The 72089-nt window shown below is 38.8% G+C and overlaps 3 protein-coding genes and 1 pseudogene across 3 annotated transcripts; 3 read left to right on the top strand and 1 right to left on the bottom strand.

Moving 5' to 3' along the window:
• The first annotated feature begins 15437 nt into the window (after positions 1-15437).
• On the top strand, positions 15438-36269 carry LOC129763298 (transmembrane protease serine 9-like; annotated as a pseudogene).
• Positions 36270-37407: 1138 nt separating this feature from the next.
• LOC129763296 (uncharacterized) lies at positions 37408-39288 on the bottom strand. The gene is made up of 4 exons (XM_055762207.1): positions 38703-39288; positions 38419-38636; positions 37636-38353; positions 37408-37457 (listed from the first exon to the last, which is right to left on the bottom strand). The coding sequence occupies exons 1-4, from the start codon at positions 38764-38766 to the stop codon at positions 37408-37410; spliced, it is 1050 nt and encodes a 349-aa protein (XP_055618182.1). The 5' UTR covers positions 38767-39288.
• A 20016-nt stretch (positions 39289-59304) lies between these two features.
• LOC129762309 (CLIP domain-containing serine protease B8-like) lies at positions 59305-67777 on the top strand. Its single transcript, XM_055760475.1, has 6 exons — positions 59305-59532; positions 59704-59917; positions 60010-60191; positions 60262-60373; positions 66982-67280; positions 67337-67777. The coding sequence occupies exons 1-6, from the start codon at positions 59448-59450 to the stop codon at positions 67669-67671; spliced, it is 1227 nt and encodes a 408-aa protein (XP_055616450.1). The 5' UTR covers positions 59305-59447; the 3' UTR covers positions 67672-67777.
• Positions 67778-68263: 486 nt separating this feature from the next.
• Positions 68264-69774, top strand: LOC129762310 (CLIP domain-containing serine protease B8-like). The gene is made up of 3 exons (XM_055760477.1): positions 68264-68583; positions 68648-68941; positions 69002-69774. Exons 1-3 carry the CDS (start codon positions 68312-68314, stop codon positions 69630-69632), a joined length of 1197 nt encoding a protein of 398 aa, XP_055616452.1. The 5' UTR covers positions 68264-68311; the 3' UTR covers positions 69633-69774.
• The last annotated feature ends 2315 nt before the right edge of the window (positions 69775-72089 follow it).

Here is a 72089-nt window from a genome sequence, read left to right as displayed (position 1 = left end):
ATACCCGTGTTATAGAAGCTCGCTTCCTTATTGGCAAAAAACTCGGATAGCCAATTTTCACAGGCCTCTTTTGTGGCTAACTTCTGACTACCTAGCTCGTTCGCCATGGACAAAAACAGGTGGTAGTCACGTTGTCGTAAGTGACGCACTTTTCATCGCCAGTCACCATCCGCTTCAGAAACGGGTCGATTTTGTTGCGATTCAGCAGCGATTCACATGCGTCGATACGGTCAAAGATGTTTTTTTGCGTCAACGTGTGTGGCACCCATACATCGAGCTTCTTTGTGAATCCAAGCTTCTTCAAATGGTTAATAACGGTTTGATGACTTATCCTCAGCTCTTGGCCGATGTTACGGCTGCTACTATGCCGGTCTTTCTCGGCTAATTCAGCGATTTTGTCGCAATTTTAGACGACAGGCCTTCCGGAGCGTGGCGCATCTTCGACGACCTCTAAACCAGAACGAAAACGTTGAAACCATCGTTGTGCGGTGGAAATGGAAACTGTATCGGGTCCATAAACTGCACAAATTTTATTGGCAGCTTTAGATGCATTTTTGCCTTTGTCATAGTAGTACTGTAAAATATGTCGGATTTTCGCTTTATTTTGCTCCATATTTGCGACACTATAACTCACGAACGACTTAACCAAACAAAACACTGTCAAGGACTATATTATAGCAAAAATACCTTTCCAACAAGCTATAGTATGACTCGATACAATGAATACAACTAGAACTACGCGCTTACAACGACACCTCGCGGAAATACCGCAGGACTTTTTTGACAGCCTAATATTTAGGAAAAAAGTTGATTATGTCATCAGCAAAACCAATGACTTCGTATCATAAATTAGCTAGGTTATTGAGAAGATCGTCGACAACTAGGGACCACAACAGAGGAGATAGCACTCCTCCTTGAGGGTAACCTCTAGTTGGTTTCGTTGTTAGAGTAGATCCTCCTTATTTAGCTGTTGTTAGTCGGTTTGTTAGCATGGCATGTACCCAGTTGGAGATGCACATGTCAAAACTACATTTTTTTCACAGCTTTATTTATAGAGTTGTAGGATGCATTGTCAAATGCCCCCTCAATATCAAGAAAAGCTGTAAGTGAGTGAAGCGCTGTTTCAGTTGATTTATTTCCTGGTAGGCAAATTGATCTCCCGTTCAAATATGATGATTTGATATGAAGATCAATGACCTTTTCCATCACAGATGTTAGTCTAATTGGTCTATACGCGTTGGGAGTCGTCCTGTTACGTTTACCAGCCTTGGGAATAAACACAACCCGTACTTCTCGCCATTTACTAGGAATGTAGCTTATTGCTCTAAACAACTCCGTTAGAAGAGGGACAGTGATATCCTTGCTTTTTTGTAACAACACCGGATAAATCCCGTCTGGTCCTGAAGATTTAAAGGGCTTCAAGGTATCCACTGCCCACTCAACCCTTGACTTCGTAAAGGCCGCCCTAGCCAATTTATTAGCTCTATTCTCGTCTCTGATTGGACATGATTGAGCTGTATTGAAGACCTATGCGTATCCGGAAGTCAATTGAATTGAGCCTGGGAAGTGTGTTTCCTGGGAGTCGGTTGTATGTTGACCATTTCCTTTTTTCAGACTACCCGTTGGTGTGATCCTTAGAAAGGGCTTTATGAAGTCTTGCTACAGCAGGTAAACTTTCCTCCTGTTCACAAGTGAACTTCCAATCCCTTCTCTTAGATTTACGGATTTCTTTGTTATATTCTGTTAGACAGTAATCTGTCCAATCAGAGGTAATTTTTGCTTTGTTGAATAGTTTTCTAGATGTTTTTGTTCCACCAAGATGCATCCTTACTTGAAGTTTTTTGCTTCAGTGGACAGATTTCTTCGAAAGTGGATTTAATATTGGTTTCAAATTCAGATGAAACTATTTCAAGCTGTTTAGTGGAAGAAATACTTTTCACTGATATCAAAATTTTCTCCTGAAGTTTAGAATGATAAGTATCCCAATTTGTTTTTCTCGGATCTCTGAATTGTTCGATCAAAAGATCACCAGAATTATAATTAAACATTATATGTACAGGGTTTTCCATTTCGGGCTTCCGAAAGTATACAGCCCTGCCCTGACAACCGTTTGACATAGCTGTCAACCAAAGCGTCATATCGTTAGTTGAACGTCTGCCATTTTACAATATGGATCGTTTTAGCATCGCACAACGTGTTAATTTTGTTAAATCTATATATATATATATATATATATATATATATATATAAAAATGGAGTGATGTCTGTCTGTCTGTCTGATTCTTATAGACTCGGAAACTACTGAACCGATCGACATGAAAATTGGTATGTAGGGGTTTTTGGGGCCGGGGAAGGTTTTCGTGATATTTTGAGACCCCTCCCCCCTCTCTAAGGGGGGGCTGCCATACAAATGAAACACAAATTTCTGCATTACTCGGAAATTAACCAAGCAAACGAAACCAAAGTTGGCATGTGAAAGTTTTAGGGTGCAATAAATGTTTCTATGATGGTTAGACAGTCCTTCCCCCACTCAAAGGGGGGGCTGCCATACAAATGAAACACAAATTTCTGCATTACTCGGAAATTAACCAAGCAAATGAAACCAAATTTGGCATGTGGAGGTTTTAGGATGCAATAAATGTTTCTATGGTGTTAAGATACTCCTTCCCCCTCTCTTAGGGGTGGCTGCCATACAAATAAAACACAAATTTCTGCATTACTCGAGAATTAATCAAGTAAATGGGCGGGACGAAGTTTGCCGGGTTAGCTAGTTATACTATAAAAATGATGAAAAACCGGCAAATGTTTTTCGAGCATTACGGATGGCTTTTGGTCGACATAGACGGCCTACAGAGCACACAATCGCTAATGTAGTGCTTAAATTCGAACAAACTGGATCCGTAGCGGATATTGTGAATCCTGTGCATCATCGTAATGTGCGTTCGGCCGAAAATATTGCTGCTGTTGCTGCCAGTGTGGAGGATGACCCGAATGTTTCGATTCCACGGCGTGCTCAGCAATTGGGCTTGTCAATCATTGTGGCGAATTTTGCATTTGGACTTGCAGCTACATCCATATAAAGTCCAACTGGTACAAAAATTAGAGCATGGTGACCATGGAATGCGTCGGGCATACGTCGATTTTTTTTTTTGTAAAAACTTAGTGTATTTCAGTTATTTGTTAAGTCTATTTACACGATAAATTAAATAATAAATTAAAATTCAACTTGTAGATGGAACTCTAGTTCCCCTATGTCCACTACGTTATCACAAATCATAATGAAGGTAACATAATTGATAAAATGTTTGAGGATTCTTGTTTTGCTCTTGTTCGCTCAGAATGGGATAGAATAGATCATCGATTGAAAATATTCTTTGGCTGTTTACTACTGTCGCTAATACTCTCTGTAAAGTTTGCCAAGCTGCCGTCACTCGTTGACACTCACTCAATTTGTGTACAATTGTTTCTCTCGCCGCGTTGCAGTGCAGGCATTGCTCGTTGTCCGCTCGACCAATCGTGCACCACAGCACTCGATGCTCAATGTTTTGATTTACCAGCAGGTACCAACTACTACGCTGGGATGAAGTCAATTCTCTGCTTCCAATGTTGAGCCACACACGCTTCCAATTAATTGTAGGATGACGCAGCTCTACTCTCGGCTTCGCTGTCTGATCGATGAAAAACCGATGGATTTGACCGGAGGAAGGATTTCGTTTGATTCCGGGAGGCAAACGTGGTAATGTTTGCAGGATTGTTTTCAGGCAAGGAAGGTCAGCTGGAGGAGGGCGGGTATATGTTTGGTTGAGGAAGGAAGTATAATAGGGAGTGGAATCGATCTCCTGAAGTTGGCGATTGATCAACAGTGCTTTGGATTTCAGCACCGGTAGCTGTAGATTTAATCCTCCTTGATCCCGTGGTCTCGCGAGTTGCTGCATAGGAACGCGAGCCGGCTGTCTGCTCCACAGGAGCATGCCCATAGTATCTGTTATTTTTGTTATGTGTATATTGTAAGGTGGCAGAATTGATGACAAATACCACATCTTCGCCGTTATAAAGGTGTTGAGAAGAATCACTTTCTGTTGCAGTGTGAGGGTGCGCATAGAGTGTAACCGCACATGATGCGCAATGGTGCCCACCAACTTATTCCAGTTAAGGGAGATCATAAGCCGTACCGAGTTAGCAAAAATCACACCCAGGATTTTGATGTTGTTTTCTGTTTTTAACCAATCTACTTGAATCGGATTTCCATTGATGAAACCGATATCAATGGACGTAGTTTTATGTAGGTTGAGTACCGCTCCCGAAACTCTCCCAAAACGACGAAATATATTTCGCATTTCCTCTATTTTGCTACGAGATGTGACGATAACGCTAATATCGTCCGCATATGCCACAATCAAATCGGTGCCGCATACACGTTCGAGCGATGTCAACAAAGGGTGTAAATATAGAACAAACAAATGCATGGACATGGGGTCTCCTTGCCTCACCGATCGCTGGATGGGAAACGATGAACTCAGATGTCCATTTATTAATAGGCGGAAAGAGGATAGAGTCGTAATTCGGCAGAGCAATTCCACGAATGTGCTGTTAATACCGAGAGAACGCATGTTATCAAAAAGAAATGAGTGTCTTACTCGATCGAAGGCATGATCCAAATCGAACGACACCAACTTGCCGACCTGTTTGCTCGTGGTCAGCTGTGCGATTCTATCCTTCAGAGCCAGATTGGCTTGAAATATGTTGTTGTGTGCGTTCGAGCATTTTTGAGATTTGCTCAGAATTTGATGTGTTATCATTACATTCTCCAGACGTGTCTTCAAAATACGGGAGAGGAGTTTGTAGTCGAAATTCAAAAGCGAAATCGGTCTATACGAGCCAACAGTGTCGCCAGTTCCTCGTTTCTTCACCAGAACGATAACACCGTCCACAAACTCTGACGGAAAATTCGATGATAGTGCTTCGTTCAAAACAAGGTTCATTTCGCGGTGGATAACATCGAAAGCACGGAGGTAAAATTCTTTCGGAATACCATCCGGTCCAGGTGATTTTTTGGAGGCACTCAATTTAATTGCGGTCCACATGTCGGCTGTTGTGATCGCATTCATAACAGCTTCATTCGTCGCATCGTTTTCGGGAACGATTTGGGCGCACTGGAAGTTGTGTTGCTCCGTTCCTTCAATTTCCTCCGAATACAGATTGGAGAAATATTGAAGCACGTGGTTTTGTATATTTGCCGAATCATGGATTATCTCACCCCGATCTCCAACAAGTCGTGTAATTGTTGTCCGCTTTCTTCTCCTCTCTCCGAGGTGGAACACCGGAAGAGGTTCTCCTGCTACAATTTGCTCGTGGATGCGTACAAAAGCTTGTGTGAAGCGACGTTGCAAAGCGAGCATTTCCCCCTTGAGGCGGTTGATGGTTGCTAACATTCTCGGGTTCTGATAGTAGCTATCATATTTTCGTCGTAGCTGCTGATACAGCGTTATGAAATTCATCGTAAACTTGTTTCGATTTCCATCGAAAGAAGCTGGTTATTTTTGGCTTGCCATAGTGTAACCACCATTCCATCCAGCTACGGTAGTTGCGTTTTTGACGTGTCCAGAATTGCCATCGTATCTGAAGTTCTCCTATGTTTTCGTCGGTCAGAAGATGAGGACGGAGCGACCAAAATTCCCGTCCTTGGGGTTGACCGAGATTTGGTAGACATATGCGTGATGTCACAGCCATGTGATCGGAAAATGAACATACGTGTGTGTTTATATTTCGTAGTTGTTCGCATAGTCCTCCGCTTACGTAAATTCGATCTAATCGAGAGGAAGAATTTGCCGTGACGAAGGTATGACCACTGTCTCTTATGCGAAGTTTGAGCCACACATCATGTAGTTGCAGCTGTTGTACTGTGGCCTGGAGAGAAGGGCTCATGTTGTAGCCTGTTGCATCACACTGTCGCAGTACGCAATTGAAATCGCCAGCTAAAATCATATGTTCCGTACGATGTCGAAGGTAATGGGCAATCGTGTTATTGAAAAATCGCTCCCTCTGAGTGCGGAGAGCTGTGCCGGATGGAGCGTAAACACAACAAAGCGTAGTATCTTGAACACGCAGAGCGACCAGGCGACCATCCAAACTTCTCTCTACGTGCGAGAATTTGATGTGATCTTTTAATGCGATAGCAGTGCCTCTCCTCAAGTGATCGACATTTGCTATGACGTTGTAACCAGGAAGGATAAGCTGCTCGTTTTCTAGTTCTTGAATGAACACGATGTTCAACTCCATCGTTCGGATAAATGTTCGAAGCGCGTTGATTTTGTTAGTGTTCGTGATTGTGTTCACGTTTATAGTCGCAATGTTTTAACTGGTGAACATGTTTACTATTTTCAGGGGTCATTGTCCTGCGGGTCGTCGTTTTCGTCACAGCGCATTTTTTGCTACTGCGTGTAGAACGTCGGCTACAACTTGATGAGTCCGTCTCGTTACCGTTTGTTTTCCTTTGTAGAAATGATCTTCTCTGAACTTTGGTCCATGATTCGTTTTCTTCTTGTTGTATGCTTGCTGCTAAAGCGAAGTCATCGGACTCGCCACGATGAGATAGATCAGCAGGAGGAGGCATTGTTTTGCTTGTAGATGTTTCTGTGGTTTCTGGTGATGATTTTTCGGTTCCCGCTGAGGGTACCATGGTCTTCGCAGCTTGTAATCGCGCGGCTAAAGGTTTTGTACGCGACTTCGAGTTGTTTTTCGTAACATCTGCGTACGAGAAATTGTTTGTGGCCAGTTTTTGAACCAGCAGCTTTTTATTTTTCACACATGAAACACCATTGTGGATAAATTCGCCACAGTGTCGGCAAGTTTGCTGCTGGCCGTAATACGTAATACGTAATACGTAATACACCAGTGTCGTTTCACCATCAATCGCTATGTTTTTCTTTATTGTCATCCGTACGATGCGGACACCGGTCGGTAGCCCAGGAAAGAAATGTTTCTCGTCCCAAAGTTCCTCTCGAATTGACAGAACCTCCCCGTATGTATTGAGGAATTTTTCGATTTTGAGATTCGTTACATCTTCGGAGAGATTGAAGATCTTTACCTCCACTGCTCCATCCTCCATCATTAGTCGTAGTGTGTACGATTTTCCGTCCACTACTATCTCGTGCGTGTTGTCGTTGTCTTCGACGATTTTAAGTGCCAACTCGAGAGAAGCGGTTTTCACAAAGGCGACCCCGAGATTGCGACTGTATTGGATACGCTTTATCTCGTCTCGCGTCATGCCTAAAGTAACACCGACGAAACGGTGTACCTCTTCCGACGATGGTTTTACCGGCACATTCGCATAGTCAATACGAAATGTGTTTTCGCGGCGTTTTATCGCGGACATCGCGATAGCCTACGAAACTCGAATAAGAACTTTGGAAAAATATAGCCGAAGGACTTCCGTAGTCGATAGCAAATACGAATGTTTCTGATCAGTTCGGAAGTTGAGCGCTAACTGCCGATTGGGTGAACGAACAACAGCAGCAAAATGCTGAATTTTCGCATCAAATTTTCTTCGGCGATGAGGCACATTTTGAGCTCGGTGACTATGTGAACACCAAAAATTTCCGTAAATCCACACGTGATTGTTGAGAGGCCATTGCATCCACCAAAAGTCACTGTTTGGTGCGCATTATGGTCTGGTGGAGTCATCGGACCGTATTTCTTTGAAAATGAGGACGCCGAGACGGTAACAGTGAATGGTGAGCGCTATGGCCGCATGTTAACCGATTTTTTTTTGCCACAAATTGAAGATATGGATACGGATGACATGTGGTTTCAGCAGGACGGCGCCACGTGCCACACAACACGACCGAACATGGCCATATTGCGAACGAAATTTGAGGGACGCATAATTTCGCGTTTTGGTGATGCCAATTGGCCGACCAGATCATGCGATTTGAACCCGCTTTTTTTTTGTGGGGTTATGCGAAAGACCGTGTCTATGCCAACTCTCCGCAAACTTTGGAACATTTGACAACATTCGTGAAGTTATGACCGAGATGCCGCCCCATATGTGCCGAAAAGTCATCGAAAATGACCTGTTCCGGATCAAGGTGTGCGAGGAAGCCCTAGGTGGACATTTGAATGATGTTGTATTTCACACATAATAGCATAAACCAAACTCTAATTTGAAATGAAAGTTTCATCGAAATTCGAATTCTAAGTGTGTTTTATTTCAATTTACTTTCGGAATTTAAAGTTGGAAAACCCTGTATGATCTCATATGACCTCTATCTGATCATAGAGATTCTTCATTTGACACATGCCAATTTTGTTAGATCAAGAACCTCTTGTCTAATAGAGTTAACAAATGTTGGCTCGTTTCCTTGGTTACAAATGTTAATATAATTTGACATTAAATATTCAAGCAAACATTCACCTCTAACATTGATGTCGCTACTGCCCCAGACCGTATGGTGGGCATCGGCGTCATATCGTATGATGAATTGTTTGTTATTTAATTTACAATGTTGTATCTGAATCATAGAGAAGCTTACATTTTTGTGTAGAGATTCCTCGAATCCTAGAATTATAGAACCAAGGCTCTTGAATAATAGCCACATCCAAAGTATCGTGAATGAACCTTCTGTATGGGACGCTGCTTGCTCCCTTGGCGTGATGACTATTCACCTGAATAAACTTTATTCTGTCCAGCATTTTTGTCGTCTGTCGGTAAAGAAGCTCAGCTACATCAGTGACCCGTTTAATGCAGTAAGGGCGGAAAATACTGTGGAGGGCGCCCCGGTGCTCCACAGGCTCCGTTATAGGCAGGGTGATAAAACCCCCCTACCATTCATCCCTCGGCACGGGTCTCGTAACACCTTGGCTCAGGGGTTTATCTATTACTTTCTTTCTATAATAACCATGGATAACAGCTATTACAACCATCCTCCTCAATTGGACCCTTGGACCCACTGCTCTGGTTCTCAATAGTTCCAGGTTCTTTTTCGGACATGCTACTACAACCTGTCCAACTTCTATAAGACCAGGTGATCTTGCTGCTTTGTGTCATTGTAAACAAACAATTCTTCAATTTATATTCCAGTGTGTAGGTATTGGTGACTACCATACATTGCATGATTTTCATATGTGCGTGTCTAAGCGCTGAGCGTAAACGAATGTTTTCAGACAGTGTCAAGTTTCTATAAGACCAGAGAAATTGATCGTCGGATTGGACGATCCCATCAAGTAATGTTCGATTATTTGGCGAACCCTCAAGGATACGGTAAGAAGGAGAGAGCTCTACGTAAATCGAAGCTCTCTGACCGAGATAAATAGCTAAAACAGCTTCGAATTCCTCAAAATCGTTCATGCAAATAAAGCAATATTTCAATTTGAATGTTACACGGGTGACAATTCGTCAAGTTTTGGTAAAAAATCCTTACGCAAAGAGGGCTTAAAAGGTTAAAGCACCTCATCTTACACCATCTCACATCGGAAGACGTCTGAGTTTTGCCAAAGCTCACATGAAACGACAGTGGCACATGGTAGGTTGTGACAAAAAATGTTTTCAAAAGAGTACATTTTGCTATATAGTATAACGAAAAATTCTTCAATGTATAGGTTATCTTCAGTGACGAAAAAAAGTTCAATTTGGATGGTCTTGATGGTTTCAACGGGTACTGGTGTGATTTACGGAAGGAGAAACAGTATTTTTTCAACCAGGAACTTTGGTGGAGGCTCGTACATGGTTTGGATGGGATTCTGTGCAACCGGAAAGCTCAAGACAGCTTTCGTACCATTCAAGGATTACAAACATGTTCTGGAATCCTCTCTCTTATCGTTTCTGCTTGGATATCGTCTCAAAAAATTCACATATCATATTATATTCATATCAGCAAGGAAACTAAGCAATGGATTAAGGACCAACATATTTTTTTTTTTTTTTTTGACTGGTTGGCTCGCTCTCCAGACTCGAATCCTGTTGAAAATCTTAGGGGAATCCTTGTACGCAGAATCTACACTGAGGGAAAACGGTACACCACGATTGAAGAGCTCAAGGTCGCAATTTCGGAAACATGGAAAAATATCGAGAATTCCGTTCAGCAGAATTCGAGAAATAGTATTCCAACACAAATTTTTCAGGGGGTCTCCGTAGCCACATTGGTTGCGCGTTCGCTTTGTAAGCAATCGATCGTGAGTTCAAAACTCAGGGCCCTCATTGACCATCTTTGTGTTGTTACAGAATAGCTACGTCCACGCAACAATCATCAGCGATGGAGGTCGATCCACGGTCGAAATAAGATCGATTCATCCATACAACTGCTCTGCTCTGCCAGACACATCGGGCTACTGTTCTATAAATAACTCAACAATGATCAAACAACTGTCTCCGCTGTCCGGTGGTCCAACTGGATAATGGAAGAACAGAAAGAATACTCTTACGCCTAAATGGCTACTGTGTGAATGTACCATATGCAATGGTATAGAAGGGGAATACTGGCGAATGGCAACTGTGTAATGTGCTAATTATAGATATGATAACCATGTGACATGTACACGATTAAAATTCGGCTCTGTTACAGCTAAAATGCTAATGAGCCTTAAATAAATAAATGGGATGAAAAAAAAATTTTTTTTTCGGGCTAATAGCCGAAATGGCAAGTTTCCAATTATTGACATATAAATCAGCCGATCGTTTAGAATTTTTCACTGTTAATACATATGAATTTTGAAATGGTCTAATAGAAACTGGATAGCTGAAATTATAATATTTAAGCATAAAAAATAAACAAACAACTCTTTTGAACGAAATTGACTTTAAATATATTTTATTTTAAGCATTCAACAATGTATGAATGTATTTTGTTGAAATTCTAACTGTTTGTGTTGCAACGAAATAGAATCAGGGTGGTCTTATAGAAGTTGGACAGAGTGTATAAAGATCCGTCATTCGCAGGCGGAGTTGAAGATTTGGTCAGTAGTAGACCGACCATCGATGATACCGGCCCTCGAATCTGTTTGTCAGTGGCGATAGACGACGGAAGATGATTTGGGACAGCACTTTGTAGGCGGCATTCAGGACGGTGATTGCACGAAAATTTTCACAGTCTAGTGTGTCCCCTTTCTCGAAGATAGAGCAAATAACCTCATATTTCCACTCCTGCGGTAGCTGTTCTGTTTCCCAAATTCTGGCAATCAGTATCATATTTATCTCAAATCAAATAACATCTTTCAGTTGCTCAACTTCTGTCGCTCTGAAAATGTGCATTTCATGATATTTTTGCGTGTACATAAAATTTTAGTATGAATAAATAATCAAACCATTCTGGACAGACGTTAATTAACAAGTTTTCATATTATGCACATCCGAAAACCATGACTGCAGTTGAACTCGAGATTCTGGAGCACGTTTCCGTATTCCAGTTGCTTAGCGTCTATTCTAAACTGTCAATGTCAATATCGCCAAGTTCAACGCTTGCCCTTACTAGGATTGACGTGCCCTAGATTGAGGTTCTGTGCTTGAGGAACGAATCGTTGTCCTCATAGAGGGAGAACATCTTTCCATTCTCTCAATAAATAATGAACTAAAGTTGTCTACAACGTACAACATTTTAAACATGAGGGAGCTTTGCTTTGCGTTATGAGAACTCCGTCTTTCCACTTTCGATGAATTATTATTTTTGAGAGGGTTTTTGTTTCGATTCCACATGGTGGTCAATTATATTGATGTGTACCGCATAAAGCCTGTCCACGTTAAATTTCGGACACTTTTCTTTCAGTGTAGTTTATAAAATATTTCACTAATCAATGAAATATTTCACTTACATGACAGCTGAACCCTCCTCTTTATTTCGATGTCCAACATGTTTACATTCTTCTGCAGTTTGGTATAATGGCGTCGAATCAAGTGGAAGTACGCAAACGCATTCTGCGCACACGGCAGCAAAATCCAACACTGTCAGGTACGCGATCTCGCCAAAAAGCTAAAACTGCAGATGAGTACGGTGTTTAGTGTGTGCAAATCGTTGGACCAACGCTTAACTGTGGATCGGAAGAGTGGAAGCGGAACAAATCGAAAAGAATGCTCCCGACAGATGGACCGAAAGGTGGTTGCCATTATTGAGACACATCCCAACCTTTCAGTTAGAAATGTGGCTCGAAAGGTTGGAAAATCAAAATCATATGTACAAAAAGTGAATCAGAGACATGGACTGAAGGCGTACAAAGTGAGAAAGGTGCCCAATCGTGATGATACGCAAAATTTCACTGCAAAAAGCTGTGCTAAGGTGCTCTACACCCAGTTTTTGACGTAGAACTACGTCTTTCATTAAGGGTGCCAAATCAGAAAAAAGGTCACGTTTTTATGAAATAAAGTTAACGTTAATAACGGATTTTGGCGATTTACATACCAAACGAATCGGAAGTTCCCTAAGATTTGATTGATATTCTATACATCACAATTCCCTGGTGTGTAATGGGTTAAAATTCATGAAAACTATAAGCGTTCCCATTTTCCCATACATTTGTTCTGTCCATTTGTGTGCTTTCCCGAACAGAGCTGTCAATAACGAGCAACTGATCGACGACCAACGGAGGGGAAATCGTAGGATTTAAAGTCTCCGTGAACAAAGGATAAGTAGAAGAATGAAGGGGAATACTTGCCTAGAGTATAAACAGTGGATCTCGCTGAGGCAAACTTTCATTCGGCATCGGACTGTTGAGCAATCCAGTTCACTTTGCTTTTGCTGCGCTTCGATCTAATATTGGACCCCACCAGTGGTAATCCAACTTGGATATCGTCGTTTGGTTTTTCTGTTCGTTTTTCGCGTTATTCGTATCGTGTGTTTTTCTTTTCGCGTCATAAATTGGACGCTTCGCGTAGTGTGTGATGAGCAAGAAGAAGAGGAAGGCAGGCTCGAGCCCCGCAACAAACGAACGCATTTTTTTTTTGTCCCATTTATTTATTTCAGGCTCATTGGCATTTTAGCTGTAACAGAGCCGAATTTTAATCGTGTACATGTCACATATTTATCGTATCTATAATTAGCACATTACACAGTTGCCATTTTCGGCGTTAGAGTATTCCCTTCTATACCATTCCATATGGTACACACATTTACACAGTAGCAGCCATTTAGGCGTAAGAGTTTTCTATCTGTTCTTCCATTATCCAGTTAGACCGGACAGCGGAGACAGTTGATTGATCATTGTTGAGTTATTTATAGAACAGCAGCCCGATGTGTCTTGCAGAGCAGAGCAGTTGTATGGATGAATCGATCATATTTCGACCGTGGATCGATCTCCATCGCTGATGATTGTTGCGTGGACGTAGTTATTCTGTAACAACACAAAGATGGTCAATGAGGGCCCTGAGTTTCGAACTCACGATCGATCGCTTACTAAGCGAACGCGCAACCAATGTGGCTACGGAGGCCCCCGTCCGAACGCATTGTCAGGGGCAATAAAATTTCGAGGCAAGCGTCATCTAATGATGCACGCGATGTTGGTGCAGCGAAAAGCGCTCGCACTGAACCGAACCTTCGCGAGTGTGACACCGCATCGAACAACAGCGAAGTAGGCGATTTCGGCGCCTCGGTCGAAAATCGCCATTACCCAGGCAGCAACCAAAATCAAGCTCCCTCCGCTGGTAGTGAAGGCGGTCGCTCTTGACAAACTCATCAGCGATTTCGTATCGATGGGTGTTTCAGCAGAGTACAAGTTGTGTGGCACAATTCAGTCTTTTTCCAAGCAGTTAACATTGTTTGTTTTCCGTCATTATAAGTGCTTCGTTGGTGCCATTGAGAATTCATCAATGCATTAAACTGACGTTATGGCGAAGCAGACGTTAAGGTGCGCCAAAGCATTATAGAATAATATCCGAATGTATAAACAAGCGACTTCTATAAAATAACAGCGTAGTTCTAGGTCAACAATGCGGTCGTATCTTGGACACAACCTCCTATAATTTTTTGTAAAAATGTTCATGCACCATAATGGACGATGAAACATATGTTCTCGAAGACTTCAAACAGCTTCCGGGTTTCGCTTTTTATACTGCAATGCGAAGGAATGCCGTAGCCGAGTGTTTCCGGACCAAGAAGCAGTCTAAATTCCCCAAAAAGTATTTGGTTTGACAGGCCATATGCAGTTGTGGCCGAAAATCCAAATCTTCCGGCATTATCAACAAAGATGTCTACGAGAAGGAATGTCCCCAGAAGCGATTGCTACCATTCATAAGAAGCCACAACTATCCACCGTTGTTTTGGCTAGATTTGGCCTCTTGTCACTATGCAAAATCCATCCTGGAATGGTATAATGCACATGAGGTCAAATATGTGCCAAAAACAGCAAATCCACCGAACTGTCCAGAACTTCGCCCAGTGGAAAAGTACTGGGCTCTGATTGAGCGCCTACTCGAAACTGAGAAGAAAGCGAATGACATTAATGATTTCAAGAGGAGATACTGTACGGAACCTAATGGCAGATGTCCCCAAGAAAGTTCGTGAATTTTACAGACAACGTAATTAACATCGAAGTAAGCTTCCATTGTTTTAGATATAAGTCTATTTTACTGAAATAAAGAATCGGTTTTGTTGTATTACGTGAATTTTGGTTTTACAGGCATCATTTTGGTGTCCGAAATTTAACGTGGACAGGCTTTAATACCGCTCGACATTTATCTAAGAAGAGTGTTTTATTCACAATAACGTGTGCCTTACTACAATTCGAGATTCATGATAAAAATTGTTTCTGTTAGCTTCCACGATTTTCAAAATACTCGAGGACTTATCAAACTTCATCATCGGCCTAAAACACCGAAACCGATGCATTCTAAATGTGCTGGTAAGCTATGAACGGTTCATTTTTGTTGATTACGATGTAATAATGCAATTTCGTATTTTGTATTTTGCTGGCCTTCAACCTCATATACCTCATATGATATCGGGTGAGATCATATTCATAGTTACGTGTATTTCGTAGAAATATGATTATTCCTAACATTTGCTTTGCCACAAACTCAGAGTCAGTACAGACACTCATCGTTTTTAGATGATTTCAAAGAAGGGATGTAAATTTAATTAGCAATCAAAGTGGATTGTAGTCAACTTTTTCCCGCTGTAGGGACTTTTTTTTCTCAACCCCTGGCGGTCCGGCAGTTTCCCACCAGGATGAATCAGCGTAAAAATCACATACAGGATACTGTTTGGGAAAATCGGCGTCTGTAATGTGATAAGTGCTCCATTCTCTAACAATTCTAACGAGATTTCCGATCAATCGCCAGCCAGCATATTGCACCGCGTGCGATCGTTGTGACGTAATCGAGTATCCGCACGTTGTTCAGCTGTTCGCACAGCTGAGCGAAGTTGATTGATTCGTGTAAGACACCTTGTTTCAACAGTGAGGTATCCGAGGTTGGCTGGCCGCGCTGGCTGGCTTCGGTTCCAGTCAGTGACGCAAACTCAACCGGAACGGATTCCCATTGCATAGTGCCCTCTGAGCCCTGAGCGATTTCGGTTCAGTTCAGTTGCGAGTTCTTTGCACCTCCGTCGCGTTCGAGTTAGCAGGTGTCAACTTGAAATGATACTTAGTGTGGTGCTTCTAGTGCTCGTGGAAGTTTTGACCCGACTATCAGTGGTGGCAGTGTCCAGAGATTTTAGCTTCCCGAAGGATATTCACTACCGGCCAGATGTGTACATTGACAGAGTTAGCAGCTTTGACAGGTGGACCAGCTTTTGGGCGAGAGAACCTAAACGGGATGGAAGAAATGAAAGTATGCATAAAAACAAGATTTATTGCTTCTGTATTTAAATTGTTTCCCTCCGTCTTAGCGCGTAGCGCGAAAATTAACTCTGAACCAAACAAAAAAAAACATTAACCGAAGCTGGAAGCCATAAATTGTGTACCAGTTCCGATGGAGAAGAACCCTTTCTTTTACCCTTTTGTCAGGATTTTTTTCCTAGCTTTTCAATCCACTTTTGTTTAGCGCCATAAATCTAGGCCACAATCGGGTGCTGCTGTTTATGAGTTCGCGCGAAGGCTGGTGATAGGACCAACCAACAAAACAAAAAAACCGTTTCCTGATGAACAAATTAGTTTTTTTTTTCGTTGTCCTAAATTGTGTTATCAATTTTCCACCAACTGGGTGGCATTAGAAAGGCACGCGAATTTGTTCACTGCTTAAACGGTTAACTAATCGCGAGAAGGTTGGTTAAGAATTTTTTTTCTTCGGCTATAAATTTTTGAAACAGCACAGTTGGTAATAATTTATGGCACTCTGGCGCTGCTGGTGGAAAAAGAAAAGTTTTTCAATTTCACTAATTAAGATCTATTCGAGAGTGGAAAGATGGTGAAAACAGAGAATATTTTAATCTCTGGGAATGAAAATTAGTAAATGGTTCTGGTTGTGTTTTTGTTTGGGTGGAGTGTTGCATATTTATGAAAAAGGATATATTTTATTCACGGAAGCCACAATTAACTGTTTTGAATGCAGCAAGTGATTCTTTGTCGATTTTAATTAGTGAAACTGCAAAGTATATCAGTGGCATCCGTGATCAAATATTAGTATTAATTCTACATATATGAATAGGAAACGTCATCAAAAAGAAGAATACTATATTCGTTAAGCAAGTTTAACGATACAAAATATGCATATGTTGAGCCTCGCGGCGCTTTCTCAAGACCGACAGTGGATTTTTTGTTCGGCATCGGCGTCGGTGCTGGCCACGACTATAACAAAGTTGGATAACGATTCTAGGAAAGTTCACTTTTGGAATCAACGCGGAACTAGCAGAACGATGCTTTTTTTTCAATTCTAGCGTTGATTTTTTTTGTACATGAAATATGTATCTGGTTTTCGGGAATTTTTCGAATGCCTTATATAAAGGATGGTAGCTAACCCGGAATCTTTCAAAAGGCAATAGAAGTTTATATTCGATGAAAAACATTCTTTTACCATATAGTCGATTCTGAACTATGGCAGATTCATCGAACTTTTCTTATCTTACCTTATCTTATCCTATCCTGTTTATCTTAAGCAGGGTAACCATATCTATAGAATAATCTGTAATTCTACAGATTTTTTCGACTTTTTGAGACCAAGAATCTGTAGATACAGATTACAGATTTTTGGAGTTTCATACAGAATATACAGATGTTTTCAAGAACGTTTTCTCATCTCACCCATTTGATTCATATAGCCTTCGAATCTGTTCAAATGAGAATCATCTGTTTTCGAGATTTATATGATGTCCTATATAAATCTATATATATATATATATATATATATATATATATATATATATATATATATATATATATATATATATATATATATATATATATATATATAGATTTATATATATATATATATATATATATATATATATATATATATATATATATATATATATATATATATATATATATATATATATATATATATATATATATAAATCAAAATGGAACGCCAAATGTGTTGGTAAGCGCAAAATCCGAGTATGGAATGGTCCGATTTGAGCCGGTTTTATTTTGTTGTATTCGTGTCTGCGCGTAGAATATTTTTTAAACTTTAAGGGAAAGTTCGAATGAAATTGATTATTTGTTCTTGCATGACATCGTTGTTAGTTCAATTAAATTTTGCGTTTGCGGAATTAAGCTTCGTGTTCCGTTGGTGTGAAACGAAAACAGCAATGGCTTATCAGGTAGATTAACGCGCTTTGAAAATGAAAATTATGAATGAAAACTTACTTTTCTGTATCAAACATGTATTCCATGTAACGGAGAAACATGTTATTTGCTAGTGAATCAAGAATCTTGAGCGAAAATTGTGTCTGAAAATAAATTTAGATCATAATGCCGATTTTTGGTAGAAGTACTAGGAGATTTCTAGTAAAAGAAAAATTTTAAAAGACCAATTAGAAGACCAATCAATGAAAAGTTCTGCGATTGAACCCACAAATATTCGCTTATTAAGAAATCGGGAATTTTCTAAATAATTCATATAAAAAAATTTAGTTTTGGGCGGGACGAAGTTCGCCGGGTCAGCTAGCAATAAATAAATAACACTGCTTAGCGTTTTCTTACTATAGCACAGAGAATATGAAATACAAAAGTGTGATCATACTCATGTGAAATTTCATTTGCTTTCAAAGTTCTTTGAATATCAAAAAAAAAACAAAAGAAAGCTCGAGACGTTTCGACAGGATTACGTTTTCGATAAATTGTCAAATTTTGTGTGTTTTATGATCGGACATTTCATGATGGTTTTTTGATTCATGATGTTTTTGTACCAATCGATTTGGATAAAGGGTGTGTCACATCAAATTGCATCACGGAAAAAACGCTGTAGAAATTTAATTTTTAGGAATTATATCTTCAGCTTTCGCTTATAATCAGATAAGAGTGTATAGATCACGTTGGCCATACTTCACTGTAAATTTTTCGTAAATTTGGAAAAATGTCGTCGAACGAAAAAGAGCGTCGTGAATTAATCCTGTGCACTCATTTCGAGAATCCGGAGTTGTCACATCGGGACATCGGTAAGATGCTGGGAATCGTCCAATCCACGGTCAGCAGAGTACTAAAACGATACTTCGAGAACCTAACCATCGACCGGAAGGTGAAGAACGGCAAAAATGGATGCTCCGTCAGTGAAAAAGATCACAAGCGCGTAGTTAAGCAGTTTAGACGTGATCCGAGAAGTTCGGTCCGGGATGTCGCCAATAAGCTGAATTTGTCAAGTTCATTCGTCCAGCGGACCAAGCAGCGGGAGGGCCTGCGTACATACAAGGTTCAGAAGGCTCCTAACCGCGACGAAAGGCAAAACATGGTGGGGAAGCCGCGAGCCCGGAAGCTGTACACCGAAATGCTGACGAAGCCGCATTGCCTGGTAATGGACGACGAAACCTACGTCAAAGCGGACTTTCGTCAGCTGCCGGGACTGTTGTTCTTCTCCGCAGAGGACAAATTCAGCGTTCCGGAGGAGATTCGCAAGCAGAAACTATCCAAGTTTGCCAAAAAGTACATGGTGTGGCAAGCGATCTGCTCTTGCGGAAAGCGGAACGCCCCCTTCGTGATGACCGGCACGGTAAACGGGCAGGTTTACCTTAAGGAGTGCCTACAGAAGCGCTTACTACCACTATTGAAGCAGCACGAGGGCCCGACCATCTTCTGGCTGGATCTCGCTTCGTGCCACTATTCAAAGGACGTGTTGGAGTGGTACGAAGCCAACGGGGTCACCTTCGTGCCAAAGGAAATGAACCCGCCCAACGCGCCGGAGCTTCGCCCAATAGAGAAATATTGGGCGATTATGAAGCAGGCCCTCCGGAAGAACCCAAAAGTTGTCAAATCGGAGGCGGACTTCAAGAGAAAATGGATTTCTGTTCAAAAAAAACTACAACCTGACGTTGTACAGAACCTTATGGACGGGGTAAAGAGGAAGGTGCGAGCATACGGGCTTGGGCTCGAAGTATGAATAAAAAGAAAATGCCAAAAGTTGTTTAATAGTTTTTATTTTACTGTCTAAAATTTTCAAAAGGATCGGTCTACTGGGCGAATTTCTACAGCGTTTTTTCCGTGATGCAATTTGATGTGACACACCCTTTACTCCAAAACAATCTATTGCAATGCAATAATAATATCTTCTATAGCTAATATGCCAAAATAGTGTTGAAACTATTTTCTTCTGTTTTCCCATATATCTGTGTAGACTACAAGGCGTTTCCCTAACACAGACTAGACAATAGGTAGTCCGAATCAGAAAACCACATTGCGTTCAAGACATTTATAGTAATTTTTCGCACCACTCAAAGCGAAAAGAAGGGCTTAGCTCAATCCAGGAAATATTGGAGCTCAAACCATTGAAAATGCTAAATTAGCCCGCAACAAAATGACTTTCAAATTTGATACAGATTCCAATACAGATTTTTTGAGAAAAAAAAAACTAAGATAAAAAGATTTTTTCAGACTAAAAACACAGATTTTATTATGGCAACCCTGGTCTTAAGATGGATTTAATTCAAAAAGAACGCTTCTTACAACGATCCGGTTGCTTTCTTGGCGCGAGAAAATTTGGTACTGAATACAGTCGTAAAATATTTAAATTAAAGGACTTAAGTAATATTTTAGTAGTAACAAATGAAAAGTTGTGGTTTTCTTAGACACTTTTATTAATTTTCTTCTAAAAAATCATGTTAAACTTGATTGTTCCAGTCAAACAATTCAAAACTTTTTTTTTAATTAAAAGAGTTAAAGAGCTTTAAAAAACCTTTTTTCATCCTCTATCATCCTCTGAACAATTCTGGGTCGGCTACCTAACACCCTGTATCTTTCGTTAATAATTATTTTGAATGTACCCAGCGCTTCAACACGGGTTTCCCCAGCTAGACCAATCCCCCAAACGTTCGATCAGCCCAGAGTGGAGTCGCTTCAAACAGGTAATTTTTATGAATTCTGATCACCGATCACCGCGATACACGATCCTTTGACCAACTGATCAAAAACTAGTTCTGGTGAAACTCTCTTCATATGCAATAGGCAGTTTGAGAATCTAACAAATTGACGAAATATTCAAATGGCAGTTGTCCTGTTTGACATAGCTAAAGCTTTGGTTGGGATACACTGTATATAGTATAAATTTATGAAAACTGCAAGCATTTCCATTTCCTCATACATTTGTTCTGTCCATTTGTGTGCTTTCCCGAACAGAGCTGTCTATAACGAGCAACCAAGGGGGAACCGTAAGATGTAAAGTCTCCGTGAACAAAGGAAAAAAAGAAGAACGAATAGGCAAATATTCCCCGCTTAGAGTATAAACAGTAGATCTCGCTGAGGCAAACTTTAATTTTTCGTGAGGAAATCAACTGAACAACATCGTTGCTGGGCGAGCTGGACGGCGAGGGATCGAATGCCTCTCTCAAGGGGGGTGGAGGAGTAATATGATGGATAAAGTAAAGTTTTCCAAGGGCCTGTTTGATGATTAGAGACGAATGAAGTGAAGATGTTTAAAGTCTCAAGCAAGGAAGAAAGGCAAACTTTCAGTATCGTTCTGTATTCAAAGCAAAGAATATCGCTTGTTCTTCCTTGTTTTGTGGCATCACATGCCTTCGTTTCGGATTGAGCTGTTGACGCGACCAAATTACGCGTGGGGGGAATCATCAAGCTAGGCTATCGTCAGCTCACCGAGAAAATAAATGTTCTGGAATTTTGTCAGTGATTTGGTTTCGCATGACAGTAGGAAAACTCTCTCCTCAAAGGATGATAGCAAGGCTAATCTAGACTGGCAATATTAACAGAAAGGACTTCTGTTGAGAAGAGCGCAAAACGGAGATAAGTGTGTGTATATTTTGTTGCTTCAAGCCATCGATATATGGATATTCATGTGCTTACTTGCGTGCTTCATAACCCGTACATAAAAATGGTGCATCTTCGCTACTCTGAAACCCCATTTGTATCTGCTCTCGTGTGCATTGGCTCTGTAACGATGCAACAATCGCCTAATTTGTTTACGCTATGATTAACGATTGTTTGGTGTTGCAGTCGTAATGATAAATATAAACAGGGAGGGGAGATAGCGGGAGGGAAATATTTACGCTGGGGTATTAGTAATGAATCTCTGCTGAGGCAAATATTCATCCTTTTTCCAAGCAGTTAACATTGTTTGTTTTCTGCCATCAATACATTGAACAGACGCTATGGTGAAGCAGGTATTGAGATTGTGCACCAAAAAATTGTTTGGGGAATACCAAGTTATTCAATAAGTTATATTAAGTTATTAATTAATTTGGGCTCGCGTGCCAGTCGCAAAACTGCTTCCAACTAGGATTGTATTTGCGTTAATCTTGATCATAATGAAACAGTGCTACTCTTTTCGAGATTATGGAGATTAGCAGATAGAATTTATTTCGATTATTTAGTCATCAAGAAAGTAAATGTCGTTCTGGAATTTTGTATGTGATTTGGTATCGCTTGCCAGTAGCAAAACTTTCCCCACTACGGATGACAGCTGCGCTTATCTCGAGTATGTATTGTTCTGCGAGCACAAGAATGAATCATCAAACAATTATTGTCAATTGATGCTACCATAAAAAACATTTCAGGGTGACCGAACTGGTAGGATGGTTATTCCTAAATTTTCGTAGTGTTATAGAATAATATCTGCAGTGAATACTTGAATTAAACCACAGCATAGTTCTACGCCAACAATGCGGTCGTGTCTTGAACACAACCTCCTATAATTTTTTTATCTAGAGAATAACTGTCAAGCTCTAAATGCTAATTTCCACTTAAATGCATCTCCTGGACCATTGTGCATTGCTTTATTGAGGTGCAATGGAAATTTATTCGGTTACCAGGGAATGCTTGTCCACATTGGGCAATGTAAATGCAATCATCTATATACATAAAAATGGATTTCTGTCTGTCTGTCTGTCTGATTCTTTTGGACTCGGAAACTACTGAACCAATCGACATGAAAATTGGTATGTAGGGGTTTTTGGGGTCGGAGAAGGTTCTTATGATAGTTCGAGACCGCTCCCCCCTCTCTAAGGGGGAGCTGCCATAGAAATGAAAGATAAATTTCTGCATAACTCAAAAACTAATCAAGCAAATGAAATGAAATTTGGCATGTGGAGGTTTTAGGGTGCAATAAATGATTCTATGGCGGTTAGACACTCATCCCCCTTCTCTTAGGGGGGGACTGCCATACAAATGAAACACAAATTTCTGCATTACTCGAGAACTAATCAAGCAAATGAAAATAAATTTGGCATGTGGAGGTTTTAGGGTGCAATAAATGTTTTTACGGTGGTTAGACACTCCACTCCCTCTCTAATTTTTGCATTACTCGAGAACTAACGAACTTACGTAACGTTTCTATTGTGAATTGACACTCTTCCCCTCTCTTCGAGGAACCAAATTTGGCATGTGGAGGTTTTAGGGATCGATAAACGTTGCTATGGTAGCTCGATATTCCTTCCCCCTCTCTAAAGGGGGGCTTCCACACAAATAAAACACGAATTTCTTCATAACTCGATAATTAATCAAGCAAATTGAGCTGTATTTGGCATGTGAGGTTTTTTGGGTACGAGAAATGTTTCTATGATGGTATGACACCCCTTCCTCCTCTGGAAATCAGAGGAGGTCCTATAAAAATAATGCACATATTTCAATCAAACATATTCCAACCAAACATCACAATTGAAAATTTTCGAAAAACTCTGAAGGACAATGGGAAAACTAGAAAAATTCAATTCGCATGTGTTCTACGATTACACATTGAAGAGCATTGTTAGTCCATTTGATGTTTGCGGTAACAAAATTGATCTTCGTTCGAGAGTGGACATGGATTTTAATGTGATAAAACGCACTCCTATATCGTCTTCTTTCTATATCACTAAAATACCATTTGATGGTTCAGCAGATGGTCCCAAAAGCTATTGTTTTGTTCTCGCCCAGTCCAGTAGCTTCTATTTCTACATTTTCAACACCTACGTAGACATCTTCAGATACTTTTCTAAATCTCCAAAGTCTGGTCCTGGAACATCAGATTTGATGAATTATTCTTGTAATATTTTATATTACTCAAGAACGTAAGATAAAGTGTTCTGGTGTCCGAATTAATCAGAGTGAAATCAGGTGTTTCAGTTTGTTTTGTTCAATTCAACAATCAATAGCAAAACATAGTAAAATAAGATTTCGATCGTAGTTGAATTTCTCTAGACTATGTTTAACGACGGATTCTAGTTAAATTGGGCGAATTCAGCATTTCTTATGGTTTGAGCTTCAATATTTCCTGAACTGATTTGATATCTTCTTTTCGCTTTGAGCTGTGCATTTTCGATGCATTCGAAAAATAAATTCTCACAGAAATGATTTTTCACGACAGAAATACAGATTATTATGTAGAGATGCATCTATCGGAGATTGCTCTCTGGCTGCTGTTGAACCCATAAAAACACGTGCTTTATCATCTTGGCTCAGGAAACACACCTCATTCGGTCCCAGAATTGAAGCTATCTACTCAAGCATATGAGGGCCCGTGAATTTGTTTAGGAATAAAAATGGAATTTTGTTACGTAACGATCACGGCTACGCCCCCTCCCCCTATGTCACATTAACGCAACCTTATTGATTGTTATTTAAACATTTCATTGGAACTCAAAAAAAATCCTTCCCGTCAAAAAATCGCGATATATCCGAAACCATTAAGAATTAGGAACAATTATATGCAAAATTTGCAATAAAAAAGCTCCAATGCTCAAAGTTTTCTTTTTGCCAGACAAATCCTCAGAAAAGAAAAATGTGATTTCATACAATAAGTTCCCAAGACCAAACCAGAAAGGAATATTGGTAGGATTCAATCAGTTTGCTTCTCCAACACGTGGAGGGGGTTGTTAGTAAATAGAGGAATGACAAGTTAACATTTGGGATACCCTGCTATAAACAAAACAACAGCGAAATGATCATTTATTGATTATTTGAGTGCAATAAACAAAATAACAACAAAATGAGGATGACGCAATCCTGTTGCGAGTCTGACATTTTTTTTCAGTCACTATCAACGTAAACAATGGGAAATCCCCCATGCACAGCAAAAATCTCACTTAGCTGATCAAGCTGATCTATTTTGTTCACCGCAATCAACAGGTCGCGATGACAATTACCGTTTGCGGTAAAACATATCCGTTGGAGGCGCAAATGAAATACTCTGCATTCCTAATGACCGTAGCTCTACGTCACGTCTGCTACCACTCTTTTAGTTAGTGATTAATGAATCATACAAAGTGTTGCAACATCGCCGTTCCGCCAGACAGAACGGGCCGTCTTTGGGGCTCGATCGTGAAGAGTCTTCCAACCTCCACGAACTACCGCTTGCTACCGGTCTAGTGTTTGGATGAAGTACATGTGCGAGAAGTCACCTTCCTTAAATCGCTAAATGTATTTCCTCCTGGCGAGATTTATTTACCCTTCATCTTCAGAACCAGTCTGTCTGAGATAACAACAACTCCAGAAAAACCGGATTGTTTGCGCTCGCTGAATAATCAAATCGCTGCTAAGTGATCGCGGAGAAACCTCAGTCAACTCTCGTCTGGCGACCTGAGCGGTTGCGTTCTAGTCTTATCACATTAATTGACCACTTAGTGTCTGTGTGCTCTCGCGTGTGCTATGATCATCCGGTTGCATTTTGCAGGGCTCCTAGCTCTGTTGTTGGTAGTGCATGTTAGTGCTGAGCAACGTAAGTGTCAGATTCATTAGCCGAACATGTTAAGCTACGCGATGCAGCCGACGTTAAGGTTGCGGTAAGACCGGTGAATATTGATAGTGTTTTCTTGGCGAGTGACCTCGACCTTGGCACTTGCTGACGGCAGCAATTAGTTCCGGATTCTAGCCACCACATGCCGAAGAAAGCGTGTGTTGCGTTCATTCATTATCAGTGTTTACTAATTGTTCACGCAGAACAAGAAGCTTCAGAGGTTGACATGTCACTGCTGTGAAAACAAACAAATGTTCGGCAGAAATTTAGGCGTATTTAGATTTACAGTCTTTTCTCCCATTTGCAGAATGCACCACCCCTACGCGGAAGCGAGGACTTTGCGAGTCCATATATGACTGCGGAAGTATGATATCCTTCCTGAGCGGACGTCTTCTCACCTGGGAGGAGCGTAATTTTCTCCAGCTGTCCATTTGCTCCGGGGCAACGTCCGGTCGGCCACCGTTCGTTTGCTGTCCTGACAAGGCTAATAAAGTGGTTGGTTCGACGGGTTCCACTACTACCACTACTACTTCTACTACTTCACATCCCCCGATGGTCCAAACAGAGCCACCGGTTCCGCAGGCTGCCGCTGGAGGTCGTCTACCAAATCCACTCAAGTACGAGTGTGGTAGTGCCATCGGAATGAGAATTTACGGCGGTGAGGACACAGATATCGATGAGTTCCCATGGCTCGCCCTATTGGAATATCAGAATCATCGGGACGAGCGTAAGTTTAGTTGTGGCGGATCGCTGGTTAACAATCGGTACGTGCTGACGGCGGCCCATTGCGTTGTGGGAGAGGTGGAGAAGAAGGAGGGGAAATTGTAGGTTGCATTGGCAGTGGGGATCATTGAAGTGATTGATGTTAACCGGTGAACATTTTCAGAGTTAGTGTGCGACTAGGAGAGTACGATTTGTCGAAGGAGAAGGATTGTGTGGTGCAGGAGGAAGAGGAAATTTGTACCGATCCACCGATCGATGTACCGGTCGAGGAGAAACTAGTCCATCCGGAGTATAATGAGGCTACCCATTTGAATGATATCGCTTTGCTGCGGTTGGACAAAAATATTGAGTACACGGATTTTGTCCAACCAGTCTGTCTGCCGTTGGCAGACTTCAAAAGCTCTGTGGCGGGAGACGTTAACTTCGTAGCAGGATTCGGCCGGACACTTCAGAGTAAGTAGAGCTTCCGTTCACGGAATTGGGTAAACATTGTCTCTTTACCAACAGACAAGCGCAGCGACGTCAAACAAAAGCTCGGAATCAAGGTGTACGATCAGGATCGCTGTCGGGAAAAGTTTGCCGCCAAAAACGGACAGGTGACATCGAATCAGTTGTGCGCCGGCGGTGAGTTCGCCAAAGATGCTTGCCACGGTGATTCGGGTGGTCCATTGATGAAGCTGCGGAATGTGTGGTTCTTGGAGGGCGTTGTTTCCTACGGAAATCGATGCGGCTTGGAGGACTGGCCGGGGATCTACACTCGGGTACTTGCGTACATGGACTGGATTCGGGGCACCATCAAGGATTGAGGGAGGCCAGCGGCGGGTGCTATGAAACGTGATAATTGTTATTCGCAATAAAAACTAGAGAACAAACTAAGTGCATTTTTTTTTAAACTTGTATCGTTGAAGTGTTAAGGGAGCACAAACTCATGAATGAGCTCAAGCCATACGACGAGGTGCTGGACATAAACTGGTCAAAAATAATCGACAGCGATTTTTAAAAATTGTCGTTCCTTATTTACTCTGGTCGCTGGAAGGTCTCTCGTGAGTTGTGGAACTGAAGTGGGTTCAAATTGGAAATATTAGGTGTACCGGTAAGTTTCATCGGTTTTACAACAGATGGCGTAACTTGATAATTATTCCAGTTAATCAAATTTCCAAACATTCGTTGGAAAGCTACTGTCATTGCGCGTCTTTTTCAGTATATGTCAAAAAGTTGAAGCACAAACAACATAGTTTTTTGCCCTTTTCGAATATGTCGAATTCCGTACCAACGAGAGTGTTTTTGCGGGGAGTGTTACTTCATTACTTCAATATGAATAAAAAAGCTGCGGAAAGTAATCGCATTTTGGTGGAAGTTTATGGTGATCATGCTCCAACTGAGCGAACGTGTTAGACGTGGTTCGCGCGGTTTAAAAACGAAGGAAAACGAAGAACTTTCCGGATCGCCAAAAAAGTTTGAAGAGGATGAATTAGAGGCTTTACTCGATCAAAATCCGTCACAAACGCAACAAGAACTTGCAAATACACTTGGAGTAGCTCAGCAAACTATATCTAATCGTTTAGAAGCAATGGGAATGATCCGAAAGATAGGACATTGGGTACCGTATGAATTTAAGCCACGAAACGTCGAATGCCGTTTTTTCAAGTGCGAACAACTGCTCCAACGACATGAAACAAAGGGTTTGTTTTTGCATCGAATCGTTACTGGCGATGAAAAGTGGGTCCATTATGAAAATCCTAAGCGTCAGGCAACGTATGGATACCCCGGTCATGCATCAACATCGACGGCCGCGCGGAATATTCACGGCCAGAAGGTTATTCTGTCTATTTGGTGGGACCAGCTGGGAGTGGTGTACTTCTTCTTCTTAAAGGGCATCAACGTTCCTAGAGGAACTTCGCCGTCTCAACGTAATATTACTTGCGCCATTTTTACTAGTACTTAGTTGAGATTTCTATGCCAAATAACACGCCTTGAATGCATTCTGAGTGTCAAGCTCTAGAATACGCGTGACCACAGTGCAAGTCAGAGGAAAGTTCTTTTACGAAAAATTCCCCCGACCAGAACGGGAATCGAACCCGAACCCCCGGCATGTTAGGTTTTGACGCTAACCACTCGGCCACGGGAGCACCCGGCGTATTCTCCAGACATTGCTCCGTCCGATTACTGCCTTTTTCGATCGATGCAACAAGGTCTGGTTGACCAGCACTTCTTCCAATTTTGATGAAGTCAAAAATTGGACCGATTCGTGGTTAGCCGACAAACCGGCCGATTATTTCCGCAAAGGGATCCGTGAATTGCCAGAAAGATGGAAAAAAGTTATGACCAGCGATGGGCAATACTTTGAATATTAAATTTCTAACTATTTTTGCAGAATAAAGCATTAATTTTTGAAAAAAATATAGGATGTCGTGTTCAAGACACGACCGCATTGTTGACGTAGAACTACGCTGTAGTTTGAATCAAGTCGCTTGTTTATATATAATAATTTGCAACACCAAACAGTCGTCAATCACACCATAAAAAAATTAGGCGATTGTTGCATCGTTACAGGGTCAATGCACACGGGAGCAGATACAAATGGGGTACGTACGTACGGATAATGAAGAATATACACACACTTATCTCCGTTTTGCGCTCTTCTCAACAAAAACCCTCTGATAATATTGCCAGTCTAGATTAGCTTAGCTGTCATCCTTTGTGGAGAGAGCTTCCCTACCGTGATGCGAAACCAAATCACTGACAAAATTCCAGAACATTTATTTTCTTGGTGAGCTGACGATAGCCTAGCTTGATGATTCCCCACACAACTGTGTAGCTCAGAACCTTAATGGCGTCAGTTTGATGCAATGATTGCAATGCCAGAGACATCAGCGAGTGAGTAATTTGGCCGCGTCCACAGCTGAATCCGAAACGAAGACATGTGATGACGTAAAACAAAGAAGAACAAGCGATATTCATTGCTTTGAATACAGAACGATACTGAAAGTTTGCCTTCCTTCCTTGCTTGAGACTTGAAACTTATTCAGTTCATTCGTCTCTAACCTTTGAAAAGGCCCTTGGAAAACTTTACTTTATCCATAATATTACTCCTCACCCCCATTGCCTTGAGAAAGGCATTCGACCCCTCGCCCAGCAACGATGTTGTTCAGTCGATTTCCTCACGAAGAATGAAAGTTTGCCTCAGCGAGATCCACTGTTTATACTCTAGGCAAATACTCCCCTTCGATCTTCTTCTTTTCCTTTGTTCGCGGAGACTTTACATCTTACGATTTCCCCTTCGTTGCTCGTCGATAAGTTGCTCGTTATTGACAGTTCTGTTCGGGAAATCACACGAACAGATAGAACAAATGTATGAGGAAATGGGAATGCTTCCAATTTTCATCAATTTAAACCGTATACAGATTATGGGATTGTAATATGTAGCACATCAAACAAATCTTAGGGAATTTCCGATTCCTTCGGTATGTAAATCGCCAAAATCCGTTCGCTGTAAAAATAGTTATTAACGATAACTTTATTTCATAAAAACGTGACCTGTTTTCTGATTTGGCACCCTTAATGAAAGACGTAGTTCTACGTCAAAAGAACGAAGAAACTTACCGGTACTCATATTATATTGTATTACATTAATACGGTGTGTTCAAACCGATTGCAATATAAATCGACATCTCGTAAATTCACGGGAAATGACTGAGAAATAAGCGCTCGAAATGTAGAATCGTAATCCTATGTCAAACCGTATCAATGGTTCCTTGAGATTTTCACAATCTTTACTACAATAAATTTCGAAAAAAGATGGAATGAGCACGAGCGCTTATTTTATTTTCATATTCACCGTATTTTGACGTAGGATCACGTCTTTCGGGAGCATATTGGGGTTCAAATTGAAAATCGAAAATCGAGATGGATTGATGAATTTTTTGCGTCAATCGACTTCGGCACTCCATAACAATTTTTTACATTAAGTAAAATAATATATATCAACTAACTATCGAACAACTGAAAAATCTCAACCGTTATTCTAACGGAAATACCCACTTCCGATTGGCCGAAATGGACGACACATGCAGCGGCTCATGTACTTACAATTAATTCTCGGTTATTTCATGATGGATTTACGAGATATTTGCATCAATCGATCTGAGCACTCCATAACAATTCTTCACAATAAATAAAATAATATATGAAACTAACCATCAAATAATCGAAAAATCTCCAAACATAAATACCTCGTTCTGATTGGTCGAAACTGAAGATACGGAGGAACTAGACGAAACTTTTGTTCCCACCGAAATGTGTTCCCTAACACAGACATCCAAACCAAGCTGCCTGGGGGAAAATCGGCATTGCAAATACATGAAAGTAGGGAGAGCTATTTTTCCCACCGACGTGTATTCCCTAACAGAGATTTCAAAATCAGGGTGCCTGGGGGAAATCAGCATATAAGTACCCTCGTGGTCGATTGTTTAACAAGCGACGTGCACAAATGGATTGTGCTCATTATAACTAGCGCGGGCATTGCTGGTTGCATACGTGCTGGCGAACTAGTTGGGAACGATGAATGAGTGCGAACCAAAGCAATTTTTGACGTAGAACTACGTCTTTCATTAAGGGTGTCAAATCAGAAAACAGGTCACGTTTTTATGAAATAAAGTTAACGTTAATAACCATTTTTGCCGCGAACGGATTTTGGCGATTTACATACTAAACGAATCGAAAATTCCCTAAAATTTGTTTAATATGCTATACATTAGAATCCCTTGGATTGTAAATGGTTAGAATTCATGAAAACTTTAAGCGTTTCTATTTTCCCATACATTTGTTCAGTCCATTTGTGTGCTTTCCCGAACAGAGCTGTAAATAACGAGCAACTTATCGACGAGTAACGAAGGGGAAATCGTAGGATACGAAGTCACCGTGAACAAAGGAAAAGAAGAAAAATGAAGGGGAATACTTGCCTAGAGTATAAACAGTGGATCTCGCTGAGGCAAACTTTCATTCGGCATCGGACTGTTGAGCAATCCAGTTCACTTTGCTTTCGCTGCGCTTCGATCTAAGATTGGAACCCACCAGTGGTAATCCAACTTGGAAATCGTCGTTTGATTTTTCTGTTCGTTTTTCGCGTTATTCGTATCGTGTGTTTTTCTTCCGCGTCATAAATTGAACGCTTCGCGTAGTGTGTGATGAGCAGAAAGAAGGGGAAGGCAGGCTCGAGCCCTGCAAAAAACGAACGCATTGCCAGGGGCAATAAAATTTCGAGGTAAGATTCATCTAATGATGCATGCGATGTCGGTGCAGTGAAAGGCGCTCGCACTGAACCGAGCCTTTGCGAGTGTGACACCGCATCGAACAACAGCGAAGTAGGCGATTTCGACGCGTCGGTCGAAAATGTAAACGCCGTTACCCAGGCAGCAACCAAAATCAAGCTCCCCCCGCTGGTGGTGAAGGCGGTCGCTCTTGACAAACTCATCAGCGAATTCGCATCGACGGATGTTACAGCAGAGTACAAGCTGTGTGGCATAATTCCTAGTAGTTTGAAGCCACCAATGAATGGCTCTGTATGCATGCTATGGCGAACGCTTGTTTGGCGCTTGTTTTACGTTGTATGACCGATGCCTAGAGGTGCGATTCCTTTGAGGCAATACTAAACAACATGTAGCATGATATTTGATACTTGCAAGTGTTGTCATTGTTGTTGTTTCCATGCGGTGCCAAAGATATATTGATGTAGTTATGAAATGTGGAATAATGGTGCTGGTGCAACAAGTATATAATCGACTGTAGCCGAGTCTATGTCAATTGCGAAAAAGGCCAGCGGAATAGCGTTCGAGGTAAATTTTCAATGCATTGACATGAAATAAATAGCGACATACGATCAGCTAGTGTATTGTTTTGCGAGGGCAAGAATGAATCATCAGTCAATTATCGTCAACTGATTCTACAATGAAAAAACCATTTCAGAGATAATTCTACTTATCAGTTGTTTCTAAAATTTTACAACATCATAGAATAATATCCGAAGGTATAAATAAGCGACTTATATAAAATAACAGCGTAGTTCTACGAGAACAATGCGGTCGTATCTTAGACACAACCTCCTATATTTTTTTTTTCGTTCCAACAACAATCTTTCGATGGATTGGTTGAAGAATGATGTTTCAATGAACTGAATAGAACTAATGATTGATAGAACATAAATAAAATTAAATTTAGAATTTTAATGTTGGATGCTTCGTTAAATTTCAAATCAATGACCGATCGGGTATTATGAAAAATTTAGCACAAGTGTAAGTGTAAAATTGTGTTAAAAATGACTCGAAATATGAAACGATATATTTCAATATTTATAAATAAAAACCAAGGTGTGTTCCCGCTCGCGAATGGGTCGTCCGATTTATGCTGCCTGTTTTGTAGTGTTCATTTTCACCCAAGGAAAGTTCATACGGCGAAAAGAATTAGTGAAGAAATATACGAAAAAGTGATTCACCTTATGCTCTATATATTCTATTAGGTGTTGTTAGTCCAATTAAAATTCGCATAGGGTTGAATAAATGGTTGAATAAACACTCAGATAGAAAACAAAAAAATTTAAAAAAAATTACCTTTTTCATCTAAATATGTTTTCTCTTTAATAAACCAACATGTTCTTACTGATTAGAAAAATTGATGATTGTGTTCGGCATTGATAATTATCACTTTAGTGAGTTTTTTTCTTTATTTCATCCATACAGAACACAGGAGTTATCTCATCTAGGGTCACAGAGGGCGGTTTTCATGACACGAATAATTACCATCCTTCTGTCATCATCACTCGGTTGTAAACAATGGTGGAGTGAACAAACAATACCCAACATCCAAACAAAAGGGCCCTTTTCAGGGCCCCCAAATCATTATCAAAGAGTTAAACGATGTAATTCTTCAAACATATCCAAGATCAGCATTCAACAGATAGCCTAACGGAATCCTACGTCAACTATGCGATCGTGTCTCGGACACAACCCTCCTGTACTTTTTGTATTGTTTTAATATTTTTTTTAAATTTATTGTAAGGCTATCCGATTCATGTAGGACGAAGACTTTTGCATTTTTAAATACCAATAAATGCCAAAAAAAAGGGATTCATTTCATGGTAATGGTGCGGTGGGAAAAACAAATATTGAAATTGATTGAATAAAACTAATTATTGTATAAAATTGGAATCTCATTTTAAAAAAGACTGTAAATTCTGTATGAAATCCCAAAAGTTCCAATTTCCGTTCATGCCGGGCCAAGGAAATTTCTTTCGACTTGAACTGTGGTCATGCGTATTCTAGGGTTTGCCACCAACAATTCATTCAAGGCGTGTTATTTGGCATCTTAAATTTCAGTACTAATGAAACTGACGCAAATCATACCTATGTTGAGACGGAGAAAGTTTCTCTGGGAACATTAATGGAATGGCTAATTGATGTTATAAGCTTTAGGTCAATTTTAATACATTCAAATATTTTATGGCGCTCATTGAAACTGCAATTTATATCTGCAATAAAACCAGTTCGGTGAGTCCTGATGCTGTTCCAATGTGTACAAAACAATATATAAATAGGAGAGCATTGTCCTGAACCGCACTCCCTCCAGGAATCCTAGAAATGGCGCTATCTATAACAATTCAGTAGTGTCGAAGGAAAGGTATCACAACGGGGTATATGTGGTTGAAAGGCGACTGCCAGCAAAAACATGGCTCAGTATCCTTTTCCCCTAAAGAAAATGTACGGTTGAATTCGTTGTAGGAAATGAGATGGGACCATCATCATTATTTAGAGTCCTATTCCGGTTTGCATCTGGAAAAGAGGTAAAACCCACGAGCAAAGCATCGCCGAGGTGCACACTTCAAGGAGAACTCCTAAGCGAGCAAACAAACATCACTGCAAGTTAAAGTGTATTGAAAATTTAAAATTCAATCAGTTGCGAGAGAATCTCTCGAAAAGCCGGTTGAGTTTTCGATCGAAGCGAAGATTTTGTGTCCCGTGTTCAATGCAAATTGGTAGCGAGCGTTAGCATATCACGCGGATTATTTCATCGTTTTTTTTGCAGGAGTGTTTGTAATGTATGTTTTAAAATCGATTAGTGCCTTGATGTTACTTCTTGTGGGATCATCCAATAGCCAGGATGGTAAGAAACAGGATTTTAGTTTTGAATTGCGTTTTTGTCGCATCGATAGAATGAAACGATGAAACAGTTGCTTATATTCTTAAGGGGGGCACTATATTGGCATGCAACAATTTAATAATATATCTTCACATATACCTTAACCAATCACCAAAATTTCTCAACACCCAACTTTAATTACAACAATCTTGATTTTTCGACCTTCCAGAGTAGGGTCCACCTTGACGCATTTTGACTGTTTCCAATTGAAGTTTGCTCAACTGCGTTAGATCAGAGTGCCACATATTACCAACAAACCAATTGTGTTACCACTTTTTGAACTCCCAGCCTGCCGAACTCCAAACCAACGCGAAGGCGTTTGCGTTCCCCGTGCCGTCTGCCGTAGCTTCAAAGAATATTTCTATCCGGCGCGAATCTTGACCGAACAAGAGCAGAAATTCCTCCAGCTGTCCGTCCACAGCGAGGGGGCAAAATATGCTGCCCCGATCGGAGTCTAAGAAACAGTTCATCCACCGGCCCTACCATCGGGACTACAACTACTACTCCAACTCCTGTTGGAAACACGTACAATTCCTTCAAAGTGTTGCCCGGTCCGGCTAAATTCGAATGTGGTCTCGATATGTTGGTCCATAACATCTATGGAGGGATGAAAACTGCCCTGGAGGAATTCCCCTGGTACGCTCTGCTCGAGTACCTAACGACCAAGAACGAGCGATTGTTTGAGTGCGGGGGGACTGATCAATCGTCGCTATGTGCTGACGGCCGCCCACTGCATGACCAATGAAAAGATTGATAGGGGAGTGAAATTGTAAACGTCAGTCGGTTGTTTTACTCATCTCGATTCACAACCACCTTACATTATTACAGCAGTAACATCCGACTGGGAGAGCACAACACCGCCACGGAAGAGGACTGTGAAGGCGGTGAAGATGATCGCTACTGTGCGGAACCTCCGCAAAACATCGGCTTCGAAGAGATCGTCATACACCCGGGTTATTCCAAGACAGATCGCAATCAGCACCACGATCTTGCGTTGATTCGCTTGGCGAAAGAAGCTGAACTGACCAATACGGTGGGCCCCATTTGTCTCCCGGATGCGCAGTTTAGTCCCACCAAGGCTGGGATGAACGTGACCGTCGCTGGCTTTGGGCACACCGGTAAAAAGCGTGAGTGCCGTGTCTCGTGTGTTTGAACCAAGCTTCAGGTATAGATTTTCACTCTGTTGCAGGTCACAGTGAGGTGAAGATGAAAGTGTTCTTGCCGATTATCGATCAGACGCAGTGTCGAGCAAATTGGTCGAAGTACGAAGTACCTGAATGATGGCCAGCTGTGCGCCGGCGGTCTTTTCAATGTCGATTCGTGCTTTGGAGATTCAGGGGGACCTCTGATGACACAGCGACTGTATTGGACACTGGAGGGAATTGTCTCGTTTGGCAACAAGTGCGGTTTGGAAGGATGGCCTAGTATTTATACGAGAGTTTCCAGCTATGTCGATTGGATACGGAGTGTTGTCAAACCTTGAGTTCCGTTCCTATGTATACGGTAATCAATCATTTATTGTAGGTGAAGGCGAAGGTGTGAAATAAAACTAATAGATCCCAGCAGGGTTGCCAACTATTTTTTTGAAAAATCAGGGAGAATGGAAAAAAAAATCAGGGAAAATCAGGATAGCTCATATAAGTCCGTAAAGTTCGTACCGATTTTTGAGAAAACAAAAGTATTCTTTCTTGAATTTTATATACATAGTATTGTTCTGCAATCAATTCAGGAAGTTCTCCAATCTATCAGGTAGCCTAACAATTCTAAACATTAACTAATTATGGAAGCTAATTTCAATTTATCCAGTTGCGAGCAGTACTTGTAGGAATGTATCGACTGGTTGCTTGGTAGAAGCTCACAATACAGAATTCCTCTCCAATACCACCTGACCCATATCATAATTTTTTTTCAGGTGAAGACCGGTTCAGCCGGATTGTTATAAACGACCCGTTTTCTTCACCTGCCAGGATTTGCTTTAAAAAAATCGATGCATCGATGAAACGCACAAGCCGTAACGATTTACGTAACCATGTTTCAACTGATGCACATGAACGGTGATTTTAAACATCTGTAGTGAACCTGCTAATTCATTTGTCGTGTCCCACGGATAATTCTTGCAACATCTTGCTTTACAAACAATTTTATATATATTGTTCAAGAAATAAAACACTTTTTGATTATAATTACAGTTTAATTAAAAAAATATGCTTACACGTTCTTACTTCTAAGATTCTTGTACATCGATTTGTTATATTTTGATGTTATTTGCTTCGAAAATGTAATGAAACCTGTATCGTTTTTATTTAATTCTACATAATTTTTGGTCGCTAATATACCTTTCATCGTTTCCGTTCCTATTCTGTTTCTAATCTTCGTTTTATTGAGATTGAATTGCGAGAAAAGTCGTTCAACCGAAGCAGAGGAATGTGGAAGAATTAATAAACAAGGTATGAACTCTCGCAGAAGTGGAAAAGCCAATGTGTCGCCGGATCTTTTGATCGTTAAAATTTTTTCCCAAAAATCTACGGCATCACTACACTCAATGGTAGAAAAATCTATGTTCAAAATTTCTCTGAATTCATCATCCATGTCTTGGAATGAGTCTTTGCTAACCAAATGAGGAAAGCATATCAGAAGTGGAAGAATTGATGAATGTTTTCTAATTTTGATGTTATTAGGTTCGATTATAGACATATTTACCATAATTTTATCATTGAAGTTGATTCTACTTTGAATCTGCTGGGCAAATGTTACATAAAATCTTGTTATATTGATTTTGAATTCGCAAACTTTCTCTTGGGTAATTTTACATTCTGAAACATATTCCCTCATCAATAACTCTGCAGCTACTCCTACATACACATCATCCTCGCTAAGGTAATGTTGTGCCTCAAACTTAATCTCATTATAATTTCTTAAACTCGTAAGATATTCTGGTTTCATGAAGTTATCCAGCACTGTTTTGAAAAGTCTCGAAACATTTGAGTGTAATGAAAATAATTCCGGATTTTCACTCTGAAAAAGCTTATTCAGTCGATTTACAACTGGCAATATGTATGATAAAAATGTTAGGTACAGCCTCGTATCAGGAGATTTTAATGCTTCGTAAATTAAAATAACTTTCGCCTTTTCGACTCGATCTACGCTCTTTGCACAATCAAAGTATGTCTTGAGTGAATCAAATCGATCCAGAACTCGCTGTACCACACCTTCTAACGACAACCATCGTGTGGCGCTAGGATGTAGCATTTTTAGGGGTTTCAGCTCTAGTAGCGATTGAATCTCGCTAAATTTGCTCGAACGCATTGGGCTACAACTAAAATAATTATAAATGTTCCGACAAAGTTGTTCTACGTAATCAGGAATATGTTTACATGCATAGGAAGAGCACAATGCAATGCTGTGGCAAACACATTTCATCACAAAAAGCGAGGGGCAATCAATTTTTAGTAAAGCAGCTAGAGACAAATTTTCCCTTGTCATATTTTTTGCACCATCAGCTCCATATCCAAGCATATTTTCCGTGTATGGAATCCTATCCTCATTGAATGACTTGGTTACTAATTCATGCAAAGTCCTAGAGTCGGTTTTGACAACTTCAAATAAATTGTAAAAACAATCCTTGATTGTTAGAGAATCACCTTCCCAGAAGTAAGTCCGCGTAATCAACACAAGAGATTTTTTTCCGCTAATATCGGTGGACTCGTCTACTATCAAACTAAACTTAGCGGTTTTGAGATGAGCTATCAGTTCTTCATGATACCCTTCGCCGACTACGTTAGTAATGATAGAGGTTACTTTTGTTCGTCCCAACTTGATTCCTTTTGCGATATCCGAATCAGGACAAATGTGACGCATGATAGCTGCAAATTCCTCAACTTCGGAAGCGGACTTATTACGCGAGGCTCCCCAAGCACACATCTGCAATTCAGCATTCCGAACCTTTTCGTTAAGACTTGAAGTCGTAAGCTGTTCGATGCTCTTCATGGGTACTTTAAGTGTCCTTTCATTCTGCTGATGCTTTTGTGTATCGGCGTGCTTCAGCAAGTCCTTGATACCAGCGGAAACTTTTACGTCTTTCTTACAGACACGACAAAATCCGAAATAACAATCTGCACTCGGAGCCAACCAAGACAATTGCCTTTCCCATTCTCTGGAGTATTTCTGGCCAACTCTTTTTCGCTTCTTCGACAGGGGTTCAGTATGCTCATCCTAATCGAATCAATGAAAAGTGGAGTGAAATTTGAGTGAATACTCTCCGAAAATCCATTACTTACGTAATTTGAAGATTTATTTACTGCAATATGCTCGGAATGCTCGACGTCGTCAGTGTCATCATCTGACGTATCGATGGTTAGAGTTGGACCACTGCCACAATCACTTATTTCTCGTGCTACTGGAATCGATTGCTCTTCCTGAACTGACTGCTTCTCCGAAATCGACTCCTCCATCAGAACCGACTCTCCTCCCGAAGGCGACTGACTTGGAAGATTTTCTGGAAAAAAAATCATCAATGATTACTAACATAATCTTCAACATATGATTTATATTTTTTACGAACCGCTTTTTTTGAAATATTTGAGCAAACTTCCGCTTGCAACTGGAGCTTGTCCTTTTTTAGGCATTTTTACCACTACACGTTTTTCGAGTATAATTTGTGATAGTATAACTACGACAATTTAGAAACATCAATAACAATAAAACAATATATAACATTCGAATTTACCTTCGGGCGTATGATTTTTATAGAGTATATTTCTCTCACGTTAACTTCAAAATTTGAAAAATATCGACACTGTTTCTTCGGAAACGCGAACAGATAGAGTATAATCGAAAGAAAGAGTAAGCATTATAAAAGCGCGAACCGGGAAGCTTTTTAGTGTAGACTATTATGACAGTTCTCATCGTTCTCATACACACCTTCGAAATCGTGAACAGATAGATGATAAACGAAAGAAAGAGTAACCATTATATGAGCGCGGACTGGAAAGCTTTTTAATGTAGACTATTATGACAGTTCTCATACACAACCAACAGAACTTTGCCAGTGATCCCAGTATATTTATTATGAATTATTTTTTTGTTCTGATTTAGCAAAAAGTAAAAAATCAGGGAAAATCAGGATCATTTTATAAAAATCAGGGAAAATTGAGTGTTCGTCAGGATATCAGGGAGCGTGCCAAAAAGTCTGGGAAATCCTGAAAAATCAGGGAGGTTGGCATCTCTGGATCCCAGTTATATTGGAATGTTTTCAGCTCTATGGTTATTAGATTCAGGTCGTTCATAACAAAATTTCCACGTGGATGTACTAGTTTCATTCTGTCTGTCAACTGCATTTGATGAATTTCATGCCAACACGTCTTAGGAGTTGACAGCACTATCTCAGATAGTAGTGAAACGTTGTGGGTGTAAAGACATGGGTCATTTAAGCAACTTTGCATACTTGAAATATTCGAAAAACAATTTGGAAAAAGCCAAATGTTTTACAAAAATTTATAACCTAAAAACTATGATACCTACAAAATACTTGTCAAAGGATGAAATGTAGGAAATTGTTTAAATATTCATAAAAATTACCAAAAAGTTTTGGAAAAAAATTTCGCTGACAAAAAAAGTTATTTTAAAAATTAAAATTCATTTTTCTCAAAAACGCATTTTTTTAAATTCCAAAAAGTAAATATTAGGCTGTCAAAAAAGTCCTGCGGTATTTTTTTTTTGAATTTTCATTTGTTCATAAAATTAGTTACAATCATCTGTTTTAAGTCAAATATGCGCCGTTTTGTTCGATGACTTGTTCCCAACGAGATGCCAACTTCATAATACCCGTGTTATAGAAGCTCGCTTCCTTATTGGCAAAAAACTCGGATAGCCAATTTTCACAGGCCTCTTTTGTGGCTAACTTCTGACTACCTAGCTCGTTCGCCATGGACAAAAACAGGTGGTAGTCACTTGGTGCAAGGTCCGGACTATACGGCGGATGCAAAAGAACCTCCCATCCGAGCTCCCGGAGCTTCTGGCGCGTCACCAAAGAAGTGTGTGGCCTGGCGTTGTCCTGATGGAAGACAATGCGGCCTCGGTATAGTGTATTCGACAAAGTTTTAGATCTTGTTAAAATGTGAACTTTTGTCGAAGACGTCAACTTTCCATCTGTTATAGTTTTTGGAATATAAGTCATTTTTGTATGAAGTATGACTCCTGACTCCTGAAAAAAATAATGTTTTGCTCGTAACATTTTTGTGTGTAAATTCGCACGTTTGACATGTTCTTGACATGTTTCTAAATAGAGAAAAGTTAGCAGAACATTTGAAATGCGATAATTTGCACAAAAAATGTTACGAATTGAACATTAATAGCAATAAATAATTTCCTACATTCCATTCTTTGACTAAAATTTTGTAGGTGTGATATTTTTTTGTAGGTTTTTTTTTCCAAATTTTGAGTTTTGTCAACCTTTCTTCGAAAAATCTTAATTTAAAAACTATATTTTTCCCTGTAAAAGTTCCCATCTTCCGATGTATGGACGAATTGTTGGAAATTTTAAGGGCTGTTCATATATATATATATATATATATATATATATATATATATATATATATATATATATATATATATATATATATATATATATATATATATATATATATATATATATATATATATATATATATATATATATATATATATATATATATATATATATATATATATATATATATATATATATATATATGTATATATATATATATATATATATATATATATATATATTTTTTTTTTTGGGAATTTTAGAAAAATACTTTGTTGAGAAATATGAATCTTAATTTTTAAAATAACTTTTTTTCCCAAAAAATGTCGGTATTTTTTCGTAAAAATTTAAACAATTTCCTACATTTCATCTTTCAACATGCATTTTGTAGGTATCATAGTTTTTAAGGTATAAATTTTTGTAAAAATTTAAGAAACAAAATTTGGCTTTTTCCAAAAGGTACTTTAATTATTTTTCGAATATTTCAAGTTGCTTAAATGACCCATGTCTTTACACCCACAACGTTTCACTGCTATCTGAGATGGTGCTGCCAACGGCCAATCGAGTTGTCATGAAATCCGTCATTTATAGTTTAAAGGGGTATCCTAGTGTAGAGCCATGATGTTTGGATATTTTATCGAACTACGAACAAAGAAAACAAATATTTTCATTATCCGTTATTTAGCTTTTTGTTTTTTTGAGAATACAAAAAAGTCAAACGAAAAAAAATTATTCTAAATTATTAAAAGTCACAAGCGTGTGAGTGGGAGGATAAAAAATAGTACCCTAGCGTATTTGAATTTAGCCTTCAAGCTATCTTATTTTGGTCATAATAACGGTACTTTTCAAATAAAAACAATTTTAAGCACGTTTTTTATGACGATATCAATTTTTTAAAACGGTAAAATCGGGACCCTCAAAACAAAAATTAAAATTAATTAGGTAATGAGAACTGAAAATAACTAGAATCTTAAATGGAATCTCAATCTGGAAAATCAATCTATATACATATATATATATATATATATATATATATATATATATATATATATATATATATATATATATATATATATATATATATATATATATATATATATATATATATATATGGATTTCTGCCTGTCTGTCTGTCTGATTCTTATGGACTCGGACGGAAACTACTGAACCAATGGACACGAAAATTGGTATGTAGGGGTTTTTGGAGTCGGGGATGGTTCTTATGATAGTTCGAAACCCCTACCCCCTCTCTAAGGGGGGGCTGCCATACAAATGAAACACAAATTCCTGCATTACTCGAAAATTAGTCAAGCTAACCAAACCAAATTTAGCATGTGGAGGTTTTAGAATGCAATAAATGTTTCCATGGTGGTTAGACACTCCTCCCTCCTCTCTAAAGGGGGGCTGCCATACAAATGAAACACAAATTTCTGCATTACTCAAAAATTAATCAAGCAAATCAAACCAAATTTGGCATGTGGAGGTTTCAGGATGCAATAAATGTTTCTATGGTGTTTAGACACTCCTCCCCCCTCTCTGAAGAGGAGCTGCCATTTTTTTTCCCTTGTTGGGTGTGAACCACTGCGTCCATTAGTTTGAACTATTGTGGTATGCCCCATTTTTTGTACTACGCTTCAAGCTTATCTACTGCTTATTGATGAAGAAGTAGACTGAAAGCTATAGCGAGATAGGTGCCAATCAGGAATAATCTGTTTGATAAAATTTATAGTCCTGATCGGCGACACAGACCAAACTTCCTTGGGCTCCAGAATAGCCTTATCAAGGTGTTGAAGTCTGCGTCTTGTTAGTGCTCCGCATTTGCAGAGCAAATGTTCCGAGGTTTCGCTTTCGGCATTACAAAAGCGACAAATATCATCTTGCACTAAACCTATGTTTTTGAGATGGTATTTACTCGGACAGTGTCCTGTTATAAGACCAGTGAATGTGCTGAAGTCTTTCTTATTAAGACTCAGCAATTGTTGAGTAATTTTAATACTCGGCGTGATAAATTTTTTTGACTGGTTGAGTTGTACAGCCATCCAGTTGGCCATTACTTCCCGGTCTTCCCATTTCTTCAGCTCACTCTTCAACACACATTCAGAAATTCCACAGAATGGTTCTGGACCAGTGAAGGGTGAGCTAGAGCCGCGTCTTGCGAGTTCATCTGCTTGTTCATTTCCCTCTATACCGCAATGGCCAGGAATCCAGTACAGTTGTACCGAACTTCTCTGACACAGTTGTCGTAAAAGGCAAATGCATTCCCAGACAATTTTTGAATAGCACTTGAAAGCATTGAGGGCTTTAAGTGCTGCTTGACTGTCTGAGAAGATGCAAATGTTAGCATGTCTATAATTTCTTTTAAGGCAGACATTTATACATTCTATTATTGCAGCTACTTCTGCCTGGAAAATCGTTGGCCAGTTCCCCATAGCTACAGAAATTTTTATTCTGGGACCATACACTCCAGCACCTGTTCTGTTACCCATTTTCGACCCATCGGTATAGAACAGGATTGAACCATTACGAACATCGGGACCACCCTCATCCCATACTGAACGAGAAAGTTCGATCACTGTGTATGGAATGTCATAATTGGTCCTTGGCTCCATCCAATCGCTGTTCATCTCTGAGGTTGGTCCAACGGGTAAGAGATTCAGGATGCTCAAATGACCAGTTTTGTCCCCGTCTAATATTTTTTTATATCTTTTTAGCTTTAGAGCGCTTCTATTGGCCTCCAGCTGAACATGTTGACCCAAAGGTAACAAGTGAAGGATAGCCTCCAATGCCTTTGAGGGTGAGCTTCGCATTGCTCCTGTTACAGCAACGCATGCCAGTCGTTGGAGTTTGTTTAGCTTTTTTATAGCTACAGTCTCCTTAGTCTTTGGCCACCATACTAATGAGGCATAGGTTATCCTAGGCCGCACAATTGCTGTATAGACCCACATAACCATTTTTGGTTTCAGGCCCCATGTTCTACCTATCATTTTAGAACATGCCCATAGGGCAATGTTGGCCTTACTGATAATTGCATCTAAGTGTGCGTTCCAGTTTAGTTTAGCATCTAGGATTACGCCTAGATATTTCACTGAAACGCTGAGTTTTATTTCCTCTCCTCCAAGATTTAGAGTCTGCAGATGCAGTTTATTCTTTTTGGTGAAAGGAACAATTGTTGTTTTTGAGGGATTTATGCTCAGACCTTCTTTGATACACCATGATTGTGTAAGGTTTAAGGCCATCTGCATCCTGCTCGATATCACATCGTCGAATTTGCCACGTACCATTATGACTAAATCATCAGCAAAACCCACGGTTTCGAAACCATTCGCCTCCAAACTAATCAGAAGGTCGTCAACCACCAGTGACCAAAGTAGAGGTGATAGAACCCCTCCTTGTGGGCAACCTTTCGTTGCAATCACAGATGTCGATGACCCACCCAGCTCCGAGGTGATTTGTCTATTTGTGAGCATGCCTTTGATCCATTCGACTATGCAGTCATCGAAATGTCTTCTTCTCATAGCCTGTGCCATTGATACATAAGAAGCATTGTCGAAAGCCCCTTCGATATCAAGAAACGCACATAATGCAGTTTCTTTTGACGAAAGAGATTTTTCAATTTTAGTCACAAGCGTGTGTAACGCTGTGACTGTGGATTTGCCTGATTGATAGGCAAACTGGTATTTAGATAAAGGGCATTTGGACATGAATACAGGCTTTATGTATTCATATAATACTTTTTCCATAGTTTTCAGCAGTATTGATGATAAACTAATTGGTCTGAATGATTTTGGGAGTGATTTATCACGTTTCCTAGCTTTTGGAATGAAGACCACTTTAACGAGTCTCCATGTGGAAGGAATGTGCTCTAGTATCAGACTTGCCTTTAAAAATCTCGATTAGAGATGGAATCAGCTTAGATTCTCCTTTTTGAATCAGGGCTGGAAAAATTCCATCTGCACCTGCGGATTTGTACGGTTGAAAGGATCTCACCGCGCTTTCTACTCTGGCCCTCGTGAAAACCATTCCAGCAACTATCTTTGCGACATCCTTTGCACTTTGAGAATTCCTTCGAGAGCATTTCATGTCGCGGTTGTAGTTAGGACTGGTATCAGAATGAACCGATGTAGATCCCGGGAAGTGAGTTTTCATCAGTAAGTCTAATACTTCTGAGGGAGATTTTGTGAACGAACCGTCGTCCTTTTTGAGGGAACCTAGCCCGTTCGAGTGGTCTTTTGCAAGAGTCTTACTTAGTCTTGCAACGATTGGGGTACTTTCAATGCTTTCGCAGTTATTTACCCAAGATTTTCGTTTAGATCGTCTTAATTCTCTATTATATTCGGTTAGGGCGCTCCTATATTGAGACCAATCCGAATTAATTTTAGCTCTGTTGAACAGCTTCCGCGCTGTTTTACGTAGCCGCTCGAGCCTTTTGTTCCACCATGGAACGTTTCTTGTCGAAGAAACTCTCTTAAGTGGACAATTACTGTTGTAGACAGAAACTATCGTATCATTTAATTCTTTTGAAGTTGATTCGAGCTGTTGAATCGACCTTATTCTTGTGTTAAGAGTTTCTGACTCGAGTTCAAGTGAATATCGTTCCCAGTTGTTTTTTCTTGGATCACGATATTCTCTCTGTACTGTCAAGCCATCATCCCATTCGAAGATAATGTGTCTGTGATCAGACAAAGACGCCTCTTCCGAAACGTGCCAGTTGTGTATTTTTGAAGAAATTACCGGACTGCACAGTGTTAGGTCCAGGACTTCTTGTCTGATAGCGTTTATAAACGTTGGTTCATTGCCTATATTGGCAATGTCAATGTTGTTTGAAGAGAGAAATTCTAAAAGACAGTCACCTCGACTGTTTATGTCAGTACTACCCCACAAAGTGTGATGAGCATTGGCATCACAGCCGATGATGAAGTCTTTTTTGATTTCTCTGCAATAATTTACGAACGCCGCAACCTCTTGGGGAGGTGCCTCAGGTACGTCACCAGGGAAATAAGCCGACGCAATTATTATGTCGGATCTTCCCTTGGCGGTTGGTATCTCAACTCTGATCGCGACGATGTCCCTTTGAATGAACTCTGTTATAGGAAAGCATTTAATATTTGCTTTTACTAGAACAGCAGTTCTTGGGGAGTCATGCTTGTCGTCGTAGAATAACTTGCATGAACCAGTATGAATACCAAGTATTCTTCCTTTGTGGACCCAAGGCTCTTGAATTAAAGCTAAATCCATAGCGTCTTCAATAAACCTCCTAGACAGCACGCTAGATGCTGCTTTAGCGTGATGGAGATTTATTTGCAGAACCTTAGTGTTCTGCGTTATTTTCGACCGCTCGTTTTGTTCATTTGGATGTGGATTATTCATAGAAGTCCCACGAGTCTCGCGGTAAAGAAGGTCCACTGCATCAGTGACCGGCTTAATGCAGCAAGGGCAGACGATACTGTGGAGGGTGACCTGGTGCTCCACAGGCTCCGTTAACGGCAAGGTTTAAAACCCTCCCTACCATTCATCCCTCGGCACGGGTCGCTTCACACCTTGGTTTAGGGGTTTATCCATTACTTCCTTTCCATAATAACCATGGATAACAGCTATTACAACCATCCTCCTTTTCTGGGGCTTTGGACCCACTGCTCTGGTTTCTCAATAATTTCAGGTTCTTATTCGGACATGCTATTATTGAGATCCGTCATTCGCAGGCGGAGCTGCCATATAAATGGAAAACAAATTCCTGCATTACTCGAAAATTAGTCAAGCTAACCAAACCTAATTTAGCATGTGGAGGTTTTAGAATGCAATAAATGTTTCCATGGTGGTTAGACACTCCTCCCTCCTCTCTAAAGGGGGGCTGCCATACAAATGAAACACAAATTTCTGCATTACTCAAAAATTAATCAAGCAAATCAAACCAAATTTGGCATGTGGAGGTTTCAGGATGCAATAAATGTTTCTATGGTGTTTAGACACTCCTCCCCCCTCTCTGAAGAGGAACTGCCATATAAATGGAAAACAAATTTCTGAATTACTCGAAAATAAATCAAGCAAACCAAACCAAATTTGGCATGTGGAGGTTTTAAGATGCAATGAGTGTTTCTATGGTGGTTAGACACTTCTCTCTTCTCAAAAGGATGGGGGGACTGGGTCTGCCATACAAATGAAGCATAAATTTCTGCATAACTCGAGAACTAATCAAGAAAATGGAACCAAATTTGGCATGTGGAGGTTTTAGGAGTCAATAAATGTTTCTGAGGTGGTTTGACACTCCTCCCCCTCTCAACAGGAGGGGGGGAGGATCTGAATAACTCGAGAACTAGTCAAGCAAATATAATCAAATTTGGCATATAGAGATTTTAGAGATTGATAAACGTTTCTATAATGGTTCGACCCTCCAACCCCCTCTCCAAGTGGAGGCTGCCATACAAATGAAACACAAATGTTTGCGATAACGAAATTGATTTTCGTTCGGAAGTGGAAATGGATTTTAATGTAATAAAACGCACTATTATATCGTCTTCTATCTATATGAATATGAATGGATGGGTCAGTTAGTTATGAAAAAAAAAAAATGGGTGGGTTATATCTATGATATAACCGCAAAGTTGACGTGGGACTAGCTTAGCTTAGCAATCATTTGTTTGTATTGATTAAATTTTTGATTAAATGAAACAAATTCCGGATTCCATCGAATTCAATATATTTGCTTTGTGAGTAAAGAGATTGAATAAATGCCATGTAATGTCAATTAATGCATTGTGACAGAGTATGTTCTTCGTTACAAATAGATTTAATAACAGTCCTTTTACGTTGAGTATGATGATTTCCATCTGAAGTTTGCATCTCTCAAGTGTACGTGCTTCTCGAACCGCGAATCTGGCACTCAGTGCCAGAAATTCAGTGAGCAGAAGATATGAAGGCATATCCTTCAATGCAATCTTGAATAACCGAACCAAAGCGTTGTGGGCGTACCCGTTTTTTTTAATCCGTGTTTGGAAAACACTTTCGGAGTGCAAAAAAAAAACATGCGGGTGCGAAAGTACCCCCGGCTTGCATGAAACAACAACTTCAACTTATACTTTTTATATTATAGAGCCTTTAAACTTGAAAGTTCATTCATTCATTCGCCTCTAATGTCTGCAAAATTTTCCCAGGTTCCTAAGTTTAGAATACCATGTTAAGGAAACATATTCTAGTCTGCACAAAGGCAAGCGAAAAGATTTAAAAATTGAGTGTTCATCAACATTGTTACAATTTCCTTATATCCCTTCCTTCTCCTAAGAAAAATTTGTCACCCTTCTAAACTCGAGTACACCGCGAATTATCGGTTTTCCACGAAAGTACTCGCAGTTTGAATTTATTTGACAAAAATACCCCCTACTTTCATGTACTTGCGTTGCCGATTTCCACAAGGCTGCTTGGTTATGATGGCTGTGTTGGGGAAACCGTAAATCGGACCAATCAAAACGAGGTAGTTAGGGCGTTTAGATAATGCTTAACATTTTACAGTTATTCAATTGTTTATCTAATGAAAAATAACATTTTATAAATTGCGATAGATGCGTAGAAATATTCCCTGTCAATTGATGCAAACATCTTTCCGATCCAGTAAGAAATGTTCGAATTATAAGCATTCGGAATCTTTCATTTTGTCCTGCATGTTCTGTGTTTAGGTTTTCATTTTACCCCCCATATACTCCGGTTAGACGTAGTCCCACGTCAAAAATACAAATTACAATTTTTTTTTAAATTAAAAAGTAAATCTTAAATCTAAATCTTAAAAAAATATTTTAATAAATCTAAAGAATCTAAAATCAAAGAAATATTAAAACTAATAAAATTAAATTTGGAGAGTCTATATACGTCAAATATACGAAAAACTTAGAATCTAAAATTCTAATCTAAATTCTAGTTAAAAAAAAATTTATTTAGAAAAAATTCAAAAATTCAAATGAATTGAAAGAATAATCTACAGAATATAAGAAAAAATCTTCAAAAACGATTTCGGTACAAGCAGAACAATTTGAATTTTAGATTGTCTTGTTTAGAATCTTATTGTCTTGAAATTGACGTATTTCAAAAAAGCGATAGACATCAAATATATATTTCTAGATATATGGAGTTTGTGGATTTTCTTCTATCTGGTTTTCTTTTTCTTTTTTATCTTCTTCTTTTTATTACTTTTTTGTTCTTTGGTCTTTCTTCTTTCTTCTATTGTTTTTGACGATTGATTTAGCTTTGATTTATTAACTTTATTAGCTATGCAAAGTCGGAAACCAATTAAAACCTTCCACTGTGAAAAACCGTGAAATCTGAACGAGAAATATAAATTTTGTTAAAAAATGAAATCAAAAAATATATTTCTGTGAAACCGTTAAAATCTGCAGAATTGGAAATCTAAAGAATCGAAAAAAAAAATTAAATCTTTAAATGAGTAAAGAGTGAAATATAAAATCAAACATCTGTATAATCTGAAAATTGGATATTGGGAAAACTGGAAAACCTGGATTCATATTATTTATACAGGTTGGACTCGATTGAATGTGATTAGATTATATACAATTTTGGACTCGATTATATACAGTTTGGATTTTTTTTTTTAATTTCAAATATAGCTTATTTTATGGAGAAATGTAACCTTTCAACGTTAAGGTGAAGTTTTAGTGGCTATTACATGTACAGTGGGGTAAAAATCGTGATTTTTGAAGATTTTGCTTGAATTTTCACCAGGAATTGTTTACATCGATATTGCAGCCAAATTATGAAAGATAGAAGTTGTACATCAAAGAACAAATTATAGAGTGGTTAAAGAACTTCAATTTAATTGATAGAAATAATCTAGTTTAACATAAATCTTTAGGATAAAATTAATCATAACACAATAAAAATTATTAACTTTTGAGTGTTTCACTTCCAAAATATTATTAAAATCTACTAATTTAGTTGTTCCACTACTATATCCTGTACTAAATTTTCTCATCTTTCAAATGAAAGCATCAGAATTCACTTCCGTAGCGTACTTTTTAATGTAGAACCAGTTTGAGGCAACAGAGTCCGAAACAAAAAAAAAGTTCTATAACTATGTCATTCTTGAAATTCGAACATATGCGTAGGAGGATTTCATCAAATATGATCGTTTATCACCTCCTGAGAGAATCTGGATGAATTTATTTTTTTCATGTGAGAAAGGTATTTTCTGACTTTAAGGGGATGAATCAAAAATCAAATGCCTTTTTTTATTTTCAAAAAACCAATAATACATGCAAAAAAACAAACAAAGAAAAAAAAATTTGACTCGATCATATACAGGATTCGATGATATACAGTGAAAAGAAATCAAAAACTGTATATAATCGAGTCCGTGCTGTATATGATAAAAATTTAAGAAACTTTAATCTGAAAAGAATGAATTCTAAAACAATATGAATACAGAAAAATCAGACAAATCATGCGTTTGAAAAATGTTAAAACCGAAAAATTTATGATTTGTTGTGTTTATGATCGGAAAAATCTGAAATCTGTGAATAGATTCAGAATTCTCATTTGTTTATTTGTTTGGGATACAGAAACCTGAAATCTAGCATAAAATTATAATTAAAAGAATTAATTAAAGAAAAATTAAAAAAAGTTTAGATATGAAAAAAATCTCAAATTTAATACATTCTAACTAGAAATGAAAAATGAACAATGAACAATGAACAATGAACAATGAACAATGAACAATGAACAATGAACAATGAACAATGAACAATGAACAATGAACAATGAACAATGAACAATGAACAATGAACAATGAACAATGAACAATGAACAATGAACAATGAACAATGAACAATGAACAATGAACAATGAACAATGAACAATGAACAATGAACAATGAACAATGAACAATGAACAATGAACAATGAACAATGAACAATGAACAATGAACAATGAACAATGAACAATGAACAATGAACAATGAACAATGAACAATGAACAATGAACAATGAACAATGAACAATGAACAATGAACAATGAACAATGAACAATGAACAATGAACAATGAACAATGAACAATGAACAATGAACAATGAACAATGAACAATGAACAATGAAAAATTAAAAATGGAAAATTAAAATCATATCAAAATATCAAGATTATGCTCGTTGTAAAAATGACATTACACAATAAAAAAAACCTTTGCTGTTTTTTATTTGTTCCATTCAGTTGTGAGATAGATGGTGTTAACAATGGAAGTCAACAAATAGAAATCCGTAAATCATAATAGAACTGACCTTTGACGAAATGAAATATTGGAAAACTAAAACCGTGAAAAATTCAAATCTGATTTGTAGAAAAATGTTTGATGAAAATTAAAAATATGAATTATAGAAAATCATAAATCTAAAGTAGAAGTTTGAGATATCTGTAAATTTTGGATATAGTATCCTTAGTCTGATGGATGTAAAATCTACAAAATTCGAAAAAAACAGAAATCAAAAATCAGAGAAATTAAAGTGAATAAAAAGAAAGAACATAAAAAATTTAAAGTCTGTGGAAGCTAAGCATTCACGCATCTTTGCATACTTGATTTCTACAAAAACAAATAAGATTACTCTTTGAAAAGAGCCAGAGTTTTGTTTCTTAATTTTTGACAAAAAAAAATTGACTCAAAAATTTAAATACTTACAAAATTCTGATAAAAAGATGAAATGCTGAAAATTTACTTAAAAAATACCAAAAATTAAACAAAAAAATTACACTGAAAAAAAGGGATTTTGAAAATTGGAATTCATTTTTCCCCAAATATGTTTTTCTAATTCTAAAAAATATGTATGACTAGCCCTTAAAATTTCCAATAAGTCATCCATACATCGGAAGATGGCCATTTTTACAGGAAAAAAGTTTTCTAACAACAACTTTTTCATGTTTTCTTTGAAAAAAATACAACTAATCCTATTTTTGTTTAAAGTCACGATAGCGATGTAGTGTATTCGGCAAAGTTTTAGATCTTATTGAAATATGAAATTCAACGTTCTATCATTTATAATTTCTAGAATATATGGCATTTTTGTATGGAGCCTCCTGTATAAAAGATGTTTTACTCGTAACATTTTTGAGTGTAAATTTTCTTGACACGTTTATGGAACATGTCTGGAAACATTAGTCATTAGTAGTAATTTTTCAAAGAAAACATGAAAAGGTTGTTGTTGGGGAAATTCTTTTTTCTGTAGCAGTGCCAAAAAAATCAAAAATTAAAATGTATTTTTCTCAAAAATATTTTTTTTAAATTCTGAAAAAAATATATATGAATAGCCCTTACAATTTCCAACGAATCATCCATACATCGGAAGATGAGCAATTTTACAAGGAAATAGTTTTCCTAACAGCAATTTTTTCATAATTTATTGACATTTTTTCCAGAATTTAACAAAATATGTTTTTGAAAAAAATGAATTTCAAATTTTGAAATATTTATTCCTCAGTGTAATTTTTCAAAAACATTTTTTGGGTTTTTTTTAATTAATTAATTTATTTATTTATTTATTTATTTATTTATTTATTTATTTATTGTCGTCAATCAAGATTGTAGACCGATAAATTCTTAATACCACTTAAAACTACTTACTTAAAACGAAAAAAAAACTAGAGAGAGCTGGCTGGATAATTTATCCGTTTAATTTAGAAGAGGATTTTAACAAGTTACATAAAAAAAAAATTATTTATTTATTTCGTCAAACCAGCTTAGACTAAATAAGCTGCCCAAATATTACAGTGAAATTTAACTATATCTTATGCTATTCAGATAGTCTTTAAGCATTGACCTTGACATGGTTACATCAATTATTTCACTGTGTTCAATACAAAGGCTCATCATACGATTAATAGGACTATATTTGGCATAATTCGTTCTTCGGTAATCTATGTAGAAAATGTTAGGGTTTCTCAAGTCTAATCTAATCAGTGCGTAAAAATTTAGGTTTCCTAATATTTCTTCTGAGTCCACTCGTTGTGATATGATATCATTAATAAATAGAATCATGGCAGAGTTCCGACGTTCTTTCAGGCTTTTAATATTGATTAGCATACAGCGTGCTTCATATGGAGGGATATGATATGAAGACCAGTTCAAACAATTTCCAACATTACATATTTTGACCAAAAATGTTGTAGGTATTATAGTTTTTTAATTATATTTTCTTGTTAAAAAAATAGGAGAAAAGCTTTGGCCCTTTTCAAAAAGTATTTTTATTCTTCTTTGAAGATTTCGAGTATGCAAAGTTGCTTAAAAATCGACCCGTTTCTGAAGCGGATGGGCGATTTTTTTCAGCGAACATGGTGGTTTGTGTATCTTTATAGTGCTGAATTTAAAGTGTTTTTTGTGGGAAATAGACGGCTGGAATTAGAACAAATTTGTTCCACCGACGGCGAATTTTAAATATTATCAGGATAAGTACCTATTGAGTGCATGCTGATAATTGTTGTGCGTTTTTAAATCAAATTTATATCACGGCTCTACGGCTCGCTATCGCTCAGGATAGCCACCGTAGCTGCTTGTGCTGTGTTGTGTATCGTTGTATTGTTTTTTTGTTGTCTCTGCTTTTGCCATTGCTGCCGCGCAGGGCACTCTCGAGATGAGCGAGTGCAAGGCGTGCGACGGCAAAGTAATGATCAGTGATGATCCTGTTGTTTGTGTAGGTAAATGCGGTGTTCGATTTCATCGGCGCTGTACTTCGCTTACAAAAGCAACAGCGAAACTGATAACAGAGAATCCGAACATTCAGTTTATTTGTGATGAATGTTTGTCGGACCAGAAATGTGGCGTGCGAGGTGATGCTTTAGACGTTGGTGGATTGCAAAGGGAGATGGAAAAGATCTCACTTTCGCTCTCTGATGTCCGAGGAAGCTTCACCGAGCAAATAAACATCGCGTTTGAGAATGAGCGAGATAAGCTTATCAGATCTTTCGACGAGCTTTTCAAAGAGAAGATGGCATGCTTCGAGAGCAGTGTTGCCAAAAAGTTGGAAAATATGAAAAGCTTACTCTCTGAAAAAAATAATGTTGACAGAAATTTAGCTGTGATGAACAGGAAGCGACAGGTTAGTCCGAGCTCAATTAGTGCTAATTTGGACACTCCGAGCAAGAAAATTATGTTAACGAATAAAAATAATGATTTGAAAGAAAAAATGTTTAGAAATAATAATAATAATATTGAAAGTTTCGCTAATGTCGTGGCTCGTAAGGCTCGTCCAGTCATTGTGGTAAAGCCAATAGAGTCTGACAAGAAAAATGATGATACAAGAAAAATGTTGAAGACTAAATTAGATCCTAAAATACACAAAATAGAGAATTTCAGGAACGGTAAAGATGGCTCGATTATTGTTGAGTGTGCAGCAGGGGATAATATTGAGCAAGTGAAAAGTGGAATTGAAAGCAATCTTGGAAAAGGGTTTAGTACTTTTATTCCAAAGCCAATAAAACCAAAATTAAAAATTATTGGGATGAGTGATCGATATTCCTCTGATGTTTTCATTGACTACTTAAAGAGTCAAAATGAAAACATTCCGATCAAGGATGTCAAGGTCGTTGTTGAATATGAAAATCCACGCTTGAAGTATAATAAATACAACACGATAATTGAAGTTGACCATGATACTTACAGAAACCTGATGACTGCTAGTAAAGTAAGTGTCGGGTGGGATAAATGTAGCGTGGTTGAGGCCTTTAGTGTTTTGCGCTGTTTTAAATGTGGAGAATTTGGGCATAAGAGCACAGATTGCAAGAAAGAACAAACATGTTCAAGGTGTAATGAGAAACATAAAACATCTGAGTGCTCATCAACTGAATTGAAATGCATAAATTGTATCAAAGTTAATAATGAACAGAAGTTGAATTTGGATGAAAATCATCCAACTTATAGCACCCAGTGTCCTGTCTATCGGAGACTGCTGGAGAAGAAAAAAAGCGTCATTTTTCAAACCAAATAGCAATCCAAAAAAAAAAATGTGTGAATAAGTTAGCAATAATTTATCTGAACATAGCTGGGCTTTCTACAAATTACGCAGAAATGCGATATCTTGTAGAAAGCATGCGTCCTCAGATGGTTTTTCTTTCTGAAATTCACATAATCGATGGAGAATCATATGATCAGTACAAAATTCCGGGCTATAAAGTTGCTTTTTGCTTGTCGCACTCCAAACACACTGGAGGTGTTGCAATTTATGCAATAGAATCAGTCAAATTCAACACTCTTTCAAACGAAGCTGTTGAAAATAACTGGTTCTTGGCTATTTCAGTTGAAAGAGGCATGCAGATGGGAAATTATGGAATTATATATCATTCCCCCAGTTCTAGTGACCAGCGTTTTCTAGATATTTTGGAAAACTGGTGGGAAAGCATTGTTGATTGCAGTAAGTTAAATATAATTGCTGGTGATTTTAACATTGACTGGCTAAATGCCCGAAGTTCGAATCAATTGAAACAATTATCACATTACTTTACCTTAAAACAATCTGTTAACGAAGCCACTAGAATATCTAAATATAGTAGAACTCTAATAGATCACGTGTATTCTAATTTTGCCACTGTCCATTCTTCTACACAGGCCAAATTAAAAATAACTGATCATGAGACAATTTTTGTTTACATTGAGAATGGACAGTATGACCGTGACGGAAATAGAATAAAAATTAAAAACTGGAATAGATATTCCAAAGAAGCCATGTCTCAGCTTGTTTCGACAAGCCTGGATTTTGAAGCAATGACGGGACACCTGAATGATAAAGCAGCTGTTCTGACCGATATTCTGAGAGAGTGTACCAATAAATTAGTGGTTGAAAAATATATTGAATTAAACAATTCGAACAGCTGGTACTCTTTTGATCTGCTGCGTCTCAAACGCAAAAGAGATAAAAAGTACAAAAAGTTTATAAAGACTAATTTAGAAAATGATTGGAATAGGTACACCTTCGCGCGGAATATATATTCACAGGTCTTGAAAAGGACTAGAAGTGAATATATACAGAGGAAAATCGATGAACATCAAAATAATAGCAAAGAACTATGGAAATTATTAAAAAAGTTATTAAATTCTAAAAATAGTACACCGCGATCCATAGTTTTCGAAGGGTCAGAAGAACAGTCAGACCAAACTATTGCCGATAAATTCAACAGTTATTTCGTCAATAGTGTTCTGCTGATCAACCAAAGTATTGACTTGGTCAGCGAACCTGACGAAATAATACAGCCGATTAATATCAATTGTAGACTAGATTGTTTTTCACCCATCACTTTTGCTGAGTTAAGAGATATTTGTTTTTCATTGCAAAAATCGGCTGGTATCGATAATGTCAACGCAAAAGTGATACAAGATTGCTTTCATGTCATTGGACACGATCTACTGGACCTAATTAATGAATCTTTACTAACTGGGCACGTGCCAACGGTTTGGAAGGGATCCCTTGTGATTCCGATCCCCAAAGTTAATGGGACGGATAAAGCCGAAGAGTACCGCCCTATTAACATGTTGCACACATTAGAAAAAATACTAGAACTTGTTGTGAAAGTCCAGCTGATGCATTATGTAGATAACAACAATTTGCTAATACCGGAACAGTCGGGATATCGAGAGAGACACTCTTGTGAAACCGCTCTGAATCTGGTGTTAGCAAAATGGAAAGAGAATATCGAAGCGAAAGAGACTATATTTGCGGTATTTCTGGATCTTAAACGCGCTTTTGAAACAATTTCTAGGCCCTTATTGTTACAAACATTGGAGCGCAATGGAATTGTAGGAATGTCGTACAAATGGTTCGAAAGCTATTTGTGCGACAGAACTCAAAAGACTCGTTTTAATGATTCTATTTCCGATCCCATCGGCAACTCACTCGGGGTGCCGCAGGGAAGTGTCTTAGGGCCCATTTTGTTTATTTTATATATAAATGATCTGCGACGGGTTTTACGATATTGTGATATTAATTTGTTCGCGGATGATACTGTCCTGTTCATCGCAGCTAAGGATATAAAAGAAACCGAGGATCACATAAACGAAGATTTGCATTCTCTGGCTCAGTGGCTTAAATTTAAACAATTGAAATTAAATGTTGGCAAAACAAAATACATGCTGATTTCTTCAGTGAACTCCAGTATTGACGTAAATTTTGAAATAGATGGTGAGACATTAGAACGCGTGAATGAAATCAAATACCTAGGAGTTATCATTGATGACAATTTAACCTTCAAGTCTCACATTAATAATGTCATCAAGAAGATTGCCAAGAAATACGGCGTTTTGTGTCGTTTGAAAAAAGAACTGACGGTGAACAGTAAAATTAAATTGTATAAATCATTGATCTCACCGCACATAGACTTTTGCTCGTCGATCCTATTCCTTGCAAACAATACACAATTAACGAGATTGCAGCGTTTACAAAATAAGATTATGCGTTTGATTTTAAGATGTAGTAGATACACTTCCTCTAATTTGATGTTGGACGCGCTACAGTGGCTATCTGTGAAGCAAAGAATTTATTACTTGACAATGGTGTTCGTCTTCAAAATTTTAAACGGTATGCTGCCTCGATACTTGTGTGATCGAATTGAAAGAGGAAGTGATGTTCATAGATACAATACTAGAAACGCGGATGATGCAAGAACACCTAACTTTATATTCAGTAGGTCGCAGAACTCGTTGTTATACAAAGGAATACATTTTTTCAATTCGATGCCCAGAGAAATAAAACGTGCGGCAACAATGGCAGAGTTTAAGAGAATGTGTATTTCCCACGTAAAATCTGTTTTGTAAACAGGTTCTCGTAATTTTTTGTCAAATGATTTATTTATGTTTAATATCAATTGAAATTAGAAAAATATTTACAGGTATCTCAAACTGCCATGTTCGTACTGATGATGATGATGTTTTTTTTGTTGTTAAATTTGTATTGTTAAATTTGTTAAAATTGTAGATTATTATTAAAAAAAAAAAAAAAAAAAAATTAGCGTTGTCTACGAAAGTTTGAGCCTCGCGCGCGTTTGGTGGGTCTGGACAAATGTTAATAATGAACACTGGCAGAAAACTGACACATAATGAAATTTTTATATAGGGTCTGGAGTGGAAACTGGAATTGGGATAGCTCATTCGGAATTGTCGTAAACTATCTTTCATCAGATGGTTATATCGATTATTTCTGATTGTAGCAGATCTCTTTCATGTTCTAAGTAGAAACTTTTAGATATTGGGTTCAATTCCCAATCAGTCAAGGATCTTCCCGGGTTGGAAATTTTCTTGACATGCCTCAGAAAAAACATTGGGCCTGAAGTTGAGACTATGACTATGGCAATGTCAATATGGATAGGAACATTGTTTGTTTTTTCGCAGTTTGTGCCTATTTTTACTGTTCTATTAATAGATATTTATGCCTGCAACAGATCCAGTTCGCTTCGTTTTTTTTTATAATACTGGTCTCTTGATATTTTTAAACTTAATTATTATCTATAAGATAAATCGTCCTGCTCAAACCTTTGTAGGGGTATGAGGTGGGCCATCATCATCATCAAATGACCAATGACTTTACACCCACTACGTTTTACAGCTATCTGAGATGGTGTCACCAATGCAGAATGGTCCAGGAGATGCATTTAAGTGGAAATTAGCATTTAGAGCTCGCCAATTATTCTCTAGACAAAAACTGTCTTCGACAAAGTTGTTGCATATGATAGAACGCTTATTTTCATGTTGTCGAAAATTTGCGACGCAGAACTTGTCAATATCTTAACTTCACTTAAAATTATTAATATTTCTTCCAAAAAAAACGCTCTTTTCAATTGCTTGCCATTCTTTCCGGGGCAAACATAAACAATGTTTGTTGACGGAATTTGAAGAACGAATTTCACTTCAAAATTTCATTTCAAAAACTCTGTTCTACAAAGATATCTCAAATAACTGGAACTACAATACTGTCGAACTATGTTTGCCTCTATCTATAGAGATAAGAAAGTTTTATTTTTTTTATTTCATCGAAAATTTTGGAAACGAAAAAACTAAAATGTTCATTCTAAAAAAAAGAATCATGAACGTCAATTCGAAGAAAAGAAAAGTAACGCAAGTAAACACCAACAATCGTAGCAACGGCTTAGGAACCGATCGGTGATACAACTTCTTTCAAATGTAATTGCATTGCATTTTTGTGATTGTCCGCCGGTTACCGGGTCCTTTCAGCAATGGAAGCTGATAGGACTATCAACAACAAGCCAAACTAATACAATTAAATATGTTCGTGTTTTCGCTCACAGTAATTTCTACTTGGTAATTTCTGCCGATAACGTCAGGGAAAAAAGTTTAGTGTGTGCATGCAGAAACTCGTTATCTATTTATAAAGTAATCTTGATCTGTGTACCCAATTCGACGCTGGACGATACTAGTAAACAAAACATTCGATCTCTGTTCAAACACTAAACGAGTCTATTGACCACCCCTACCCTAGACTGAATTAATAGTACGACAATTATTCTCCCGCTATCGATTGATAATTTGTTTTGACAAGAGCACTCTTTCCGATCAACACATACACGTGATCGTTGGTGTGCTTCCCATATTTCTTGTTCTCTCTTCGGTCGCCACTTAATTACTCGTCGTGGCCGCAGCGTTCGGTCCAAGTTCCTAGTGCAACTCGCGCGCGCTCGCTTTCAGTCCGACGACAACGCCACTTTCGGCAACAGCTGGTTACAAATTCCCAAACTTATCAGGACCCATCATTAGTACCACTCAGACGATCGACGGGTGAGCGTGTTCAGAGAGACTCAAGATGTTTCTCGTGGGACCGATCGCGTCCACGCTTAGCGCCATAGTGATAGTGATAGTTGCGATCGCGCCATTTTCGCTGCAGGAAGGTGAGAAATAAAACTATCAACAAATTCCACGTGCGCCCGCGCCTCTACACACACGCACACACACACACATCGTGTGTGCGTAATGAATGCGAGGAGTTTCCGGACAGCACCAGAGAGACAGAATTAGTGATTGGTTTCTATTTTGTTTCGCACATTTCTCACATTGATCAGATGCGCCACCAGTCTGGGAAGTTACCACGGTTTGCGACATACCAAACGAAGTTCAGAAGGGCACGTGTCGAGAGCCTAACGACTGTCCCGCCTACGGCGCGATCAATGATCCAACCGAGCTCAGTTCGGTGGGCCGCTTAAGCTTTTTGAAGCAAGTTCAGTGCAACGGCACTGTGTCCGGACAGGTTTGCTGTCCAAGGAAGCGACGCTATGAGTGAGTTTTGCCACAAACAAGATAAGGATACAGAAAGGGGGTCAACTTGATAATTCGCGTCGCATCGCTTGTTTTGTCTACGTTTGTCACAGGTCCCCTGCGCTGAACGAAAATGTTCCTCGACGAGTTCGACCGAAGGCGACTAATCGCATTCATTCGCGATTTGGCGATGATGACAGTTGCGGATCTCAGAGTTATGTGCCCAAAATACGGGGCGGCGAGATTGCCAACATCGACGAGTTTCCCTGGATGGCGATGCTGCTGTATGATATGAGTGAGTAGTTGCGATGGGAGCACGGTGAGGATGACCCATTGATTGTAATTTGACCCTGCAATGATTCCAGAGGACACCAAAATGGTTGTACATGGCTGCGGTGGAGTGCTGATTAACAGGAACTATGTGATCACGGCGGCTCATTGTGTTACTGGCTCAGAGTACGATAGTAAGGGACCACTGTGAGTAGTTAACATGTTTGATTATTATTGCATAGTGAAATGTTCACTACATTCGCACAAGTTCTAATAAGTAATAATGAAACTGTGAGACTTATTAAGTCTATGTGTCTTATTAAGACACATATTCGTTATAAGCAGTCCAATTTTAATTTTCCGTGGGAACGAACTAATATCTCGTTGATACTTTCTAATGAATATTTTGCCGCAGTGTGCCAAATGTAGCTCAAGACAGTTGGGTTCGAACTGGTCGGTGTTGAGTCAGTCCGGACCATGTGACATTTTTATGATTTCGAAAAAAACGAACTTGAAATTCAGTGTTCTACAATTTTCGAAGCTTTCCATTTTTTTGTATGTATGCTACTCTCTGACAATATTGTGACGTATGATAATTGCAAATAAAAAAAGTAAATTTTTTTTTAAGTTGAACGGTTTCATGTACAGGTCGGACTCGATTATATATAGTCGACCATTTTTTTTCAACAATTATTTTCAAATCCTATACATAATCGAATCTCAAGAAAACAATGTTTTCATTAATTATGAATGTCAAACATTAATAGAAAAATAGCTTTTTTGTGATTCGATTATGTATTGGATTCGAAAATTAACGTTGAAAGTGAAATTGCGATTATATATAATCGAGTCCGACCTGTACTAAAAGCTAGAAAATAATTAGGCAAGTAGCACGTTGGTAGTTATCACATCCCTTCATTCATTAATCTAGGGCAATGATGAGACTAAAATAAAATTGTGGACATTTGATGAAACAACTAACCGTGGATAATGGAAATCCGATGTGCCCTACGATTTTATTTTAGTCTCACCATTGCCCTAGATTAATGAAGAAAGCGATGTGATGACTACTAACTGCTACTTGCCTAATTATTTCTAGCTTTTAGTATATTAAACCGTTTAACTTAAAAAGTTTTTTTACCTTTCTCATTTTCTAGTTTTTAGTACATTATCTGTATGATTAGTATACTTCTCTACAATAAAACCATTCAACCTTTTCTCATTTTTATTTTTTACCTAATTTTCCTCGGAATACTTTGATGATGTGCTGTATTCTATTAGTCAAATCATTCCATTCGATACCGATATTGGATTACAAAAAAATACATACACTTGTTTGAATTTATGTTGTCCATAATGTAGTGTGTTCTCCAAGTCAACAAATTCAGCCGTTTTTTACCGGTGGCCAAATTGAATTTTTCAAGATAATGGATTACACAGTGTTACAATGACAGCAGAGGTAAGGTTTGTTCTAAAATTCAGGTGTCAAATTTTTATTAATGTGAGACAACCCTACACACATGCAAACATACATACAAACAGGTCAAGTGGAATGAAACCATTTAAAAAACAGAAAGTGGGTATAACCGCAATGGTGACGTAGGACTATCGTTGATTCAGTGATCCTTTGTTTGAAGTTGAATCTGAATCCATTCTGAATAAATGAATAAATGAATATTTGGGGGACATTGAAAACGAGAGCGTTACGTTGGAGGTACAAGGTTTTATGCATCCAATATTGGATACGAAAATATCGTACTAATGGGGAAGAATAATCTTCAGAAGCTATCCTGTTAATTGATTGAAAAATCACAAAACCAAATGTATTTGGTCACAGTGTTACATGGATAGAAAACATTCAAATAAACTCTTTCACATGAATGTATTTTTAAATTCCCAGAGGAACTGGCAGATTATTTTCAGTAACGATTAGATATTTCCACATTTTCCTCGATACTGGAAGCCTACCAGTGGTTAATGCTAATTCGATAACCATCTGTTAATAGCACTTGATTGACACATATTTGGTCACAGTGTTACATGGATAGAAAACATCAGAATAAACTCTTTCACATGAATGTATTTTTAAATTCCCAGAGGCACTGGCAGATTATTTTCCGGATCTTTCTCGATTCTGAATGGCATCCAAACGGAAAGAATTCCGTGCGTGTATGTGTGTGTGTAGCAGCTGCTTCTATGGTCACCTTCTCTTCTCCTGAAGGATCGGCTTCTCTGTGCTCCCTCACAGTTTCAAACAAACTGTTTGCGTTTCAGGGCAGATCTCGATCCTTCGCCGTCCAGCATCCTCAGCAACGATGTTGTCTTATCGATGTCCTCACGAAAAATGAATGCGGAATCGCTTAAGTATGCTTTTTGTGCGGGATTGAATCGAGAGAAGGCGTGGTTTACGATGGCAATTTTCAAGGCAAACTAGAGGGGAATGAACTCTCTGAGCTCGGAACTTTCGGCGACTGAGCAATAATCGATTGCGGGCGCATACAATATTGGCACCATTCTTTGTGTGGACAACATCGTTGCTGGACGAGCTGGACGGCGAGGGATCGAGTGCCTTTCTCAAGGCAATGAGGGTGGAGGTGTAATGCAGGAGTTAGAGTAGAGTTTCAAGGGCCTTTCTCAAGGCTAGAGACGAATGAACTGAAAAGTTTAAAGTCTCTATAAATAATACAAAACCAACCACCAATATTGGATACGGAAATATCCTACTGATGGGGAAGAATAATCTTCAGAAGCTATCCTGTTAATTGCGATTGATTGAAAAATCACAAACCAAATGTATTTGGTCACAGTGTTACATGGATAGAAAACATTCAAATAAACTCTTTCACATGAATGTATTTTTAAATTCCCAGAGGAACTGGCAGATTATTTTCAGTAACGATTAGATATTTCCACATTTTCCTCGATACTGGAAGCCCACCAGTGGTTAACACTCCTATACTCGCGCATTGGTCTGTCAGGCCGAGAAATCAATAATTCGTTCATTTCTCAGAAAATATCAACACTACGACTTTGCGATTGTCTCTAGCTTCGTTATTCGTCGTTCGTCATCATTTAGCGTATCGCATGTGTTGGTACGAAGGGGACATGTGCCACTTTTTTACACATTCGGTCTGACACACCGACGCGAGTATAGGAGTAACTTTTTTGGACAAGTGCCTTTTTTCATATTCTGGAATATTGTAGAATGAAATGTATAGATTAATGTTAGTGGCGTGGAATATTTATTGACGAATTAATGTTGGATTTACAACCAGATGGCGCAGCGAGTAAAATGAGGATGTTATGTTTTTTTGGTATGAAATTCGATCAAATTTTCTAGAAAAATCAGAACTTTTCTTCAAATTTCCCGGTTTCATGTATTCTTTCTGCACTAAAAGGTTAGAAAATCGCCATTTTACAATGTGATATACATATTTTGAAGAATGGCTTGGTATAAGTATCATAACTTTATTATTTTTCAACTAGGTAAACGATGAGTAGCATGTGTTGCACTAAAAATACTGCAAATCCTTCTCTTATCGGCCCCTACATAATCTATTATATCGGCCAATTTGATATGATATCGATTTCATCGCAATTATCCATAGTATCAATAACCGTTATGTATTATCAAACTTAAAATTTTCGAAGATTATCTATGATTTTGGTCAAATCGCGTGTTGAAACCATCGTAAATATACAAAACTCCCACTTTCTTACCATATACTGACGACATTCAATGGCTAAAATGAATCTAAATTGAAATAAAATGAATAATCACAACCGAATCTTGCTTTTCAGTGCGTAACATAAACAAACACCCTCACTTTTGTGGTTCTGAGCTCTAATGTAGATGTCGCATGAGCTGATTCAGCTTTGCGTAAATTCGTCAATTGAATATAATGCATAAGATTATTACCGGACTATTCTTATTTGATTCCAGTCCTTTTTGTAACTATTCGTCGATATATTCGTCGTTAGATTCATACGTTCAAAAGCAAAATATAAATGTTTGGCTTTCATGTAGTTTATTCGCTAAATATAATGGTCATACATTTACACACATGTGAAAGAATTTCACTTGTGGAAGAATTGTAAACAGTAAACTATGAACTAATCGGTACCTTATTATAATTTTTAACAGTTACAGTTTCGGGGATATTTCTCTTATAATGGACAATATCCACAAGAAAACAAGAAAAAGAAAACGAAATTCCTAGAAATTCGTTTATATCATCTTTTTATTCCCCATCTAAAAAATAGCATTAATTCTTAGTTTACCAAAAAAACAGAGACAAAGAATATTAGGAATATGCAAACTTTATTTTCCAGATTCTTTATCATCTGGTAATTATCTAGGAGGTCGTTATATATTCTTCTCTTCGATAAAAGACCCGAAAAACACGCATCAACTGCATGAAATGTAAAAAATATGTTTGTTTCGAGCATGCAGTTATGCTATATTCTGATTCTTACTCCAATGAAACCACAATCGATTTATACGTTTTAATGTTAATTTATAGCTCTTTATACTTCCAGAAATTATATTCTGTTGCTTATTTTTAATTAATAACAGTGAAAAATTCGAATTTCGTTATTTTTGTTGGAGTATCAAAATAACTCTATTTTGAGGAGGCTGAATAAGATGACTATTAAAACATAATAAAGACGAAGAAAACATATTTTTTGGAGTTTTTTCATTCAATCATACCCTTTTCTTCAAATAAATGCCAATAAAACCTGAAAGTTACACAATGGCAACATTACAGAGAAGTTCAATTTTCGGTCTGTGACACCGTGCACGAGTATATATGTTATGATTTTGCACGCGAGTACAGGAGGGTTAATGCTAATTCGATAACCACCTGTCAATAGCACTTGATTGAAAAATATTTGGTCACAGTGTTACATGGATAGAAAACATCAAAATAAACTCTTTCACATGAATGTAATTTTAAATTCCCAGAGGAACTGGCAGATTATTTTCCGGATCTTTCTCGATGCTGAATGGCATCCAAACGGAAAGAATTCCGTGCGTGTATGTGTGTGTGTAGCAGCTGCTTCTATGGTCACCTTCTCTTCTCCTGAAGGATCGGCTTCTCTGTGCTCCCTCACAGTTTCAAACAAACGGTTTACGTTTCAGGGCAGCTCTCGATCCTTCGCCGTCCAGCATCCTCAGCAACGATGTTGTCTTGTCGATGTCCTCACGAAAAATGAATGCATCTCACCACCAGAATATCGCTTAAGTATGCTTTTTGTGCGGGATTGAAATCGAGAGAAGGCGTGGTTTACGATGGCAATTTGGAAGGCAAACTAGAGGGGAATGAACTCTCTGAGCTCAGAACTTTCGGCGACTGAGCAATAATCGATTGCGGGCGCATACAATATTGGATACGGAAATATCCTACTGATGGGGAAGAATGATCTTCAGAAGCTATCCTGTTAATTGCGATTGATTGAAAAATCACAAAACCAAATGTATTTGGTCACAGTGTTACATGGATAGAAAACATTAAAATAAACTCTTTCTCATGAAGTATTTTTAAATTCCCAGAGGAACTGGCAGATTATTTTCAGTAACGATTAGATATTTGCACTTTTTCCTCGATACTGGAAGCCCACCAGTGGTTTATGCTAGCTCGATAACCATCTGTTAATAGCACTTGATTGAAACATATTTGGTCACAGTGTTACATGGATAGAAAACATTCAAATAAACTCTTTCACATGAATGTATTTTTAAAATCCCAAAGGAACTGGCAGATTATTTTCCGGATCTTTCTCGATGCTGAGTGGCATCCAAACGGAAAGAATTCCGCGGGTGTATGTGTGTGTGTGTGTGTAGCGGCTGTTTCGAGATCTTCCCGGGGAACTGTTTGTGGCATCACTCTCCTCCTGATGGATTCATGTCTGGCCTAAGGTACACAAACAGGCTCTTGGTGACACCGTTCATCCGCGCCTTCATGATAAACGAAGAGCTTCACCACAACAGCGACAACATGCTCCAATCGCTGTTCAATTAGAACTGAGTAGAATTCCGAGCGGCGCTCGCTTATATACCGATTGGTGATTTCAATAGCCTGTTTTGAAAGCAATTTTAAGACTATTGAAACAAGTTTTTGGATCAAAAAGTAACAAGTATAGAACGCGTAGACATTTTATCGTTCGAATGAAGTGTTTATCATACCATTTCGTTCAGTTGTTTAGGAGCTATTAACGCTCAAAATCTCGGTCTCCGGCGTAACGCTTTCGTTTTCGAAACTTTGATTTTACACCCCGGTATAGAAATGAAAGACGTAGTCCTACGTCAAAACATAAAAGATAGTATACAGCTTGCTCCAATACGGTGAAATTCTAATTTTACCCAACTCATTGATTGTGTGACGTGACAACGCTTTGTGGACTGTTTTTTTTTCGCACAGAGCACGTTGTCAGGTCACAAAATGCATGCCGATTTTTGCAAAGTTCTTACGTGTTTTTTGTAAGAATATACAGGAATCCACGTTCATCTTTTGTCGACGAACCATAGAACCAAGTTTATTTGTATGTTTTGAAACGGAACTGAAAATACAACATTAATGTTCAAAAGAAACACAAAAAGACAGCTGTTGTCACGTCACGAAAGTATTGAACTGGCAACAAGCGTATTCAACTGTAACATATTCTCCAACTGAAGATTCTTGTACGAAATTTCCTCAATTTTACTTTGACCTCGTTTACTATTGAACAATTAATGACTTGGGCCATTTTACCCCACCAGTGCGTTTTGTACAGTTCTCCCCTACTTATTCCTATTATTTTTTTTTTTGAAACAGCAAATATGTCCGCCTGCGCGAGTACAACGTGTACGACGATCCGGACTGTGTGATCGAGCAGTCCGCCCTGGATTGCTCCGAGGAGAAGTTCGACGCGAAACCCCGAAACATCACAATCCACCCCGAGTACGATGTGAGCAATCACAACAAGTACCACGACATCGCCCTCATCGAGATCGATCCGAGCCCTCCGTATTCGGACTTCCTCAGGCCGATTTGTCTCCCCGAACCGGAGCTGGAGAACGGTGTAGGCCCCGGGAAGAAATTTAGCGTTTCCGGCTGGGGACGAACGGATGCCTGTAAGTCAATGTATTTTATTTTCGAACCACAAAGTGCTCATTTGATTTCTAAACAGTCCGCAAACAGCTGGGGAACAATGCACTCAGTCCTATAAAGTTGAAATTGATCCTCCCGTATGTCGAGCCGGAAGTGTGCCAGAAAGTTTTTCTCCCCCAGCATCTCCGGCTCGGTCCTGGCCAAATTTGCGCCGGGGGTCAGAAGGCGAAGGATACCTGCGGTGGGGACAGTGGCTCTCCCCTGATGCACTATGATTTCAGGAAAGGTGTATGGGTGCTGACCGGCATCGTGTCCTTGGGGGTGCGCGACTGTGGCACCGAGGGAATTCCCGGGGTGTACACGAACGTGCGAGAGTATTTGCCCTGGATCAAGGAACACGCTCGAATGGCCTGATTGATGACACACTGAAGAGGGCACCACTCTGTTGATGTATTTTAATGATTAGCTAATTAAGTTCTAAATAAAGAGACAAGCCGGTAGAAACGGAGAAACACATGAATGACTTTCGTGTGTGAGTGTTTAGAACAACAAACGAAATCGATCTTGAGTTTATGGGAGAGGGGATAGTGCACAAAGAAAAACAGCTGCGATACGAAATTCCGGTTCCTGACGTCAGAGTCTGTTGTGCTCGCATTTAAGAGTGGGATCTTTTTTGATGAATGATTGCAAGATGGAGTGTGATTCCAGAGTCGGTGATTCATCGACAAGAAAAGTACATGCGGTGGGTGTAATTACGGTATCTCTTGAGTTAAAGGTCTGCCGCAATGACGTAACCCATTTGGCTTCAGCTAATCTACAAGGTTAGCCACTCTATTCAATTTGTGACCTTCGCTTTTTTTTTTGCACGATCAGTACCGGGTTTAAACATAAAGCGAAATATTCTGTCAGGTTGCGATGATACGAAACAGGGATTTTCTAGGAAAGTGTTTTGAAAACATTCGTGCGATAGCTTTGCAGCCGCTGCCCACTTCTCGACACGGCTTGTCTGCGACATAATCAGTTGAGTGTTGACCTGCGAGCGGTAACGACGACGATGTCTTGTCTAATTTGGGTTCTAATTGGGGTGTTTGCTGGTAATTCACTGCAATCTCCGGCTCCGATATGGGAAGTGACAACGAACTGTCAGATCCCGAACGAGTCCCAGCAGGGCGTGTGTCGTGCCCCCGGGGAATGCCCGGCTTATCAGCGCATTAACGATGTCGCCAGTCTGGGTTCCGTCGATAGGCTGAGTTTCCTACGGCTGCTGCAGTGCATCGGGATAGCCGAAGGCCAGGTTTGTTGTCCGCGGAGCGGTGATAGCTACAGGTTAGTTAAACTATGCGTTCTCAGTGATATAATAAATCATCCAAGTACTCGTTCGAATTATTAGACAACCATCGATCAAAGGGAACCTCCCAAGAAGGGTACATAACGACACAGTGGTGCCGAAAACAAGAATCGGAGCGGAACCATGCGGACAACAGGGTTACAAAATGCAGCTACTCGGAGGAGAGGTAACCGACATTGACGAATTTCCGTGGATGGCAATGCTGATCTACGATGCGGGTGCTGATCCAGGATATCCAGTTGCTGCAGGCTGTGGAGGTGCTCTGGTTAGCAATTCATTCGTGGTTACTGCAGCTCACTGTCTGGCCGGTGCGGTTGTGCAAAAGAAAGGCAATTTGTGAGTACTGAATTTGTCCACAATATCTTGTAGCTCGTTGCTGATATTTCTCATCCACAGGAAGTTCGTTCGATTAGGCGAATACAATCTGCTAAGTGACCCAGACTGTCTGAAGGATGGTGAGTTCCAGGATTGTACCGATGAGAAGGTGGACATCAAACCGAAACGAATCATCGTTCACCCTGACTACAGGCCCGAATCCACAAGCCAGCATCACGACATTGGGCTGGTGCAGCTCGCCCAACCGGTCATGTTCTCGAGCTTCATCCAACACATTTGTCTACCGGAGCCGGCGCACGCTGGTATTTTCACGCCGGGAACAAAAATGAACGTTTGTGGGTGGGGTCGAACGAATCTCTTCAAAAGTCAGCTCGGTGATAGTGCGCTAAGTCCGGTGAAGCTGAAGGCCGTTTTGCCGTATTTTGACCACAACGAATGTCGGCAGATTTATCGACCACAAAGTTTGGAACTCGGTGACGGACAGATGTGTTTCGGTGGGGAGAAAGCGAGGGATACATGTGCTGGGGACAGCGGATCGCCGCTGATGTTCTTCGACAGGAAAAGGGGTGCGTGGATCCTAACGGGATTGGTTAGCCTCGGAGTGAAGGAGTGTGGAACGGAAGGAAAACCGGGAGTCTACACCAATGTTAAGGAGTACACCGCGTGGATTGCGAAAAATATGAAATCATAGAACTTGCAACTATCGGTATGGTTAATGGTCCACAGGGATCCTTGAAAGTTCGAGTCGAAAAAGTGATTTAGCGAAGAAGAACGATTACACGAAATTGAATGAAAAACAATGGTTTGATTTCTGGTGATTTCCATCTATCAAATATTGATTTCTTCAACTGGTGTTCCGTTAAGAGCAGGTCTCGGCATAGTCATATTCAACTGAGGATAGTCAGCAGACTATAAAGAAATTCCTCGTCGTATTCAACTTTTGACTCTTGGCTTCATCAAGCTGTTTCTCCGTCAACATGATGCAATAGTCAGTCTGGCGTTGAGTAGCTATCTTCCTCTGCCGACTCCAAATGAATTCGTTTCTCTCTCTCATGTCGTATGCACACTCTTAGAAAAAATTGGTTGAATGACGAAGTTTTTGGTAAATACTTCCAATGATTAGTCAATTTTTCAAATACGAATTATTCGTACATATTACGCGATAACATTGGTAAACGAATGTCAAATTGGTCAGTTTAACCCAGTATAAGCCGTCGGTCCAAGGTTGGTTTAACATATACTCTAAACATGTTATGTTAACCCAATCCTCATGTATGCATTGTTATTGATTTATTTAGTAAACATTGATCTATTGTATGCAGTTTTAGTCATTAATTGAACTATCTAAAAAGTGATATTAACAACATTACATTGCATTTTAACTAGTGACATGGTTATTGCATTATTCTCTTCCAGGACCAGCGTGTAAATACTTAGCAGTCAAACAAATTCGGGAAATACCAAAAAACTGACGAAACCCAGTTGGCACTAAGTGAGACAAACTCTATGCCCCGTTGCAACATCTTGACCTTCGTCTTGACGACGATTCCGAAAACATCCAATTGATCGAACTACCGATTACAATCGTCGGCAAACCGTTTATGAAGTTACCCTTGACCAAATCCGACAGCATAGCGGTGGAATTAGGACCCAGCGGGGCTCGTTTTTGTACCTCGAAGTACCCAGATTCCTCATTATTGAAGTAATGGGCCCTATTATAGAAATCGAATCGAGGATTCGATACAATCTCTATCACTATCACACCGAGTAAAATCTGGAATTATAGAAATCGAGGAAAACAGCTCGATTCGTTACTCTGCTCGAATGTCAGTGGCGGTGCTGAAATATTTTGAAACGAGTTTGAAATGTTTCACAAAGCACTATAGAAAGGAAGCCAAATCTTTTTTTGAGACATCTGCTATGAAAATTTACGAAAGTGTTAATATGGTTATGTTTAGGAGAAATCTGATATTCCCTCAACGAATGAAGCTTAATAGGCGTAATACATGCATGGATGTGTAATAAAAACGACATCATGGAACAATTTGCTTTACAAAAAAATATAATTATTAGAATGAATTCCACTTTTTGGCAAAACCATTTTTTGCATGTAATTCTCTTGGCGTCAATAGCTTTATTGTATTGGGCCATAACATGTGGCCCTAAATTCTCGCTTGTTGTGTGCTAGTGTTTTCTTTACCTTTCACCTCATGTCAATCCAAATCTGTAATTTGAAAAAAAAAATCATTATCGTTTTGCAAGACATTTCAGCTTCAGCATATGGTATAGAAAGTTTAGTATAGTATAGCAATAAAAAAGAAAATTGCTGACAAAAGTAACCTGTACTAATATACGCTAGCAGGAATAAGCAATTTTAGGTAGGAAATTCGTTTGATAATAATCTAAAGAATATGATAAAATTTACTTATGAAGTTATATGTATCGTAGAAGAAACATTTACTTTCTGCCATTCTGAACCAAGACGCATTGATGGTCTCAGTGCATTAAGCTCCTCACTGAATTCCTCTCACTTTTCCTTAACCATATATTGAAGCGTTTCTGAAATGTTTCCCAAAGGAAAATATCAGAGACGCAAACCAAAACAAAATAATTCTCTGAAGATATGCAACAAGCGAACCAAACAACTCGAAAAGTTCTGACACTTGCATCGATAGCTATCACTCGCTCGGTGCTATCGAATTGCTCGATTTATATAATAGTAAAATAGAGCTAACGAGCAAAATTTTTATCGCCTCGATTTCTATAATAGGGCCCAATGTCTTCGCATTCTCCCGCAGCAAACGGGGCACGGATCAACTCAACGATCAGCTAGGCAACTAGACTAATAATATTATGTTTACATTTTCTTCGGGGTTGCCAGTAATGACAAGTTGTTTTTCATGAGACATTCGTTTTACATATAATTTGCAATATTTACAGAAAATATGTACATTCTACTAATGTTTACATTATCAAAGATTTTGTAGCCATTTACCGGGTGCATGTATCGATGTTTGAGTTCAACGTGATTTAACATGTACAACAGGTGAGCTTGATTTTTTTGTATCGTACACAGAAATTACTCACCCGTATAGAATAGCGTACAATGTTGTGTTCAGATCCACTATTTACGCTGCACGCTAATACT

The sequence above is a fragment of the Toxorhynchites rutilus genome, chromosome 1, assembly GCF_029784135.1.
Source record: "Toxorhynchites rutilus septentrionalis strain SRP chromosome 1, ASM2978413v1, whole genome shotgun sequence".
Taxonomy (NCBI): domain Eukaryota; kingdom Metazoa; phylum Arthropoda; class Insecta; order Diptera; family Culicidae; genus Toxorhynchites; species Toxorhynchites rutilus.
This window is presented reverse-complemented; position numbering and strand designations above follow the sequence as displayed.

Bases quoted from the DNA above. Each gene is read 5' to 3' on its own strand.
- LOC129762310 (XM_055760477.1), top strand. From the start codon at position 68,312: ATGTCTTGTCTAATTTGGGTTCTAATTGGGGTGTTTGCTGGTAATTCA. The intron at 68,584-68,647 runs GTTAGTTAAACT...TCGAATTATTAG, and splicing joins CGGAGCGGTGATAGCTACAG to ACAACCATCGATCAAAGGGA. The intron at 68,942-69,001 runs GTGAGTACTGAA...TCTCATCCACAG, and splicing joins GTGCAAAAGAAAGGCAATTT to GAAGTTCGTTCGATTAGGCG.
- LOC129763296 (XM_055762207.1), bottom strand. From the start codon at position 38,766: ATGCCTAAAAAAGGACAAGCTCCAGTTGCAAGCGGAAGTTTGCTCAAA. The intron at 38,637-38,702 runs GTTCGTAAAAAA...TTTTTTTTCCAG, and splicing joins CAAATATTTCAAAAAAAGCG to AAAATCTTCCAAGTCAGTCG. The intron at 38,354-38,418 runs GTAAGTAATGGA...TGATTCGATTAG, and splicing joins TAAATAAATCTTCAAATTAC to GATGAGCATACTGAACCCCT.
- LOC129762309 (XM_055760475.1), top strand. From the start codon at position 59,448: ATGTTTCTCGTGGGACCGATCGCGTCCACGCTTAGCGCCATAGTGATA. The intron at 59,533-59,703 runs GTGAGAAATAAA...CACATTGATCAG, and splicing joins GCCATTTTCGCTGCAGGAAG to ATGCGCCACCAGTCTGGGAA. The intron at 59,918-60,009 runs GTGAGTTTTGCC...CGTTTGTCACAG, and splicing joins CCAAGGAAGCGACGCTATGA to GTCCCCTGCGCTGAACGAAA.